This window comes from Henckelia pumila, chromosome 1 (assembly GCF_033568475.1).
Source record: "Henckelia pumila isolate YLH828 chromosome 1, ASM3356847v2, whole genome shotgun sequence".
NCBI classification, from domain to species: Eukaryota; Viridiplantae; Streptophyta; class Magnoliopsida; order Lamiales; family Gesneriaceae; genus Henckelia; species Henckelia pumila.
In genome coordinates this window covers 30,630,118-30,702,206 of record NC_133120.1, presented here as the reverse complement: position 1 = coordinate 30,702,206, position 72,089 = coordinate 30,630,118, and the positions used below count along the sequence as shown (strand labels likewise).

Genomic DNA, 72,089 nt, shown 5'->3' with positions numbered 1-72,089 from the left:
AATGCCACTTCATGGTGAGAGAGGGCATTGTTTTAGGACATAAGGTGTCCAAGGTAGGTGTGGAGGTGGACCGAGAAAAACTTGAAGTAATTGAAAAACTTCCACCTCCCACGAATTTGAAAGGAATTCGGAGTTTTCTTGGGCATGCGGGTTTTTATAGGATATTTATGAAAGATTTTTCTTCTATTGCTAAACCCCTTACTAATTTGCTAATCAAAGAAGTGCCTTTTAATTTTTCTGCTGAGTGCTTGCAGGCCTTTCAGATCTTGAAGCAGAAATGGACAACCGCACCTGTAATAGTAGCGCCTAACTGGAATTTGCCGTTTGAGTTGATGTGTAACGCCAGTGACACTGCATTGGGAGATGTGCTTGGACAAAAGAGGGACAAAACTATTCATGTGATTTACTACGCCAGTATCACCCTGTCAGCCGCCCAACTAAATTATGCAACTACTAAAAAAGAACTTCTTGCAGTAGCGTTTGCCTTGGTTAAATTCAGGTCATATTTGGTGGGAAGCAAAGTCATCGTTCACATGGATCATTCGGCGTTGAAGTATTTTATGAGCAAGAAGGATGCTAAACCCAGGTTAATTCGATGGGTTTTATTGTTGCAAGAGTTTGATCTGAAAATTATTGACAGGAAGGGCTCGAAGAATCAAGTTGCGGACCACCTTTCTCGTTTGGAAAATCAAGGAGCTGAAACGCAAGTGATTCATGATGATTTTCCAGACAAACAACTGTTTGAGGTAACAAATTTACCATGGTATGCAAACATTGTTAACTACCTCTCAAGTAAGTTTCTTCCCTCGCATTTAACTTATCAATAGAAAAAGAAATTTTTCTTAGAATTAAAATATTTTTTGTTGGAAGATCCTTTTCTGTTTAAGATCTGTGCAGATGGTATTATTCATAGGTGTATTCTAGCGGAAGAGGTAAGATCTATACTCTCCCATTGTCACACAGGTTCGACTGGAGGTCACTTTGGCGCGGGTCGTACCGCTGCGAAAGTACTTCAGTCGGGATTTTATTGGCCTTCGTTGTTTAAGTATGCACATGCCTATGTGATTACTTGTGATGCTTTTCAGAAATTTGGTAATATTTCTAGGATACATGACATGCCCCTCAATAATATTCTTGTTTGTGAGGTTTTTGATGTATGGGGTACTGATTTCATGGGACCGTTTCCTGCGTCTGAAGGAAACAAATATATCTTGGTTTCGGTAGATTATCTATCTAAGTGGGTTGAAGCACTTTCATGTAGGTCAAATGACTCTAGGGTGGTTGTTAAATTTTTCAAAAAATTCATATTTGCTAGATATGGTACCCCTAGAGCCATAATTAGTGATGGAGGAAACCACTTTTGTAATACTCAATTTGATACACTTTTGACTAAATATGGGGTCACTCACAAGGTGGCAACACCTTATCACCCCCAAACTAGTGGGCAAGTTGAGATTTTAAATAGAGAGTTGAAGAGAATTTTGGAAAAAATTGTGAATTCAAACAGGAAAGAGTGGTCGAATAAATTGGATGATACGTTATGGACTTTTTGTACTGCTTTTAAAACACCCATAGGAACTTCTCCCTTTAGGTTGTTATATGGTAAAGCGTGTCATCTTCCTGTTGAACTTGAGCACAAAGCACTATGGGCTACTAAAATTTTGAATTTTAATGTGCAGGCTACCGGTGAAGAGCGTTTGTTGCAATTAAATGAGCCTGAGGAGCTTAAGTTAGATGCCTATGAAAATGCCAGGATTTACAAATAAAAAACCAAGAAATGGATGATCAACGCATTGTCTCACGTGAATTCAAGGTAGGCCAAAATGTTTTATTATATAACTCATTTGAAGCACATGCCAGGAAAGCTACGTTCGAGATGGTCAGGACCGTTCACTATCAAGCATGTGATGCCATATGGTACTGTAGAAATTTATAGTCCTTCAACAGGAGCATTCAAAGTCAACGAGCAGAGGATAAAAGTTTATCGAGGTGGTATCGTGGATCCAACACAGACCACTGTCGACTTGCATAACCCGACAAATTAATGAAAGAGAGGTATAGTCGGGCTATAGACTATAAATTTAGCGCTGGCTGGGAGGCAACCCAGTATTTATTTTTATATATAAAATTCTTATTTTAGCCTGTCTTTTTATTTTAATTGTTTTTTCTTATGTTTGCAGCGCCCGCAAAGCCTCTGTTTCAATGAGTCGCGCGCGCGCGAGAAATATTCTCGCGCCTACGCATAACAGATTTCCAAAAGATTGCAGCATTGGGCCCGTGCACGCGAATTTCCATCTTGCGCGTGCGCAGTTGCCGATTCTAGAAGCTTTTTATCGCCAGCTCGTGCACGCGCGAGAATCTCTCTCGCGCGCGCGCGAGCAAGTCTGAACAAAAAAAAAAAAGACGGGGCTTAAGTCTTTCTTCCTCATCTTTCTTCTCCAATTTTCCCTCTTCTCCCATAAACCCTAAATCCCCAATTCCCTAATCTCCTATTTAACACTAAATTTCCATTAAATTTGCCCCATATTTTGCAGATCTTTAGAGTTTCAAGCCAAAATTCAAGTTGGTGTCCGCGAATTTCTGTCAAGTCATCAAGAATTTGTTTGTTTCTCGCTCACCACCGCCGCGCCACCACTTGCCGCCTCTGATTTCGGCTGTTCACCACCACCATGCTAGTCAAAAGATCCCGTTCATCCCGACATTCCATCGTTGGCTCATCTTCATCCGCCGTACACTCCAATCGCTTCGTATCTCGGGAGGCCCAAGAGAGGTATGAACACGCTAGACTCAATTGTAATCCAATTGCTGAGCGTGGCATATCTCTTGATTGTCATTTGAATATTGAATTGGGGATTAACAAGTGTAAATGGAATACATTTTGCAAAGTGCCCGAACCCGCCATTGTCCCGGTGGTTCGGGAATTTTATGCCAATGCCCCAGCCCGAGATGATTCTAAAGCCTTTGTCCGTGGGAAACTTGTTCTGTTTGATGCGGAGACGTTGAATAAGTTTTTAGATACACCAGCTGCTGATGACAGTCTGTTTAGGAATTTGAAGGCTAACCAGGATTATAATTTGATTCTGCGAGAGCTGTGTTATGCGGGTGCACAGTGGCACGATCCTATCAAGTTCACTCACTTTTCGGAGCGATTTCTAAAGCTTGAGCCGGCTTTATGGTATGCTTTTGTAGCCCGATGGTTTTTTCCAGTTTTACACATTGTTGACGTACAGTCGGATCGAGTTATTCTTGTGTATGCACTTACGAGGCGATGACCGATTGATGTGGGTGGCATCATCCATGATTCCATTGTGTACTCGATGCGAACTCCGTCGGTGGTCATTACTTTCCCCACACCATCACCACACTTTGTCGTCAAGCGGATGTGCCGATTAGTCCGGATGAGGAATGGCTGCCACCTTTTAAGACTGTGGATGAGACCCTTGCCACCTCCAAGCAAGAAAAGCGCAACTTAGAATTTCATAGCGGCCGCCCTCCTATTGGGAGTTCCTCTAGCACTCGTCCGAGGCCGCCAACACCTCCTCGCCGTACCGCCCAGGATATTACCATTGAGAGTTCTGCCTTCAACTATTATGCCATGGATTATTTTCACGCCACCTCCACTCATCTCCAAAATGTTGAAGACATGATGCGCAACATGGTGACTCAGTTGGGGCTGGATACTTCCGGTTTTCGTGTTGCGCCTCATTATCCGCCACCATTCCCGTTCCAGTCTGACATGCCGACACAATTTCCTCCAGTTGCACCTCAGGATTCTTCCAACCAAGAAGAAGAAGAAGATTAGTCATCAGGGGAGTTCTTTTTGTTTCGCATTTTGTTTGTTGCATTTGACTGTGTTTTCTTTTGTCGTTTATGTGTATTCTGAAGCCTTGAGGGCAATGCTTTAAATAAGTATGGGGGGGGAGCGGGTGTTTAGTTATCATGTTTTGTGTTCATTCTATTTGCATTCATTTGGTTTAGTTTTTTTGTGTTTTGTTCGTAATCATGCATATCATTTTGTTGTTGTTGTTTGTGTTGACTATGCGAGTCGAATGATGCATGTAGCCAATGATGATTGAGTTGATAAAGAAATTGTTTTTGGAAATTTTTTTTTGCTTTTGATTGAACATGAAAAACTATTGGTTGACTCGTGAATCATATTAAGCACACATGTTAGACTAGTGTAGTGTAGCAATGTAATTGATGATATTAGTGTTTGTTTGACCATTGCACAACAATAGAAGTGAGGGATTGAAATCCTAATCCCTTGTTCTTGATTAAGTATGAGGATTCCATGGGGTTACCAAAATTTTGAAATTCTAAAATAGCGATTCCATCCGGGCTTGGACAATGATTGAAATCCTAATCATTGCTCCATAGCTAAGTTTGCGGGTTAAATGGGATTGTAGCTCCATCCGGGCTATAGACGAGGGGATTGAAATTCTAATCCTATCTTAGTTATAGCTAAGTCTGCGGGTAATTATTAGGGCATAAGAAAATTAATTGCAAAATCATGAGGTATGTTTTAAATCCCAAGAAAGTGCATGTTTTTGTTTTGGATTGTTGAGATGACGGAGTGCTGGATTGTGATATTTGCATCGAATTGTCATAGGTCGCTAAACATTCTTAGGATGGATTCTTTTGAAGTTGCACGAAACTGGAATGACATGGCACACACACACGTTTATGTTAAACTGACAGTGTATTGTTGACAATCGAAAGTTGTTTTGGTTTTTGGGAGAATGAAGTAGAGCTCGTCTGAGGCTATCTTGTACATGATTCATTCATACTTGCGTTATTGAATTGTTTTTATGCATGTCTTGCTCGAGGGAGAGCAAGGTTCAAGTATGGGGGTGTTGATATGTGTATTGTGTATGCTTTATTTTGTGTCATTTTTATGGTTTTCTTGCATGCATTTATTTTACTTCATGTGTTTTATTTGTATTTTATTTATTGTGCATGCATTTTACTCTCCTAGTTGATTTTTGTAGGTTAATGGAGTTTTTAAAAGGAAACTGTGATAAAGACTCGCGCAGGCACGGACTACACCCTCGCACGTGCGCCATAGAAAAATCCAGTTGCACAAAGATGCAACACGCGCGCGGGCGAACTTCTTCCTCACGCACGCGCAGAAGAAAAATCCAGCAACGTTGAATAGAGCACCGGCACAGGCAAGCAGCTATCTTGCGTGCTCACGAGAGGATGTTATAGCCTCTGTTTTGTTACACTGCACGCACGCGAGATGTAAACCAGGCGCGGGCACGAGTTCGGGAATCTATTTTTTCGAGAATTTTTAGGTTGAAAAGGATTTTAATTGGAGCGTACCCTATAAATAGAAGTTTTATGATCTTTTTGGGGACTTTTTGTCATTTGATTTTTGCACGCGAAGGCTGAAGGCGACTGCTCTTGAACACTTCTCCAGTTTTCTTCTATTCTCGTATTTTCTAGTTTATGGTTTTAGACTTTGTTTGATTAATTATGTTTATTAGTGAGTAGTAGTTTTTCTTCGATCAAGGCCACGTAATTGGGCCAGACAATTTATGTAGAAAAATTGATTTGTTTATTCGAGAATTTTCAGACTTGACTTTATTTTATTGATTATCGAATTTATATTTGTCTTGTGAATTTCCTGGCCAGTTATTTGCTTGCATGTAAATTGATTCCAATTCGATAGAGGAGGTTTATATTTTGATCACTTCGATATTCAACATATTGTAAAATCAACTAGAAATATAATTTGCTTTCATTATGCGGTTTGGGTGTAAACTGAATTTTCACAGTTCGTCATGCATTCAAATTTGATTAGAATTATGAAAGATTAATCCGTCAATATTTGAATAGGTTTGATTGTTCTAGAAATAGTCCTTTGAATAATTTAGAAAAATTCCCATGAATTAAGATTAAGTCTGATGTCTTAAATCTACTACTTGTTACATGAATTGTCTGGTACCTACGTGAGTCCTTGATCGAGTTTTTCCCAAATTGAATTTTAATCAAAAATTTCTGCTATGCTTTGAGTTGAATATTATTTACAATTTAATTTCTTAGTTTAAAATCCTGAAATCACTCTTATTAATTTGTCTAGATTAAGTAGGAATAATCATATTCTGGTAGTCATATTTATACAGTCCCTGTGGATTCGATATCTGGACCTTTGTCCACTTTATTATTACTTGACCTGGTGCGCTTGCCAATAGATTTTTATCAAACCGATTTTAGAGGTCATTATGGATTTTACGATTTGAATGCTCGAGGTGTGTCTTGGTTGGTTAGTCTAGCTTAGGGGCAACCACTTAACCATCATGCTTTCCTTGATTTCAAATCATATTTTCATCCTTTGAATTTGGGTTTTCAAGGACATTTTTTCATCTTTTGAGTTGAGTAAAGTTTAAAGAAGTTGAGTTATTCCTTTTCACTCTCGATTTAAGTGAATGTTTGTATTGATGTGAGTAAAGTAAAAGTTTGAAGTTGAATTAAAGTAAAGTTTTTGAATGAAGTGAGTTGATTGTGACGAGACGTGCAATCTCGGGCAGAAGATGCCTCGACTACTTGCCAATCAGACATGTAGTGTGCAACCGGGAGACATGTCAGCTCCCATGCTAAATTAGATGTGTAGTGTGCAGTTGGGAGATATCTTGGCTCCCCTAATTAGGCGTATTGTGTGCGACTGGGAGACATATCATCTCCCCTACCAAATTAGACGTATAGTGTGCGGCTGGGAGACATCTCGGCTCCCCTACCAAATAAGAGTAAAGGGGCAATGTGGCAACGGAAGAGATCTCTACGTCCTTGCCAGCATAGTCTTTTAGCCATTGATCGAAAAGAAAGAGGGTCACAATCGAGGAAATAAATTCACAGAGGAATTTTCAAAGTTAAAGTTAAACACTACAACAAATATAGTCATAGACAACACTATAAAGACAACTAATTTTTGCCAAAATTGTTGAATTTTACTCTTTAACAACGGTTTTAATGAAAACCGTTGTCTTTGATCATTTCTTCTTATAAAAATTAACGGCTTAAGGGTATTAGACAACGATTTTTAAATACTATTGTCTATTAGCGTTTTTTTTTATCTAGAACGATTATTATTCACCGTTGTCTTTATGCGTATTTTTTATGACAAAAGACAACGGATTTTATAAAATTGTTGTCTTTGTTTATTTATTAATTTTTTAATTAATATATTTTATTCATAAAATTATACACATATACTTATAAAAAAAGAGGGGAGAGAAAACCCTACCCAAACCCGTCGCCCCCTCTTTCAAATCTCTTTATCTTCATCTTCAACCTTGAGCGTCGTGGCCACCGCGATGTCTCTGCCTCAGATTTCCGCCGCTTGCTCTGCCGTGGAGTCTTCTCTTGGGAGGCACAGCCCCGAAAAACATAGATGGTTTTTCTCCATTACTTACCGAATCTAATTTGCGGGACCTTTGGATTAGATGACTCCTCGCCTCATTCAGCTCCGAGGAAACACTTTACTAACGGATGGATCGATATCGTTGCTTTGGAAAATGATTCGGAGCTTGCAGGTGAGATTATGTTTGCAAAGATTGATTTGGTCTCGTATTGATTTTGTATTCATGTGTCGACGAGCTGAATTTGTAAAGTTTTCGGAAATCTAAGTTTATGGCTTTACTCGCTTTGTAGAGATATGATTGTGTACGAAGATCGGATTTATGGTGATATTTTGATACTTTTATTAATTATTAATTTTAGATATTTTCTTTTTGGAACTTTTAAAGTATTTTTGCATTATAGTAATCGTTGTTGCTATGGAGAAGCAAAAATGGAGTCCAAATTTCAATTTCTACTATTTGTAGCTCTACTTGTCTGTATTCTAGTAGCCAAAGGATGGGAAATCGATGGTCATCTCATCATTTGCAGAATTGCTCAGGTTTCAGTTTTGGACTAGCCTTTCCTCGCTATTATTTTTTATGACGTGCCATGTTGCTAGCTACAAGGTATTCATTTCTTGTTAATGATTTTCCCATATTGGTTGCAGCCTAGGCTAAGCGAAGCAGCGGCGGATGCAGTGTCGTGGCTTTTGCCGGCCTACGCGGGTGGTGATCTTGCCAGCGTGTGCTTGTGGGCGGATCACATGAAGTTCCGGTATCACTGGTTGTTGGCTCTTCATTACATCGACACTCCCAATGATCTCTACACATATCAATACAACAGTGGGTCTATAAAAAAAAATTCTTGCTCGTTTTTGAAAGAGTGGGTGCCCGGTTAGCCAACTTGTGGCTAAGGGCTTTTGTGACTCTATGTATAAACAATCTTTGTTTAATATAATTTACATTCATTAATGGCATTTTCTTTGTCTTTCTTCATATTGTTATATTGTGATATACTATTGATGTTTTGATAAAGACCTTGAATATACTATAGTGTAAGTAAGATGAGATAGTGAATAAAGAGAGATCACTATTATGAAACACATCTTATAGTCACTGTATATTCTAAACAATTCCTAGTCAATTGAGCTGTCCGCTAATAAGGATAAGGATCGCTCGAGATTGAGACTAGCATTTGTGATGCCAAGTACCACATTTCATTGGTAATGGACATGGAGATGTTCAAAGCATGCAAATGGATATTCATATGATAAATGATCGAACTACCCTATTCGGATTTTCCAAGTGGTTATCACTTATCGAGTGGATAAAGTTCGCGGTTTTGGTTCTACACCATTAGTCCTTACACTTTGAAACATCATTGAGACTCTATATGCTAGTACTGTACTTTGACTCGTTTACCGACTCTATTGGGGTCATCAGGTGTCGGGATTGGGTACAGTTACGACACATATAGGAGTCGATGCTTTGTTGTCAAGGATTCACCACATACTTGCGAGTGTGGATATCCTATGCGATCTGAGGAGATATTAGTGTGACGAATCTCTGGCCAGAGTACATGATGCGTTTTCGGTTACTCGGTTTTCCTAGTAACACATGTGATGTCACTATTTGATCTCCAAGATGTAATGCATAGTTATCGAATCTCGAATGACTCTCGATGCACCAATGGTTGTTGATTTGATCGGGATATATGGATGAAGGGACCGTACTATACGCTAACCAAAATCTATTGGTTCTTGCAGGCACTATCAGTGATACCTATGGAATCATGGGGCGATGTTGCTAGAAGCTCTTACCATGATTCGTTGGGCATGTCGGAAATTGTTGTTCCGAGTCACAAGGAGTTGTGAGCCCACGGCTAGCTGTATCCCTGAACCATTGAGGGTCACAGAAGTAATTTATTACTAAACCCAATTGAGATAGTTAAATTTAAAGAGTTAAATTTAATGAAATAGAAGTTGGACTTCTTAACTAAAAGGGAGTGGAACTTCCTAAAATGACATAGGGATGGACATTTTTGGAAATCACTGAATTCAGATTCAGAAAAATTATCTTGACTTTAAAAGATGCAGAAATGGTTTCTGTGTACATTGGTAAAATCAGTTTATCAATAAGTGTCACGATGAATTTTAAATTAATTTCTATAATAACAGGCTTGGCTTGTTGGGCTTAAGTTATGGATTATGGGCCCTAAGGAGTTAGAGTCCTAATATAATCATAACTTAATCTAGTCTAGAAATTATCTATAAATATATGAGTAGTGTTCGAAAATCATAAGAATTCCATCTTGAAATTTTTGAAAATCACTCATAATATTCAAGGGGAATTTTCGAATTCCTCTGTCCCTTTCGAGAAAATTCGGTCTGTGATTTTTGTGAAAAATTACATTCCGAATTAACAGATCAAATCTGTTTATTCTCTTCGATAAACATCTGATTGATTTCTAGTGCAATCAATCAGAGGGTTTCTGTTTTCTGTTCGTAGACCTGATTCCGGAGATTGATCGTGAGGCCATCGGTTCCCTGGATATACAAGAAGAGCAGATTAAATTCTGTTGGTGTCCATAATAAAGTCATTGCTTGAAGAGGTAAAAATTTAATTGTGATTTTATTTTTACTTGCATAATTTAATCGTAAAGTTTTGATACCCATGATATGGAATCGTTCCATATATAAAAATAAAATTTTTAAACTTCCGCTGCACCGGGTAACAATTATTAATTGATCTGAACATGTTTTTCCAACAGTGGTATCAGAGCCAGGTTGCTCAGATCAAACGATTAAATTAATCGATTGTACAAAATATTTGGCCTCGGTTTTTTGAAAACAAAACGAATTTTAAAAATTAAAATTTTTACGGAACAGGGGCATCGGGGCAGCGATCGTCGCTGCCCCTGAACGCTGCCCAGGGCAGCGCACGGGCAGCGACGAAGCTGCCCGCCTCCACGTGGGCAGCCTTGTCCCACGTGGAGGAGGGGGTTGCCCGGGAATGTCCCGGGCAGTACGGGAAAATTAAAATTCATTTTTTAATTAAAATTTTAAAATTTTGAAATTTTGAAATTCTAGTTTTTGGTCCGATCGAAAATTGTTTTTGATTGGTTCACGAGGCATCAGATCGAATTGTTCGAGTACGAAATTTTTAAAATTGATTTTTGTATAAATTTGAATTTTTGGAAAATTTATAAATTTTATTCGTTAAATTAGATTTTATAAAATCAATTATTTTGGTTCAATTGATGATAAGCTATGATCTTATGAAAGGATAAGATGAAATTTGATTTTATCTTTTAATTATGATGTCATTGCATGTTATCCAATTATTTAATTATTGAATTATTTATTGGATAAGGGATGATCGATTGCCATGACCAATGTTTTAGGTGTATGTTAGGTAATTTAAATTTGGTTTTATTGTTGTTGGATTTTATTAATGGGCTTGGTTTATAGCCCAATTTGAATTGTCATTTGTAATAAAAAATGGGCTTTGTTTATGGCCCGTTCCCACCCCTTAAATATGTATCCCCTACTTGTCATCGAAATTTATTGTAAATTTGTTAGACTTAGTGGGAGATAAAGATTTGAAGACAACGGTGGGCCCAACAAACGATAAAGACCGAAGAAATGTAAATGGAAGCTCAATGTAATAGGATTGCATTGCATACTTTCATATCACCTAGGATTGGACTTAGACTCGTGATTGGCAACCACAGGTCGATTAGATAATGGGATCGATCACCCTTAAATAATATATGATATTATTGATGTATGCATGTTTAGACTAAATTGTATGAATTCCGCAAGCATACATAAATTGCATGATGAGACAAATTTTAAAAAAAATTAAAAATCCCTCATTTTAAATATGATTTAAAATTGATATCAAGATTTATAAAAGGAAATTTAAAATATTGTTTAAATGTTCCTACCTTCCACAACGATCAATGTATGAGATGCTACCCGCGGATACGGTCCGGCTCATATTATTGGGGTGGCCCGTTCGTCGGAAAGCTGTACATTGGATCGACACATGTTGTATGTTGGGTGGAACTCCCATGGGATTGGCTCTTATTATTGGGGGATCCACATGGCGACCGTCCATCACAACTTAATATTGATGGGTTATCTTGACATGTCACAATAAACGGCGTCATATTATTGGGCCCTTATTGGACATAAGGTAAAAACATGGGGTTTACTTTGGAAGTAATTGGGCTCTACCTTTTGAAAATTATGATTGGCTGATATTATTCGGGACTATGATTTGTCAATTGGACTCCATGTTCCCATTAAGGAAAGGAGTTTTCCGTTTTCACTAGAGGGTAGTGAAATCGTTAAAATAGTGGGAGTGTAATTCATAAAATTAAAATTCTCCATATTTTATGTCTTAGTAAATTAATTAAACAATCATCGATTATTGTCTGTTTCATCTCAGTATATCATTATGATGAATCTTCGTAATCCACATGTTTCAATTCTCGAACAAAACAAACTTTCTGGCACAACTATATGGAATGGTTCAATAAGTTAAGATTGTCCAGAGTTCGGAAAATATTTTTTAAGTGTTAGAAAAGGCTTCTCCGAAAATAGCCCCGGCTGATGTAACTGCCGAAAGGTTGGCCGAACTAGAAAAATGGTTGGACCATGATCTCAAGGCCAAATGTTACATGCAAAATTGGACAAGTCTAAAAAAGTTTGTCATCATTGCAAGAAACCCGGTCTTTGGAAACGTAACTGCAAAGGGTATGTTTTACATTGAAATAAATGTTTACTTAATACTACTTCTTGGGTATTGGATACTAGATGTAGATCTCACATTTGCAATGAGTTGCAAATGATGACAAGAAGTAATAAGCTTAGGAAAGGTGAGACCCAGCTAAGACTCGGAAATGGTTCTAGAGTTGAAGCCCATGCTATAGGAGACATTTATTTAGTTTTGCAGAACGATTTTAAGTTATTTTTGAGAGACGTTTTATTTGTGCCAGATTCAATTAAAAACATTATTTCTATTTCTATGCTTGATAGAAATGGTTTTTCTTGTAATTTTGTGAATGGGATTTGCAATATTTACAAGAATTAATGTTTGATTGGAAATAGACAACTTGAAAATGATCTATATAACTTAAAATTAAAATAAGTTCCAATTAATTATGTTGATAAGCCGGTAACAACAAATAAAAGGAAAAACGATAGTCAAAACCCGGCAAAACCTTTGGCATGCTAGGCTAGGTCATATTTCCTCAAGGAGGATGAACAAGCTAGTGAGAGAGGGCATGTTTGATATGTCTGATATTAACTCTCCACCTACTTGTGAGTCCTGTCTAAAAGGAAAAATGACTAAATCTCCTTTCAAAGGGAAGCCTGAGCGTAGTCAAAATCTGTTGGATTTGATCCATACAGATATTTGTGGACCATTTAGTATCGGTACTAAATTTGGCCACACCTACTTCATTACCTTTACTGATGATTATTCTAGGTATGGGTATTTATATTTAATGAAATATAAGTCTGAATCATTTGAAAAGTTCAAAGAATTCAAGGCTGAAGTAGAAAACAAACAAGGTAGAAGTATTAAAGCACTTCGATCGGATCGAGGTGGAGAATACTTAAGTACCGAGTTTTTGAGCTATCTAAAAGAGAATGGGGTTCTCTCTCAGTGGACTCCTCATATGACACCTCAGCTGAATGGTGTCTCGGAGCGTCGCAATCGAACTTTGTTGGACATGATTCGATCTATGATGAGCTTCACTGAGCTCCCACCTTTGTTTTGGGGATATGCGCTTGAAACGGCGGTATTGTTGTTGAACAATGTCCACACTAAAGCAGTAGATAAAACTCAATACGAGTTATGGAATGGCAAAGCTCCTAAGTATTCGTACTTAAGAATTTGGGGATGTCCTGCTTACGTGAAGCAGACAATGGGAGATAAGTTGGATAGTCAATCCACCTTATGTTATTTTGTAGGATATTCGAAGAATTCAATCGGATATTATTTCTATCATCCTTATGAGACAAAAGTGTTTGTTTCGAGGAATTCCACCTTCATGGAGAAGGAGTTCTTATTAGATAAGAAAGGCAAGATGATGGAACTCGAAGAAATTCGAGAAGAACCCGAGATACAAAATAACGACCACACACCTCAAGAACCTTCAACGGACACGCCTATATCTAGGAGATCCGAGAGGACTTCTAGACCTCCTATTCGATATGGTCTTCTTCTTGAAGGGGATCAAAGTGAACCCGACATTGGATGTGATCTAAGAAACTTCAAGGAAGCAATTTCTGATGCGGATTCTAATTTATGGCTTGAAGCTATGCAGTCGGAAATAGACTCGATGCATACAAACCAAGTTTGGTCTTTAGTAGATTCTCCCGATGGAAATGTTCCAATAGGGTGTAAATGGATCTACAAGAGAAAACTTGGGCATGATGGTAAGGTACTTACCTACAAGGCACGATTGGTAGCAAAAGGTTATACTCAAATACAAGGAGTTGACTATGAGGAAACCTTTTCACCAGTCGCAATGTTCAAGTCCATAAGAATCCTTATTGCCATAGCAGCATGGTATGACTATGAGATATGGCAAATGAATGTGAAGACTGCATTTCTTAATGGAAACATTAAGGAAGAAATCTATATGATGCAGCCCGAGGGATTCACATCCATGGGAAGCGAGCATAAGGTATGCAAGCTTCAGAGATCAATTTATGGTATCAAACAAGCATCAAGAAGTTGGAACCAGAAATTTGATGAAACAATAAAGGACTTTGGTTTCATCAAAAACCCGGAGGAACCGTGCGTGTACAAGAAAGTAGTTAAGGATGCGGTGACGTTCTTAGTGCTTTATGTTGATGACATCCTACACATTGGGAATTATGTAGGGATGTTGCAGTCAACAAAGATATAGTTATCAGGTATATTCTCGATGAAGGATTTGGGTGAGGCATCCTATATTCTAGGGATACAGATCTATAGATATAGATCTAAGAGAATGATAGGACTCACTCAAGCAACCTACATCGACACCATATTGAAAAGGTTTTCTATGGATGAGTCCAAGAGAGGACATCTACCTATGTGTCATGGAGTTTCTCTATCCAAGTCTATGTGTCCCAAGACTGACAAAGAGATAGAGAAAATGACACACATACCATATGCGTCAGCCATAGGTAGTATTATGTATGGGATGATATCTACCAGACCGGATGTAGCCTTTGCTCTGAGTGTCACGAGCAGATATCAGGCCAACCCCAGTCAAATGCATTGGAAAGCCGTGAAGGATATTCTTAAGTACTTGAGAAGGACTAAGAATATATTCGTGGTTTATGGAGGAAGAGAATTGAAATTGGAAGGCTATACTGACTCTAGCTTCCAAAGCGACGTGGATGACTCGAAGTCAACCTCTGGATTTGTATTCATGCTCAATGGCGGTGCTGTCTCTTGGAAGAGTTCCAAGCAAGACACCACAGCGGATTCCACCACTGAGGCAGAATACATTGAAGCATCAGCTGCTCCTAAAGAGGCCGTTTGGATGAGGAATTTCGTCCAAGAGTTGGGCGTAATTCCTGAAGCTGTTGGTCCAGTTCCGGTGTACTGCGACAACACTGGTGCCATTGCTCAGGCAAAGGAACCAAGGTCTCATCAAAGATCCAAACACATACTGAGGAAATACCACATCATCCGGGATATTGTGGAAAGAGGAGACATCACTGTCGAGAGAGTGGCCTCTACAGACAATATCGTTGATCCACTTACTAAGCCCTTGCCAGGACCATTGTTTGACAAACATCGCGAAGCAATGAGATTACGTAGTATGACTAGTTGGCTTTAGGGCAAGTGGGAGATTGAAAGAGTGGGTGCCCGGTTAGCCAACTTGTGGCTAAGGGTTTTTGTGATTCTATGTATAAACAATCTTTGTTTAATATAATTTACATTCATTAATGGCATTTTCTTTGTCTTTCTTCATATTGTTATATTGTGATATACTATTGATGTTTTGATAAAGACCTTGAATATAATATAGTGTAAGTAAGATGAGATAGTGAATAAAGAGAGATCACTATTATGAAACACATCTTATAGTCACTGTATATTCTAAACAGTTCCTAGTCAATTGAGCCGTCCGCTAATAAGGATAAAGATCGCTCGAGATTGAGACTAGCATTTGTGATGTCAAGTACCACGTTTCATTGGTAATGGACATGGAGATGTTCAAAGCATTCAAAATGGATATTCATATGATGAATGATCGAACTACCCTATTCGGACTTTCCAAGTGGTTATCACTTATCGAGTGGATAAAGTCCGCGGTTTTGGTTGTACACCATTAGTCCTTACTACTTGAAACATCATTGAGACTCTATATGCTAGTACTGTACTTTGACTCGTTTACCGACTCTATTGGGGTCATCAGGTGTCGGGATTGGGTACAGTTACGACACATATAGGAGTCGATGCTTTGTTGTCAAGGATTCACCACATACTTGCGAGTGTGGATATCCTATGCGATCTGAGGAGATATTAGTGTGACAAATCTCTGGCCAGAGTACATGATGTGTTTTAGGTTACTCGGTTTTCCTAGTAACACATGCGATGTCACTATTTGATCTCCAAGATGTAATGCATAGTTATCGAATCTCGAACGACTTTCGATGCACCAATGGTTGTTGATTCAATCAAGATATATGGATGAAGGGACCGTACTGTACGCTAACCAAAATCTACTGGTTCTTGCAGGCACTATCAGTGATACCTAGGAAATCAAGGGGCGATGTTGCTAGACTCTCTTACCATGATTCGTTGGGCAAGTCGGAAATTGTTGTTCCGAGTCACAAGGAGTTGTGAGCCCACGGCTAGCTGTATCCCTGAACCATTGAGGGTCACACAAGTAATGGATTACTAAACCCCGTTGAGATAGTTAAATTTAATGAAAGAAAAGTTGGACTTCTTAACTAAAAGGGAGTGGAATTTCCTAAATTGACATAGGGATGGACATTTTTGAAAATCACTGAATTCAGATTCAGAAAAATTATCTTGACTTTAAAAGATGCAGAAATGGTTTCTGTATTCATTGATAAAATCAGTTTATCAATAAGAGTCACGATGAATTTTAAATTAATTTATATAATAACAGGCTTGGCTTGTTGGGCTTAAGTTATGGATTATAGGCCCTAAGGAGTTAGAGTCCTAATATAATAATAACTTAATCTAGTCTAGAAATTATCTATAAATATATGAGTAGTGTTCGAAAATCATAAGAATTCCATCTTGAAATTTTCGAAAATCACTCATAATATTCAAGGGGAATTTTCGAATTCCTCTGTCCCTTTTGAGAAAATTCGGTCTGTGATTTTTGTGAATAATTACATTCCGAATTAACAGATCAAATCTGTTTATTCTCTTCGATAAACATCTGATTGATTTCTAGTGCAATCAATCAGAGGGTTTCTATTTTCTGTTCGTGGACCTAATTCCGGAGATTGATCGTGAAGCCATCGGTTCCCGGGATATACAAGAAGAGCAAATTAAATTCTATTGGTGTCCATAATCAAGCCGTTGCTTGAAGAGGTAAAAATTTAATTGTGATTTTATTTTTTCTTGCATAATTTAATCGTAAAGTTTTGATACCCATGATATGGAATCGTTCCATATATAAAAATAAAATTTTTAAACTTCCGCTGCACCGGGTATCAATTCTTAATTGATCTGAACACGTTTTTCCAACAGTTTTCATGTTTCTTCTCTTACTTATATCAAAATTTAAAAGTTTAAACAATGTTATATAATGTTACAACTCAGGGGACTGCAAAGATGAAGAAGGCATACAGGACAGATGCATGGCAGGCGCGATAAAAAATTATACTATCCATCTTCTCAGCTACTACGTCTCAATGTAATGCATCGGTTTCTTGAATGGTTTTAGTTCTCCTTCTCTGCCTTTATTATAATGATAATAATCATTTGCATTATCCTGTGGCAGACTTCAGTACGACATCCAACATATACTTGGGTGAATCAGATCTTTACCTTTTGATAATTTGAGAAAATTGGATCCCCCAAACTGTGGGCTTCTTGATGAATTACTGGCACAACACTTTTTCAAGGCTTTCCAATGCTGGTGATGCCATTTTATATTATCATATTTTGAGCTAATGGATTTTATCTTATGAATTTGTTATTTAGATTAATGGAACCACAATATTTCTCCCGGTAGGTTTTGTGATTTTTGAGAAACTAGAATAATATTGATTCATGTGTCTACTAACATATAATTTTTTATGTGTAATTAATTCCATAAATATCTGATGAATTTTTTTTGGGGTACATAAATGGTTGACATGGTTTCGGTCCTTGTCAAGTTGCTTACTTGGATTACTTTCAATCACGTTGTGCTACCAATCGCATTCTTCTTTCTTAACTACTGTTCATCTATCAGTCAATTACTCCTTTTGTAGCAAATCTATTCTCATCTGGTAAAATGTCCTATCACAGCTTATGGTGTTGATATGCTGAGTATGATCGGCTATATCTATGCAAGACAAGCTGTGAAAGAACTTGGGAAGAAGGTAATCAATTTGGGTACTGTGCCATTTATTGCCGAGTGGTTCAGAAATAAAGGACATTTCATCAAATCCAAAGTAACTGCTGCAACAGGTTAGTCTAGTCTCTATGGAATTTAATTTTCTAGGCCTCATTGCCTGTATCAAGTACACTTTGTTTTTTATGTTAATGGGTATGTAGATCAGATTTACTCTTCAAAGCTGGCACCTTAAAAATCTGTTGCTCGAGGCTTTTCGGGATGATGTTTTTCAATGGAGTCAAGAACTAATCTCTAGTTTTGACTAATTTATTGTGTGAAGGCATACTATCTAAAAATGGCCAAACAGTGAGCAAACTATGAAATACATTTAAGAAATTGTTTCTCAAAAGCTTGTATGTTGTTTGAGCCCAAGAAGAATGTGTATTTAGGTTTTTAGTTCTAACACTATTCTATATGGTATTACGTAATTTTATAGGAAACTTGTAATATGGTATATGGATAGAAAAATCACTAAAATTGTGCTACATCTTCTTGGGAGGAGCTTCTTAGTGTGCACGGGTTTTTTCGATGAGCCTTATCATCACTTTCCTTCATTTCTGACATAAAATTCATCCTTATGTGCAATTGCTTTAATTCAACTACAAGAAGATTTGAAACGGCAGCTCAGCGATGAAGGAAATTACACGGAGGAGGAACTTGAGGTATACATGCAATCACACAAGAAGCTAATGATCGACTCCCTCTGGAAGCTCAATGTGGATGATATTGAGAATACGATATCTCGTGTTTGTCAGATGGTTTTTTTTGGAGTAGCACCTTTTTTGCAACAATTTTCTATTGAAATTTGATGGTTGCCACTAATTTATGTGCTCCTTAGGTTCTTCAAGACAACAGTGCAAAGAAAGAGGAGCTCCGACTGCGAGCAAAGGGCTTAAAAACCCTTGGAAAAAATTTCCTAAGTAAGAGATTCCATGAAATCTGAAGCCTTGCCAATTTCCTCTTGGGTTTTTGTTGATTATGGGAGATGGATATGACTTGATTTTTTCTTGTTCTTCAGAAAGTGAAGTCAAGTAATGGAAATGAGAATGTAAGCATGTCAAGTGACCCACTCCACAAACTGAGAGGAAATGAACCAAATACTAATGCTGCTTCTTGGAACACACCAGCTGAATCTTCAAATAATGAAGAATTCTTGTACAATGCATATTCATACCAGGTGCGGCCTTTCCCTTCCTCTCCCTTCTCACCACCTCTCCTATCCCCTTGATGAAGGTTTTCTGTTGAGCTTGTCTCATTCTGACAATTCTAATGATTGGATAATTACATTGAACATACACTAAAATTAGGTTTGAGTAAACAATTTCTACTTTTCCAACATTTTAATTATCAACGTTGTTAGAATATAAAAATTCGCATTTACAAGACTCCCGATTGATGTATTTGCACCAGTAGAGATATCATAAGATCTTGGACATTGATGTTACTTTTGCTCTCAACTAACTAATGCTTCGAGGTTTAAATGTTTGGAAGTGCAGACTTGGTCTATATGCGCAAAATCCATTCTAATGTAATAATTTATCTAAGGGTGGTGCGTAGTGGTAAAAGGCACAGAACATTTTTGAGGTGTATGGAAAGTAATAAATTAAATGTACGATCATATTTACTTGGTACCTTCATGCACACCTAGTTATATAGAAGCTATACTTCCCCCTCATGCATCTATTAATCCAAACATGATTTTGTCAGAAATATAATGCATATATGTTGACTTTCACATATACTAATTAAATAGAAATTAAATTCTCTCCCTCCAAACTCAATCTAAGATTCACAAGGACATAATTTAGCAATTCCCACTAGATTTCTGTTTTATAAAAATAATATTATTGTGCAGTAGTTATACAAGTATGTGACTTCTTTAATACTTCACAGTAGTTTCCATAACTTCCTTGAATGAATTAAATATCTAGAAACCCGAGTCAAATATTGCCTAAAATCATACCAATCGATGCAAGAGCATCAAATTTAGTTTCTCTAAATCTTGGTGTGCTGGGTCTTAGAACAAGATTGGTGGCATAGTATTTATATTGAGAACCATTTGCTAACATTTCACATACACCTTGCTAACATTTCACATACACCTCATTGATGTTAAAAAAAACCTGCATTGTGACCGAGTTTGCACCAAGTTTATTTGCATTAAACTGTCAAAGAAATAATTTATTTGCTTGCAAGTATTTTATTTTCCATTATTTGTTATACTTTTTAAATTCCCATTCATGATATTCATCGCCTTAACATCAACGTGTTTTGAATTTTTCAAAGTCCATACGTGTTTTGATAGGGTTGTGCAAGAATTGAGTGCTTCTGAAAATGATGGCCTTGTTTCAAAGAACTTTTACAAGGAACTTAACATGCATATTGATATTTTTTCATCATTATTCTGGTAAATTAGTTTGTTGCATTAATTGAATTTCCGCGGTCAATGTTTAGACACTAAAGGACTTCCTCGAACTTGCTAAAGCTGAAGTGAGGTCTCTGGCTTCACTTTATTCTGCAGTGGTAAAGCATCTGATAATTATTCATATTGTTTCTTTCATTATTTAAATCTCTTGTAACTTACGAAGTTTAGCTTTAGATTCTGCTCCAAGAGATGAGTGAGCAACCGAGGCACGCTTTACTGGGTCGTTCAAGGATTCATTTGAAAGCTACATTTGATTCCATCGAAGTATATTTAATTTTTTGTATTTTTCTGTAGTATGCATAACATTAGAATTTAATTTTGAATGAATTGTAATACTAAAAATTTTATTTTTGAAATTTTAAATTTTGGTTTATTTATAATATTGAAATTAGTATATTAATTTTTTATTTTTTATTTGTTTTTTATATGGAAAACGACAACGAATTAGGGGTGAAAACTGTTGTAATTAAAGATTTTGTTAAAAACACGCTCAACGACAACAAATAAAATCCGTTGTCTTTGACCTCCAAGTCAACAGATTTTTCCTACGACAACGGATAAAATTCGTTGTCGTTGACATCAAAGACAATGGATTTTCACTACGACAACGGATAAAATACGTTGTCTTTGACATCAATGACAACGGATTTTATCCGTTGTCGTTGAGAGTGTTTTTAACAACACCATTAGTTACAACAGTTTTTCACCCCCTATGACAACGGATAATATCCGTTGCCTTTTAGCGTTTTTCTTGTAGTGAAAGTTTATGAAAGTTCATGTTTAAAGGCATGAGAAAAGTTCAAGTTCAAGTGCAAGTAAAGTTAAAGTTTCAAGCGTGAGTTGTATTGAAGTGCGTGAGTTTAGTTAAAGTGAAGTGAGTCTCATGCATGCATTTTCTTTAAGTTCCAAGTTTATTCTTCTTTTAATTTCAAGTATTTTGCCGAGGAAAGTTTCAAGTTATTTTAAGTACAAATATTTTAAAGTATCGTGCATGTATATGTATCCCTCGATATTATGCTGGTAATCTGTACACAAGGAAGTCTCTTACAAGGCTGATGTTCACAGTCTTTGGAACTGTATCAGTTTGAAGGTTATTCTACAGTCAGTTGTGGCCCTTTCAACGACTGATGCAGAGTACACAGCAATGACCGAGCAGATTAAGGAAGCAATTTGGTTGAGACAATTTATCACTAAGCATGTGATAAAGCAGGAACCAATGACTGTATACTGTGACAACCAAAGTTCCATTCATCTGTCAAAGCACCAAGTTTTTCATGATAGATTCAGACACATTGATATCAAGTTGCACTTTGGAGATGTTGTAAGACCTCGGTTCTAAACATCTAATCTCGGATTAAACAATAATTAAGCATACAAGATCCAAGATTGAAACAAAATAAATAAAAAAAATTCTTTTGGACAGAACCTCGCTCGAGCGGTAAAGAACACCCACTCGAGCGAGCAAAACTCTGCCCGCCTTCTTGAAGACCGCTCGCTCGATCGGTGAAACTCAACCGATCGAGCGGGAAAAACTATGTTTTAAAACAAGGAGGCTACAGACAATCTCCCTTGATCGGTCAAACTCCACCGATCGAGTGAAGGCAACTCTGAACCAATTTCCAGAAATAAACTCACCAAACTTCAACTTCATAAATCCATTCAATACATAATGATGTACAAAATACATGCAAAAAGAGCATACAAACTTCAATACTCGCATAAACGATACAACATAATCAACAAAATTCGAGTTCTCAACATGCTTCAAAACATAAACTAGATTGACATGTTGTTCGACTTCTAAACCTCCCACTTATATTCTTTCCCAAGTCTCCTCTGACTCGATCTTGCCCCACCTGTTGCCAAGTACACATACAAAACAAAACAACATCCGGATAACTCCGGTGAGAATGATATTCCCAGTAAAAGCAACATAACATGTAATAACTCAATAACATGATATAAAGACAACATATTCAATGTTAATACAAATGAAATGCATGTCTTTAAAACCAGGATATCAACTCTTATAATCAAGGAATTTCTGCTATGCTTTGGGATCCTGAGGATGAGATCACGTAACAACTCAACGACTCTCTCGATCGAGGGGTGTCACGTATCTTCATACTCTAGACATTGGTGCTACTACAAGGAGTATGCTGACACTAGGTGAACTTCTACAACCCAGGCCACTCGATTATAGCCCCCAAATCGTCTAACAAAAAGGGCCGTACAGCGCGCTAAAATCAAATATTTAGGCTCTGAAAGAGTGGGTGCCCGGTAAGCCAACTTGTGGCTAAGGGCTTTGATGACTCTTTGTATAAACAATCTTTTGTTTAATATAATTTACACTTTTATTAATGGCAATGACTTTATCTTTCTTCATATTGTTATATTGTGATATACTATTGTTGTTTTGATAAAGACCTTGAATATACTATAGTGTATGTAAGATGTGGTAGTACATGAGGATGTCTATCATGAAACACATCTTATAGTCACTGTATATTCTAAATAGTTCCTAGTCGATTGAGCCGTCCGTTAATAAGGATAAGGATCGCTCGAGATTGAGACTAGCATTTGCGATGCCGAGTACCACGTTTCATTGGTATGAAACATAGAGATGTTCAAAGCATGCAAATGGATATTCATACGATGAATGATCGAACTACCCTATCCGGACATTCCAAGTGGTTATTACTTATCGAGTGGATAAAGTCCGCGGTTTTGGTTGTACACCATTAGTCCTTACTACTTGAAACATCATTGAGACTCTATATGCTAGTACTGTGCTTTGACTCGTTTACCGACTCTATTGGGGTCATCAGGTGTCGGGATTGGGTACAGTTACGACACGTATAGGAGTCGATACTTTGTTGTCAAGGATTCACCACATACTTGCGAGTGTGGATATCCTATGCAATCTGAGGAGATATTAGTGTGACGAATCTCTGGCCAGAGTACATGATGTGTTTTAAGAAATGGTTTCTTAGTAGCACATGCGATGTCACTATTTGATCTTCAAGATGTATTGCATAGTTATCGAATCTCGAACGACTCTCGATTTACCAATGGTTGTTGATTCGATCGGGATATATGGATGAAGGGACCGTACTGTACGCTAACCAAAATCTATTGGTTCTTGCAGGCACTATCAGTGATACCTAGGGAATCATGGGGCGATGTTGCTAGGCGCTCTTACCATGATTCGATGGGCAAGTCGGAAATTGTTGTTCCGAGTCACAAGAAGTTGTGAGCCCACGGCTAGCTGTATCCCTGAACCATTGAGGGTCACACAGAGTAATGGATTTTTAATCCCCGTTGAGATAGTTAAATTTAAAGAGTTAAATTTAATGAACAAAGAAGTGGGACTTCTTATTTAAGAGTAGAGGAGTAAGATTTCCTAAAATGACATAGGAATGGGCATTTTTGGAAATCACTGAATTCGGATTCAGAAAATTTATCTTGACTTTAAAAGGTGCAGAAATGGTTTCTGTGCACATTGGTGAAATCGGTTTATCAATCAGAGTCATGATGAATTTTATATTAATTTCTGAACATGCGGGCTTTGCTTGTCAGGCTTGAACTTATGACTAATGGGCCTTAAGCTGTTAGCAGCCCACATTATAAATAAGTTATTGCAGTACAAAAATTAGACAACAGAGGTCACAAAATATTTTCGAAAACCCTAGCTGTGTTTTCTCTAAGTGGCCGCCCCCCTCCCTCTCTGCTCGGGAAAATCCAGCCTGTGAATTTTGAATTTGCAGTCTGGTTTAACGGATCAAATTCGTTAATTCTCTTCGTAGAAACTTCTGATACATTTTCTAGTGCAATCTATCAGAGGGATTAAATCTCTGTTCGTGGACCTGATTGAAGAATTGTTCGTCCATCAGTTCCTGGGATATACAACAAGAGCAGAGTAATCTGTTGGTGTCCATAATATCGTTTCGAGATTGGAGGTAAAAATTTAATTGTGATTTGATTTTTACACACACAATTTAATCGTAAAGTTTTGATACCCATTATGGAATCGTTCCATATAAAATTTTAAAACTTCCTCTGCACCGGGTATCAATTCTGATTGATCTGATCGCCGTGTTTTCCAACAGTGGTATCAGAGACAGGTTGCTCAGATCAAGCGATTAAATTAATTGATTGTACAAAAAATTTTTAAACCTCGGTTTTTGAAACAAAATAAATTTTTAAAATAAAAAATTTTTTTTTCAGGCAAAACACGGGCAGCGATTGGATCGCTGCCCGGAGGGGCAGCGCACGGCGCCGCCCAGGGCAGCGATCGTCGCTGCCCTAAGGGCAGCGACGGGCTGCCCGGCCCGAGCCCCTCTGGGGCGCGGGCAGCCCGGGAGCATCCCGAGCGGCCCGGGAAAAATTAATTTTTTTTTTAAATTAAAATTTTAATATGTTAAAATTCTATTTTTGGTCCGATCAAAAATTGTTTTGATTGGTCCACGAGGCGTCAGATCGAATTGTTCGAGTCCGAAAATTTTAAAATTGATTTTTGGATAAATTTGAATTTTTGGAAAATTTATAGATTTTATCCGTTAAATCAGATTTTATGAAATTAATTATTTTTGGTACAATTGATGATAAGATATGATCTTATGGAAATATTGAGTAAAATATGATTTTATGTATAAAATTGGATTTTATATGTAAAATATGATTTTATTTGATAAAAAGATAAAATATGATTTTGTATGTAAAATAAGATTTTATATATGGAATATGATTTTATCCTTTTAATTTAAATTGTCATTGCATGTTATCCAATAAATTAATTTTGAATTAAATATTATTGGATAAGGATGATCGATTGTCATGACCAATTTTGTAGGTGTATGTTAGGAATTTACATTTGTTTTTATTGTTGTTGGATTTATTAATGGGTCTGGTTTATGGCCCAATATGAATTGTCATATGTAATAAAAGTGGGCCTGGTTTATGGCCCGTTCCCACCCCTTGAAATGTATCCCCTACTTGTCATAGTTATTTATTGTAAATACATTAGACTTAATGGGAGATGAAGATTTGAAGATGGAAGTGGGCCCAGCAGACAATAAAGACAGAAGAAATGTAAATTGGAAGCTCAATGTAATAGGATTGCATTGCATACCTGCATATTACCTAGGATTGGACTTAGACTCGTGATTGGCAACCACGGGTCGATTAGAAATGGAATCGATCATCCTATATAATATATGATACTATCGTTGTATGCATGTTTTAGACTAAATTGTATGAATCCCGCAAGCATACAAATTTTAAATGATGAGACAAATTTTCAAAATTAAAATCCCTCATTTTAAATATGATTCAAAATTGATATCAAGATAAATAAAGGAAATTTAAAATTGTTTAAATGTTCCTACCTTCCATCAACGATCAATGTATGAGATGCTACCCGCGGATACGGTCCGGCTCATATTATTGGGGGGGCCCGTTCGTCGGAAAGTTGTACATTGGATCGACAAATGTTGTAAGTTGGGTGGAACTCCCATGGGATTGGCTCATATTATTGGGGGATCCACATGGCGACCGTCCATCACAACTTAATATTGATGGGTCATCTTGACATGTCACAATAAACGGCGTCATATTATTGGGCCTTTATTGGACATGAGGTAAAAACGTGGAGGTTGCTTTGGAAGCAATTGGGCTCTACCTTTTGAAAATTATGGTTGGCTGATATTATTCGGGACCATAGTTTGTCAATTGGACTCCATGTTCCCACTAAGGAAAACAGTTTCCCGTTTTCACTAGAGGGTAGTGAAATTGTTAAAATAGTGGGAGTGAGATTCATAAAATAAATTTCGCCTATTTTATGTCTTAGTAAATTAATTAAACAATCACTGATTATTGTCTGTTTCTTTTCAGTATTTCATAAAGATGAATTCGCGCAATCCACTATTCTCTATTCTCGAACAAAATAAACTGACTGGCGCAAACTATACGGAATGGTTCCGTAAGTTGAAGATTGTTTTGACCTCGGAGAAGATGCTCTACGTGTTAGAAAAATCTCCCCCGAAGGAAGCACCAGCTGACATAAGTCCGGAAGAGTTGGACAAACTTGATACATGGTGAGACCATGATATCAAGGCCAAATGCTATATGCAAGCCTCGATGTCTGATGAACTCCAGAGGCGATTTGAGGATACCGTGAATGCTGCTGTTATTCACGTACAACTCAAGGAACTTTTTGGGGCTCAATCGAGAGCTGAAAGGTTCGCTACTGTAAAAGAGCTAATGACGTGTCGCATGCGTGAAGGGACTTCGGTCCGTGATCATGGGGTACGAGTGATTTGGCTCATACAGAAGTTGGTAACGCTTGATTTGGTGTTGGAGCATGAACTCAACGTGGACTTATTACTTCTCTCTCTTCCTTCTTTGTTTGACGGATTTGTGGTAAATTTCAATATGAACAAGATAGAGGCCTCCCTTGAAGAGATGGTCAATATGCTTGTAACATATGAAGCCACTTTAAAGAAGGATAAACCGGTTATCTTGGTGGGCTCCTCTTCCTCTACTAAGAAGGGGCCAAGTACAAAGGGTAAGAAACGTTCTGCCCCACCCAAGAAAACCGGACCCGAGAAGAAGATCAAGACAAATGCTTCAAACATGGAAAAGTCCAAGGATGTTTGCCATTACTGCAAGAAACCCGGTCATTGGAAACGTAACTGCAAGGAATATCTAGAGCAGTTGCGAACTGCGAAGGGTATGTTCTATATTGAAATAAATGTTTCACTTAATACTACTTCTTGGGTATTGGATACCGGATGTGGATCTCACATTTGCAATGATTTGCAGGTGATGACAAGAAGTCGCAAGCTTAGAATGGGTGAGACCCAGCTGAGGCTCGGAAATGGTTCTAGAGTTGAAGCCAAAGCTGTGGGAGACGTTTATTTAATTTTGCAGAACGATTTTAAGTTACTTTTGAGAGATGTTTTATTTGTTCCAGATTTGATTAAAAACATTATTTCTGTTTCTATGCTTGATAGAGATGGTTATTCTTGCAATTTTGTGAATGTGATTTGCAATATTTACAAGAATGAATGTTTGATTGGAAATGGACAACTTGAAAACGATCTATATAACTTAAAATTAAAAGACGTTCCAATAAATTATGTTGATAAACCGGTAACAACAAACAAAAGGAAAATCGATAGTCAAAACCCGGCAAACCTTTGGCATGCTAGGCTAGGTCATATTTCCTCAAGGAGGATGAACAAGCTAGTGGGAGAGGGCATGTTTGATATGTCTTATATTAACTATCTACCTACTTGTGAATCCTGCCTGAAAGGAAAAATGACTAAATCTCCTTTTAAGGGGAAACCTGAGCGTAGTCAAAATCTGTTGGATTTGATCCATACAGATGTTTGTGGTCCATTTAGAATTGGTACTCAATATGGCCACACCTACTTCATTACCTTTACTGATTATTATTCTAGGTATGGGTATTTATATTTAATGAAATATAAGTCTGAAGCATTTGAAAAGTTCAAAGAATTCAAGGCTGAAGTAGAAAACAAGCTAGGTAAAAGTATTAAAGCACTTCGATCGGATCGAGGTGGAGAATACTTAAGTACCGAGTTTTTGGACTATCTAAAAGAGAATGGGATTCTCTCTCAGTGGACTCCTCCTATGACACCTCAGCTAAATGGTGTATCGGAGCGTCGTAATCGAACTTTGTTGGACATGGTTCGATCTATGATGAGCTTCACTGAGCTTCCACCTTCGTTTTGGGGCTATGCACTTGAAACGGCGGTATTGTTGTTGAACAACGTCCACACCAAAGCATTGGACAAAACACCATACGAGTTATGGAATGGCAAAGCTCCTAAGTATTCGTACTTAAGGATTTGGGGATGTCCTGCTTACGTGAAGCAGACAGTGGGAGATAAGTTGGATAGTCGATCCACCTTATGTTATTTTGTAGGGTATCCGAAGAATTCAATCGGATATTATTTCTATCATCCTGCTGAAACAAAGGTGTTTGTTTCAAGGAATGCCACCTTCTTGGAGAAGGAGTTCTTATTGGATAAGAAAGGCGAGATGATGGAACTCGAAGAAATTCGAGAAGAACCCGAAATACAAAATAATGATCCTACACCTCAGGAACCATTGATGCACATGCCTATACCTAGAAGATCCGAGAGGACTTCTAGACCTCCTATTCGATATGGTCTTCTTCTTGAAGGGGATCAAGATGAACCCGATGTTGGATGTGATCCAAGAAACTTCAAGGAAGCAATTTCTGATGCGGATTCAAATTTATGGCTTGAAGCTATGCAGTCGGAAATAGATTGGATGCATACAAACCAAGTTTGTACTTTAGTAGATCCTCCCGATGGAATTGTTCCAATAGGGTGTAAATGGATCTATAAGAGAAAGCTTGGGCCTGATGGTAAGGTATTGACTTACAAGGCATGATTGGTGGCAAAAGGTTATACTCAAAGACAAGGAGTTGACTATGATGAAACCTTTTCACCAGTTGCAATGTTCAAGTACATAAGAATCCTTATTGCCATAGCTGCTTGGTATGACTATGAGATATGGCAAATGGATGTGAAGACTGCATTTCTTTATGGAAACATTAAGGAAGAGATCTATATGACGCAGCCTGAGGGATACACATCCATGGGAAGCGAGCATAAGGTATGCAAGCTTCAGAGATCGATCTATGGTCTCAAACAAGCATCAAGAAGTTGGAACCAGAAATTTGATGAAACAATAAAGGATTCTGGTTTCATCAAGAACCCGGAGGAACCGTGCGTGTACAAGAAAGTAGTTAAGGATGCTGTGACATTCTTAGTACTTTATGTTGATGACATCCTACTCATTGGGAATGACATAGGGATGTTGCAGTCAACAAAGATATGGTTATCAGGTAGATTCTCGATGAAGGATTTAGGTGAGGCATCCTATATTCTAGGGATACAGATCTATAGAGATAGATCAAAGAGAATGATAGGACTTACTCAAGCTACTTACATCGAAACCATATTGAAAAGGTTTTCAATGGATGGGTCCAAGAGAGGACATCTACCTATGTGTTATGGAGTTTCTCTATCCAAGTCTATGTGTCCCAAGACTGATGAAGAGATAGAGAAAATGACACATGTACCATATGCGTCAGCAATTGGTAGTATCATGTATGGGATGATATCTACTAGACCGGATGTAGCATTTGCTCTGAGTGTCACGAGCAGATATCAAGCTAATCCCGGTCAAATGCATTGGAAAGCCGTGAGGAACATTCTTAAGTACTTACGAAAGACTAAGAATATGTTCATGGTATATGGAGGAAGAGAACTGAAATTGGAAGCCTATACCGACTCTAGCTTCCAAAGTGACGTGGATGACTCGAAGTCAACCTCTGGATTTGTGTTCATGCTCAATGGTGGTGCTGTCTCTTGGAAGAGTTCCAATCTGGACACCACAGCGGATTCCACCACTGAGGCAGAATACATTGCGGCATCAGCTGCTGCTAAAGAGGCCGTTTGGATGAGGAATTTCGTCCAAGAGTTGGGCATCATTCCTGAAGTTGTTGGTCCAGTCCCGGTGTACTGTGACAACACGGGTGCCGTTGCTTAGGCAAAGGAACCAAGGTCTCATCAAAGATCCAAATACGTACTGAGGAAATACCACATCATCCGGGAGATCGTGGAAAGAAGAGACATCACTGTCGAGAGAGTGGCCTCTGCAGACAATATCGCTGATCCACTTACTAAGCCCTTGCCAGGACCATTATTTGACAAACATCGCGAAGCAATGGGTCTACATAGTATGACTAGTTGGCTTTAGGGCAAGTGGGAGATTGAAAGAGTGGGTGCCCGGTGAGCCAACTTGTGGCTAAGGGCTTTGATGACTCTTTGTATAAACAATCTTTTGTTTAATATAATTTACACTTTTATTAATGGCAATGACTTTATCTTTCTTCATATTGTTATATTGTGATATACTATTGTTGTTTTGATAAAGACCTTGAATATACTATAGTGTTTGTAAGATGTGGTAGTATATGGGGATGTCTATCATGAAACACATCTTATAGTCACTGTATATTCTAAATGGTTCCTAGTCGATTGAGCCGTCCGTTAATAAGGATAAGGATCGCTCGAGATTGAGACTAGCATTTGCGATGCCGAGTACCACGTTTCATTCGTATGGAACATAGAGATGTTCAAAGCATGCTAATGGATATTCATACGATGAATGATCGAACTACCCTATCCGGACTTTCCAAGTGGTTATCACTTATCGAGTGGATAAAGTCCGCGGTTTTGGTTGTACACCATTAGTCCTTACTACTTGAAACATCATTGAGACTCTATATGCTAGTACTGTGCTTTGACTCATTTACCGACTCTATTGGGGTCATCAGGTGTCGGGATTGGGTACAGTTACGACACGTATAGGAGTCGATGCTTTGTTGTCAAGGATTCACCACATACTTGCGAGTGTGGATATCCTATGCAATCTGAGTAGATATTAGTGTGACGAATCTCTGGCCAGAGTACATGATGTGTTTTAAGAAATGGTTTCTTAGTAGCACATGCGATGTCACTATTTGATCTTCAAGATGTATTGCATAGTTATCGAATCTCGAACGACTCTCGATTTACCAATGGTTGTTGATTCGATCGGGATATATGGATGAAGGGACCGTACTGTATGCTAACCAAAATCTATTGGTTCTTGCAGGCACTATCAGTGATACCTAGGGAATCATGGGGCGATGTTGCTAGGCGCTCTTACCATGATTCGATGGGCAAGTCGAAAATCGTTGTTCCGAGTCACAAGGAGTTGTGAGCCCACGGCTAGCTGTATCCCTGAACCATTGAGGGTCACACAGAGTAATGGATTTTTAATCCCCGTTGAGATAGTTAAATTTAAAGAGTTAAATTTAATGAACAAAGATGTGGGACTTCTTATTTAAGAGTAGAGGAGTAAGATTTCCTAAAATGACATAGGGATGGACATTTTTGGAAATCACTGAATTCGGATTCAGAAAATTTATCTTGACTTTAAAAGGTGCAGAAATGGTTTCTGTGCACATTGGTGAAATCGGTTTATCAATCAGAGTTATGATGAATTTTATATTAATTTCTGAACATGCGGGCTTTGCTTGTCAGGCTTGAACTTATAACTAATGGGCCCTAAGCTGTTAGCAGCCCACATTATAAATAAGTTATTGCAGTACAGAAATTAGACAACAGAGGTCACAAAATATTTTCGAAAACCCTAGCTGTGTTTTCTCTAAGTGGCCGCCCCCCTCCCTCTCTGCTCGGGAAAATCCAGCCTGTGAATTTTGAATTTGCAGTCTGGTTTAACGGATCAAATTCGTTAATTCTCTTCGTAGAAACTTCTGATAGATTTTCTAGTGCAATCTATCAGAGGGATTAAATCTCTGTTCGTGGACCTGATTGAAGAATTGTTCGTCCATCAGTTTCTGGGATATACAACAAGAGCAGAGTAATCTGTTGGTTTCCATTATCTCGTTTCGAGATTGGAGGTAAAAATTTAATTGTGATTTGATTTTTACACACACAATTTAATCGTAAAGTTTTGATACCCATTATGGAATCGTTCCATATAAAATTTTAAAACTTTCGCTGCACCGGGTATCAATTCTGATTTATCTGATCGCCGTATTTTCCAACAGGCTCGACATGAATGCATATAGAAAACACAAAGCATTAAACCATAATTCAAATAATAACAAGAGTTCAATCAATAAATTCAAGTTCTCCACTCTAGAAAAAGTATTGATGCAAGTATGTGATTTAAGGGAAACTCAAGAACCATCTGTCTTTAGTGTTTTATCCTGCTTAAAAGACGTCTTCTTGTACCTTTCGATTCAAAAACTCTAACTCTGGATACGCTACAAAAAGAGACTATATCAAAATCCATAAAATCACTAAAACAAACGCTCAAGGTAAACTTTTTACCGCTCTTCGTCTAACTCTTCGACGATCGACTTCTACTAACTCTGGGCTCAACAAACTTCAAACCAATCTGTACGGACGAAATAAAAGATCAACAATGACAATCAAACCCAACCAACATGGTTCAATCAATTCAAATCAAACGATAACCCAAAACTGAAACTGGCGGCATAATGGCTATATTCTGATCAAACCGGAAATACAGACAGCAGTATAGCATCGCAATCAACTCAAACCAATACCAAAACAACAATATCGATTTAAAACCAACACATCATAAAACTCCACTTTTTGAAATATTCTACAAAAATCATAACAATTCCGAACGACGCTCTATTTCCGATCCGAATGAGAATAAACAATAAAAACTAGTCCAAGAACATCATAATCGAAACTCATTCGATTCTAACAACATCCAGAAAATGAAGTATAATTGATCGGAGAAATACTTATGATAGAATGAAGCTCTCGCTGCCAGGATCGCTAAACTGAATTCGGATTAAAATTCTACCGGACGGATCGATCAAAACAAGAAATCACAATGCTTGAAGTCACGTTTGGGCTCTTCAATGGAGGATGAGACGTGTTGGAGGAGATTAAGAAGTGAAGGAGAAGTCAAACGAGTTGAGATATTATAACAAATCCCCTTTTTTCATTTCAGTCCCTAAAAATTCCAAAAATTGCAAAATAGACCCCGATCAAAATCAAATCGATCCCCGAATTCTATAATCTCCGATTATCTCAAATAAACTCAATTAAGATAAATTTGGTGCATTGCAATTCTCCCCCTCTAAGAAGAGATTTCTTCCTCGAAATCAATAAGAATCAATCACATAAGATAGAATAAAGAACCTAAGACAGAAAGAACAACTAACGTCATCTGAATAACTCTGGAAACCTCTATCTCATATCAGACTCTGTCCCCCAAGTCGCCTCTTCGACTTTGTGAAGGCTCCACTGAACTTTCATCAAAGGAATCGACTTGGTTCTGAGATGCTTCTCATTTCGGTCAAGGATCTGAATCAGTCGTTCAAAGTAGCTTAGAGTCTTGTCAAGCTCGGATTCTTCAGGCTGAAGAATATGAGAAGGATCTGGATGATATTTCCGCAACATAGAGAAGTGAAAAACATCGTGAATACCAGTTAAAGATGGAGGAAGTGCAAGTCTATAGGCAAGATCGCCTAACTTCTTGAGAATCTCATACGTCTTGGAGATAACTTCCCTCTCTTTCCAAATCTGACAGAGCCTCTGAAAGGAGAATTTTCAAGAATACTCGGTCTCCCTGATCGAAACTCAGAGGTTTACGTCTGATATTTGCATACTTCGCCTATCTATCCTGAGATGACTTTATTCTCGTCTGAATAATCTTTACTTGCTCTGCCATATCTCGAAGCATATCCGGTCCCAAATCAGGTGACTCGGACTCATCGTCCCAAAACAAAGGAGATCGGCACTTTTTATCGTACAAAGCCTCAAAAGGTGCCATACCGATACTCGCTTGATAACTGTTGTTGAAAGAAAACTCGACAAGAGGCAAAGAATCTTGCCAACTAGTGCCAAAGTCTATCACTACTGCTCGTAGCATATCCTCTATAGTCTGGATAGTCCGCTCTAACTGTCCGTCGGTCTGAGGGTGATATGTTGTACTCAGATGCAATCGAGTACCAAGTATAACTTGAAGACTGTGCCAAAAGTGTGAAGTGAATCTAGGGTCTCGGTCTGAAACTATCGACTTTGGCACACCATGCAATCTCACAATGTTGCTAACATACAACTCAATCATCTGATCGTGACGATACGTCATCCTGTATGAAATAAATCAAGCAGACTTTGTCAATCTGTCGATCACTACCCAAATAGCATCGCACCCTCAAACAGATCGCGGTAGCTTCATGATGAAATCCATCAAAATGTGATCCCACTTCCATTTAGGAACAGCTAAACTGTGAAACAGACCACCCGATCTCTTCCTCTCTGCTTTCACCTGCTGACAGTTCAAACATCGGGATACAAATATTGTAACATCGCTCTTCATCTTCTTCCACCAGAACTGATTCTTCAAATCGTTATACATATTCCGGCCACCTGGATGAACACTGAACCGACTGCAATGTGCCTCTAGAAGAATACGTCGTATCAGCTCAGAAATATCATGCACAACAATACGGTTATTCACAAACAAAACATCATCCCTGACCTAAAATTCAAACTGATGTCCAGATCTGACTTTCTCTACCGAATTCTGAATGCTCGGATCAGACTTATGTGCTTCTTTGATCATCACAAATAAATTTGGCTCGGCTTGAATATCAAACACTCCGATAGTCCTCCTATCTGTTTCAAACTCCAAACCAAAAGTTCAACAGTCTTCGATCAACAGAGAAACACCGATAGTAGAAATAGAAAAGGGACAAAGCTTTCGGCTTAAAGCATCTGCAGCTGCATTTGACTTTCCCGGGTAGTATTTGATTTCACAATTGAAATCATTCAACAAATCTAACCATCTCCTCTGCCTCATATTCAGTTCTGCCTATGAAAACAAATACTTAAGGCTCTTATGATCAGAAAAGATCTCGAAAGACTCACCATAAAGATAGTGACACCAGATCTTCAAAGAAAATACGATCGTAGCGAGTTCAAGATCATGAACCGGATAACGAGTCTCTTGCGGCTTCAGATGCTTTGATGCATAAGCTATCACATGCTTTCTCTACATAAGAATACATCCCAAACCTCGATGGGAAGCATCACAATAAACGGTAAAACCTCCAGTACCTGATGGAATAGATAGAATCGGAGCACTGGTCAGTCTCTTGTTCAGATCAACAAAAGTAGCCTCACAATCTGCAGTCCAGATAAAAGACGCATTCTTTTGAGTCAGCTGGGTAATTGGCTTTGCATTAGATGAGTATCCCTTGATGAATCGGCGATAATAACCAGATAAACCCATAAAGATTCGGATCTCAGGCACTGATGTCGGTCTAGGCCAATTCATAACTGCTTCAATCTTGCTGGGATCGAAAGAAATCCCATCTCCGGAAATAATATGACCGAGAAAGAAAACTCGATCCAACCAGAACTCACACTTAGATAGCTTGGCAAACAACTGTTCAACCCGCAAAATCTGCAAGACGGTCCTTAAATGCTCTGCATGATCAGTATGGTTCTTTGAATAGATAAGAATATCATTGATGAAGATAATAACAAACGCATCCAAATAGCGCTAAAAGATACGGTTCATCAAACCCATAAAAACCACTGGAGCATTATTCAAACCGAACGACATGAATATAAACTCAAAATGACCATACCTTGTTCTGAAGGTGGTCTTAGGAACATCTTCCTCACGCACTCTCAGCTGATGATAACCCGATCTCAGATCAATCTTTGAATAGATAGAAGAACCCTTCAGTTGATCAAAAAGGTCATCTATTCGGGGTAAAGGATAACTGTTCTTTACCGTCGCTTGATTCAGCTGACGGTAATCGATACAGAGCCGCATAGAACTATCCTTCTTCCGCACAAAGAGAACATGAGCACCCCAAGGCGACACACTAGGTCTGATGTATCCCTTGGCAATCAAATCCTCGAGCTGTTCTTTTAATTCTCTCAATTCAATCGGTGCCATGCGATAAGGAGCTTTGAAAATCGGTTGAGTACCTGACAATAAATCAATGCTGAATTTTATCTCTCAAATAGGTGGCAATCCAGGAATCTCATTTGGAAATACGTCAGCAAATTCTCTAACCACTGGTATATCAACCAATTCTGGGCTAGATTCCAGGACATCCACTACATAGATCAAGAGTCCCTCTGCTTCTTTCTGTAGCAAACGAGTCATCGATAAAACAGAAATTAAAGGAATTCTGGATAGAGAACTCTTACCGAAAAATTTCCACTCCTCTGCCATCTCCGGTCTAAAATGGACTACTTTTTGAAAACAGTCAACGGTAGCCCTGTACTTGGTCAAAACATCTATACCGATAATACAGTCAAAATCTGAAAACCCAAGCACAATATAATTGAAAATTATCACGTTACCTTCGAAACAAAGTTCACAATTCCTAACCAATCTTACGGACACAATTCCCCCACCCAAAGGTGAAGTAACAGCTACTACAACAGGCAAAGGCTCACAAGGCAAGGCATGCATCAAAACAAATTTCTCAGATATAAAAGAGTGAGACGCACCCGTATCAATCAATACATGTGCAGAATAACCTAAAATCGAATAGTTACCTGCTATAACATTGTCAGGTGCAGCCTGATCCTGATCCTTAGTCAGAGCAAAGACTTGTTCCTGATGTCTCGGAGGCTGGTTCGCACTTGGGTTACCTCCATGTCTATTCTGTTGCTGAGGCTGGAAGGAGTGAACCGCATAAGTCTGCATCTCAGGCTTAGCTGTAGGTCTAGAAGAACTCCCACTCTGAGCTTGTTCATTACCTTGTTGAGGACACACCTTAGCAAAGTGTCCTGGCTGTTGACAGATATTGCAGTTCCCGAAAACTCCTACACACTGCTCTTGGGAGTGTCTACCTCCACACTTGTTGCAGAACATAGATGAAAATCCAGAACTTTGTCCTGAACCGAACTTCTTGGAGCAACTGGAGCTAGAAGAACTGTTCCCTGGCTTCTTGAACTATTTCCCCTTTTCTCTAAAGTGATCCCTTCTGTTACCTCCACTACTTCCTCCTTCATACCTCGGTGGTTTGTTCTGATACTGCGATGGTTGATTCTGATACTAAAACGGTTGGTTCTGAGACTGTATCGGCTGCTGAGGGACAAAAGGAGCTCCTCTCTGTCTCATCAAACCTGCTTCAGCTCTTTTTGCATGATTCATGGCATCCGCAAAATTATAAGGCTTAGTAGTTTTACCAATGTGAAGATCTCAGGGTTCAAACCATTAATGAACTGATCGGTTTTTTCTTCTTCGTTATCGGCAAAGTGTGGTGCAAACTTCAGCAAGCTATCAATCTTAGACACATACTCTTCAATATCCTTTCTATAAGACACTGGAAAGAAACGCTTATAGAATTCTGTCTTGAACAAACTCCATGAGAAAACTGTACCTCGATTCTCAAGAGCCCTCTTCATCGAAATCCATCAGCTCTTAGCAACACCCTACAGCTGATGAATCCCTAACCTGATTCGGTGGTCATCTGAATAGTAGAGAGAATCGAACAACTGATCTATGTCCTCTAGCCAACTCTCACAGTCAATACCATTCTGAGAACCTTTCAAGGTTGGCAGATTAAACGACTGAAACCTCTTCAGTAAGGTTTCCATAGGTGTTTCTGTGGCGTCCATCTGATCAATTTCGGTACTAGCTTGTTTGTTCGAAGGAGTAACTGGCGGTGGGTTTTTGTTAATTACTCGACGAGGACCCATCTAATAATAAAAGGGTTAGGACACAAGATATCTCAATCTCTACAATTCGGTGCCCTTCAACCTCTTAGGAATTTGGAAACAAGTCGATAAACAAAACGTTATATCTTAAGTAGTCCATGCTTTATAAATTAAAGCACATAATCATGTAATTCAAATAATTCTCAAATAATAAAGCATGCTCGCATGAAATTCAAACAATCAATTAAATAAATCAATCACATGCGAGAAGCCAGTATAAGCGGACTCGATCTACCCCGCTCACTTCTAGTTCAACCAAGAACTTATCTCTCTGATAACACTTATTGTGAGACCTCGGTTCTAAACATCTAATCTTGGATTAAATAATAATTAAGCATACAATATCCAAGATTGAAAGACAATAAATAAAAAAAACTTTCTTTTGGACAGAGCCTCGCTCGAGCGGTAAAGAACGCCCGCTCGAGCGAGCAAAACTCTGCCCGCCTTCTTGAAGACCGCCCGCTCGATTGGTTAAACTCAACCGATGGAGCGGGCAAAACTCTGTTTTAAAAACAAGGAGGCTACAGACAATCTCGCTCGATCTGTCAAACTCCACCGATCGATCGAGCGAGCGAGGGCAACTCTGAATCAATTTCCAGAAATAAACTCACCAAACTTCAACTTCATAAATCCATTCAATACGTAATGAGGTACAAAATACATGCAAAAATAGCATACAAACCCCAATACTCGCATAAACAATACAACATAATCCACAAAGTTCGAGTTCTCAACATGCTTCAAAACATAAACTAGATTGACATGCTGTTCGACTTCTAAAACGAGTCCCACTTCTATTCAGGGGCGGCTCCAGTAAGGGGCAAGGGGGGGGGCCCAAAATTTTTTTAATAAAATTATTATAATATTCTTAAATTTAAAATAAAATTATAATTATGAACATAAATTTGGAACCAAACACAAAAATACAATAGAGACTAAAAAAATTAAGTTAAGTTTCATTGTTAATGTGTGCAAAGTGACACGAAAATTTGTGATTTATAGTCTTTAAAAAATTGAAGTCCAGACAATAAGTTTTTAAACCTATACACAACTGAGTTTTAAGGTTTTTAAAACTAAAAACAAATTGTTGAAGCAAGAATCGTTAGCTTATATGTTTCTGAGTTTGACTCTGATTTTATCAGTCGCAACAACTGTAGTGAAGAAAAAAAGTTTTCTGTGAAAATTATTACGAATATTAATTACTTATACTGAAAAATATATATTATGTAGTTTGTCGAATGAATTTATTATTATTAATTATTTTTAGAAAAAATTCATGTCATAAACGGTAAATTGTAAGTTAAATTTGAAATCTAACAATATTATTTAAATTTCAGTACTATATTTAACTGTTGTTATGTGATGATAGTATATATATATTTGTGATCATTAGTTATGTCCGGCTGCCCCCCCCCCCCCCCCTTGATAAAATTCCTAGATCCGCCCCTGCTTCTATTCCTTGATCTCGATGCTAACCAAGTCTCCTCTGACTCGATCATGTCCCACCTGTTGCCAAGTACACATAAAAAATAAATCAACAATCGGATAACTCCTTTGAGAATAGTATTCCTAGTAAAAGCAACATAACATGCAATAACAAGTAATATCTCAATAACATGATATAAAGACAACATATTCAATGTTAATACGAATGAAATGCATGTCTTTAAAACCGGGATATCAACTCTGATAATCAAGGAATTTATGCTATGTCTTGGGATCCCGAGGATGAGATCACATAACAACTCACCGACTCTCCTGATCGAGGTGGAGTCACGTATCTCCATCCTCTAGACTTTGGTGCGACTACAAGGAGTATGCTGACACTAGGTGAACTTTTACAACCCAAGCCACTCGATTATAGCCCCCAAATCGTCTAACAAAAAGGACGTACAACCCGCTGAAATCAAAGATTTAGGCTTGAGATGAATGCATATAGAAAACAAAAAGCATTAAACCATAATTCAAATAATAACAAGAGTTCAATCATAAAATACAAGTTCCCCACTCTAGAACAAGTATTGATGCAAGTATGTGATTTAAGGGAAACTCAAGAACCATCTGTCTTGAGTGTTCTATCCCGCTTAAACGATGTCTGCTTGTATCTTTCGATTCAAAAACTCCAACTCTAGATACACTATAAAAAGAGATTATATCAAAATCCAAACAATCACTAAAACAAACGCTCAAGGTAAACTCTTTACCGCTCTTCGTCTAACTCTTCGACGATCCATTTCTGCTAACTCTGGGCTCAACAAACTTCAAACCAATTTGTACGGAGGCAATAGAAGATCAACAATGACAATCAAACCCAACCAACACAGTTCAATCAATTCAAATCAAACGATAACCCAAAACTCAAACCGGCGGCATAACGACTATATTCTGATCAAACCAAAAACACAGACAGCAGTATAGCATCACAATCAACTCAAAACAATACCAAAACAACAATATTGATTCAAAACCAAAACATCACAAAACTCCACTTTTCGAAATATATATGCTACAAAAATCATAATAATTCCAAACGACGCTCTATTTACGATCCGATTGAGAATAAACGATATGAACTAATTCAAGAACATCATACTCGAAACTCATTCGATTCTAGAAAAATCCGGAAAATGAAGTATAATTGATCAGAGAAATACTTACGATAGAACGAAGTTCTTGCGGCCGGGATCACTAAACTGACTTTGGATTAAAATTCTATCGGACGGATCGATCAAAATGAGAAATCACAAAGCTTGAAGTCACGTTTGGGCTCTTCAATGCAGGATGAGGCTTGTTGGAGGAGATGAAGAAGTCAAGAATAAGTCAAACTAGTTGAGATATAATAACAAATTCCCGTTTTGCATTTCAGTCCCTGAAAATTCCAAAAATTGCAAAATAGACCCTTCAAAATCAAATCGATCCTCGAATTCTATCATCTCCGATTATCTTAAATAAACTCAATTAAGATAGATTTGGGGCGTTACAGATGTAGTCTCTAAGGGAGAAGTGAAACTAGAGAAGATCAGGACTGAAGATAATCTGATTGTTGCAATGACCAAAGCACTACCTGTCAAGTTCAAAAATTGTTTAGAACTGATTGGGATAGTGGAAGGGCCATTAACAGGAGGAAACTGAAGAAGGGGAAATGTGGAGCCATCTTTGAGACAAGGTGGGGATTTGTTGAAACTGAAGTGTTTGCAAAGCTAGCTGGTTTCAGTTCAGGGGACCAAAACTGGAGTGAGGAATCAAGACTATAAGTGGAAACTGAATGTTGAGTCTAAATAAAGTCACACGCTCACCTGGACACTAAGAAAATTGATGGATCACCTGAGGAAACTCTCAAATGGAGACGGAAGCTCGAGTCGAATGTACCAGTCGGGGAAGATAAAGCTGGAGTCAGTTGAGAATGAAGTCGATCTTATCTACGCAACTGGATGGTCAACTGGCCAGTGGCCATTCAGTCGTCCAGTTTGTTAGTTTTTTAGAGAAACTGTTAGGTGGTTACGGAGTCAGTTACACGGTTACATCAGTCTCCTATATATACATCAGTTAGCTGGGTGTAGATTAGTTTGGCAAGTGAAAGAATGAGATCAAGATAGGTCATACGTACATGCACAGATACTGAGGGAAGATCAAAGGCTTCTTAAACTTTGAGTTCAATGAGATTTGTGTGGAGTTCTTGAGTTGTAAGCTCAATTTTAAAAATCAGTTTAGTTTCTTAATAAGATTGACTCTGCCCGTGGACATAGGCACTTTTGTGGCCGAACCATTGAAAAATTTGTGTTCTTTAATTTCTGAATTTTTCATTATTGTGTTGTGTGAATTACAAAAAATTGATCAGTTCAGTTTTGAAGGTGATTTAATTAATTTCATTGAATACTTGTCAGTCAATCATAACAAGGAGAGAATTTATGTTTAGTAACCAGAGAGGTAATATAGCATAAGCGTCCAAATACTTTTATATGATAAAAAGAAGGTGGCATACACAATAGTGCTTCAAAGGGTATTTTATTATGAAGAAGTGGAGTAGGAGTTTGATTGATTAGGTATACAAATGTTAATACGCAATCACCCAAATTTTGAGTGGAAGAGAAGAATGGAATCTCAAAGATCTAGCTATCTCTAGAAAGTTTCTATGTTTTCTTTCAACTACCATGTTTTGTGGAGGTGTGTATGCAAATTAACCTTCATGAAAATGCCAAGAGAAGAAAGCAAAGAACTACACTCAGTTTCGAAGAAATCTGAGGCATTATCAGTTTTAATTGTCTTAAAATTGAAGTGAAATTATGTTTGAACCATGACAGAAAAATTCTTAATTATTTCAAGTATATCTAACTTAGATTGCATTAGATAAGTCCAAGTTCCTCAAAAAAAAATTGGTTAAGAAATAACGCTCTCCATTATATGTGCGAACTCTAAAAGGGCCCCAAATATCCATATATAACAAAACAAAATAATGTAATGCTCGAGACAAAGTGGCTTTAGGAAACATTGATTTGGTTTGTTTTGATAATGACAAGCATTACAGTTATGTAAAGACTCTGTTCTAACAATAAAAAGCAACATGAACGTTCTAGAAATTGACATATGTCCTAAACATGATGTCATACATAATTGCGAATCGAATTACAAGAAACATTAATAAGAGGAAATAACGGGGATGTGTGGCTGACCGCAAACCAAGATGTCTTCACTAAAAAATGGATTGATCCTACACTATTGATTTGGACATGATCACCATTTGGGAATCTCACTTAACTAGATGTTCAAGGTAGTGATCTGGCACTTTGAAGCGACAAAATATTAACAGTAATGTGTTCATTTGCCCCTGTATCTAGTATCCAATTTGCCTTTCCATGAATAAGTAAATTACCTGCCATGTTAGCAATGTGATATCCTGAGGCTTCAAAGTATTCTGTCCCAACATCTTCAATATTTATGCATATTAGGTAGGGGTAAATATATAATCGGAGCATTCTACCTTAGAAGCTTCATCATGACAACCTTCCACCACATTTACATCTGGTTGGCCCTTTCTCATCTTATTGAAATCTCTTTATTGTTTCTTTGATCATTCTTAGGATTCTATGGTTTGTATAGCCGATGTCTAGAAGGAAATCCAACAAGCTTATAACAATAAGCCTTAGTATGTTCTAGTCCATGATAGTGATTACATCGAAGGTCATCCTTCTTTAACTCAGTAACCTTATTTTGCACAGAGTAAAAAACAGAAGCAGGAGCCTCAATAGAAGCCAAGGATCGATTTGATTCTTCTTGAGAAATCATAGAAAAAGCTTGACTAATAGTAGGCAAAGGCGTCATCATCAAAATATGACTTCTCACATGCATAAAACTATCACTAAAACCCATCAAAAACTACAATAATTTTAAACACTACAAGAAAAACGGCTAAAGACAACGGATTTTATCCGTTGTCGTAGGCTGCAGAAAACCGTTGTACTTTTCAGTGTTGTTGAAAGTGCGCCCTACGACAACGGATAAAATCCGTTGTCGTAGGTATCAAAGACAACGGATTTTATCCGTTGTCGTATCTATTTACGACAACGGATTTTATCCGTTTTCGTATCTCTCAACGAAAACGGATTTTATCCGTTGTCTTTTAACAAACTTTTAACAACATTGAAACATACAACAGTTTTAAAATGACAAAGACAACGGATAAAATCCGTTGTCGTTTCTCAAATAAAAAACAAAAAATAATTTAATATACAAATTTTTAATATTATAAATAAATGAAAATTTAAAATTTCCAAAATTAAATTTAATATATATTTTTCAATATTACAAATCAATCAAAACTCTAATTCTAATTCAATCTACACTATAAAATAGAGCAAGGAACTAATTTATATAAATTAACTTGGATCACTCGTTTCAGCAACATCCACTTGTATCTCCTGCAACAATTCAAAACAAAATTACAACATTAAATGCAAATGTTCAAGAAGTATATGCGGCAAGCAGTTACAATATACAAATTACTTCGTCAGCTTGATATAGTCAACATAGGCACATCTGAATCCTTCCAAGAATCTGAAAATATTGTTCAGAAAAAATCACCATTAAAAGTAATAAGTCATATTAATCATGGTCATTCTGTTCAAAATCTAAATTTCCTAACATCACACACTCATTAGACAAGCCACAAACAACACTTAATTACCATGTGAAGAATATTTTCGTTAGAAAATATGCTTAGTAGACACGCAGACACAAAAAAATCAACTAAATTCCTTTTATATGAAATAAATAACAGACACTTCTTGACAAGCTCAAATATCTCTATCTCTCTCACAAGAACAATACTACCCAAGCTAACACATTTAATAGCTTACTTTTTTCAGTAGCCAAAATATAGCAATCCTATAGTTAAATAGCACCTCAAAAAAGGAAGAAGTTCTAATCTACATCACAAGAAAAAATCAGAAATAAAAACATACTTTTTTCCAAAAAAAATGGAGAGTGAAAACTTCATACCTTGGTTTACCAAGCACATCTTTCAAATCAGATATCAAGGATTCCTTTTGCTGTAGTAAGATGAATTTTTCCAGTGCATCTCTAGAATTAATTGCCCAAGTAATGAGAAGAGACTGTAGCTTAGTTCAGCTGTGCATGCACAATAAAATTACTTGGGAAAAAAATACCATTAAAAAATTATTCCAAAATCATTCACGACAACAACATGATGATGATGGTGGAGACTCGAAACACAGTAATGCTGAGAATAAACACTTTTGATAGATTTCCGACGTCTAAGTTTCTTCTCCTCTTCAGATTTGCATCTTTCATATACACTTTCTTAAATTATATTCTTCTGCTGATTGTTATTTCATGCCACAAGTGGTGACATATTATTTCATCTCGGCTGAGATTCAAATTTCAATCGAATTTCAATGCCCTCTTTTTCTTCTTCATGATTGCAAATATAAGACTGCAATTAGAGTGTTAAAAGAAACTTCAGCGTGAAACAATATATTTTACCTCGATGTCATTCACACATGCACCCTTGCACAAATAATTGTACATACCCATTCTTGTAAAGCATAAACAAACAGGATGAAAAGCTATTTTTTGGAGGATGGAGAGCCCATGCTTTGTTTCTCTTCCCTACTGGCTACTATGGCATTTACTAAGAAAGTTAGTGGCATTTACTAAAATATATTAAAAGAAATGTACATACCTGGAACGAAGCGTAATGGCATACTGCGGCTTTCATGTGGACGTCCCTGAAACCATGGCCAGAAGCAGAACAATCGGTTAATATATATCTCTTAATATAGATAGATAAAAATATCAAACTGGATTTATCATTGTTGTTGTTATTTAAAGAGAAACACTGTCAAATTGTTTCTTTTTCAGGCACAAATGTATATATTGTTATTCCTTCAATACACAATTGCATCATAGGATAAGGAGGATTTTTTTTTTTGTTCATGAAAAAATGATTTTTTTCACTCCAGCGATGGATTTGCAGAATGTGTAAACTGTGGATATTTTCCTCAAATATAATACCCCTAATTTTTGTGTGTTAAAAAAAATTTAGGACACAAAAGGTTGCACCTGGGCTGTCGTGCTTTCTAGGCATGTAGTTCAGCTGAAGTCTGCACTTTGTCATGGAGGCATGATCCTCTTCGATGCTCGAGCACTTGGGGTATCTCTGGAATCAGGGTGTTCTAACTTGAACATGGAGAGCCTACAATCCCAGGCTTGCCTGCGACAACAATGACGATGTGACCCATTTTTTGTAGCTATATTTTGCCAAATTTTTGCCTATCGCCTGCTCTAGATATTTGAGGGATATAAGAGACATGAGAGGAAAAGAAAACATTTCCTGGTTTTATGAATGGTGTGCAGGCATGACTCATTTGCATGAAGCACAAAGAATCACTTGTTGTCTCTCACCCCATTTTTCCTTCCTAATGATTCCTAATGAAATATTATGTACAAATCCACCGTATAGAAATAGCCAAATGGTTAATAACAAAGTCCCAAAAATACCAGCAAATAGATAAGACACGTACAACTAACATACCAAGTTTACAAGCAACCTGAAAAACCTTTGTGAGTGTAAAATCAAAGGTTTTTATATTTCCATTCATTTGCCCGGGTTTGTATCAGAACGTTGGCCTTGATCTCATTTGAATCATTATTTGCTTTCCGTAATTAGATACTCACAAGCAATGAACAAAGAGAAAGAAATTTTTATGGAAGCAGACTGACAAGTGATAAAAAAAAGCACTTAGAAAAGCTACCATGGGAAAATCCGTGGTTTCATACGCAACAAATAACTACACTTATCTACGTTGCAATTTGGATAACAACACGACAACAATATCCAAGGTCTACTTTGTTCCCAGTTTCGTGGCATACCTGTTCATGCTTTACATGGATTGGATATTTCCTGATTAGAGTGGCCTAAAGGATTTGAGTGCCCCTGATTTACTATAAAGTCTTTTTCCCTGCCACTAAAAAATAAACAAAAAGAAAAACTTAAAAAAAGCAAAAAAAGTTTCAATTATCAGTATTTCTTTTTTCGTCCTCTAATATATATATATTAATAAATTCGGACATGAAAACTATATGCACTGATTTTGGATTGTGAGATCATCCACGAGTGGATCATCACAATTTTCACACACGTACACTATCACAAATTCAGTTCACTTTAAAAATAACGTGACAACCACAACACTGCACTTCTATCACCAGATCGACTAAAATTACACTCAGACCTAAAGATGACAATATAATAAAAGGTAAAAACATGGAAAAAAGAAAAACAATGAAATCTCTCCATGAACTATCAAAAGATGTATCCATGAACCTCGAATTCCTCCTCATCATCCTTCCATCTAGCACTGTATTCGAATTGATCATTTAGAAACAAAGTTAGAGACACACCCAAGATAAATAATTTTTACTGCCTCTTTTGTGATTACAAAAACCGAAACATACAATAGAGCATATGAGAGAACAGAATAAAGATTAAGAAATAACAAATTTATGCTTCCAAACTTGGCTTAATGCACTAAAAAAATACAAAATTTATGCTTCCAAACTTGGCTTAAGTGCATTCTGATGCCAGAGAGTTTCTTGGCGATGGAAATAATAATCATAATACAGTCATTACATTTTTGCTGCATAATTAGATGGTCTTAAGAAATGGTCAAATGTGAAGCAGAATCCAAATCAGATAAAAGATTGAATATGAAAGAATGGTGATATTTGATAGGGTTATTCATACCCCATCACCACAATACATCGTTCAGTTTCACAACAAAAATGAGTTCATGCGTTGCTGGAATAATATGACATTGATGGTACCTGTGCTCATCTAAATCACTGAAGCTAGATGTGTCCTCAAGGTTTAAGCGTGGGTAAAACTTTTTTGAGTCTTCTGGATCTCTAATGAGGACAATATTCTATCAAGGAGAAAAATAAACATGAACTAGAAAAAAATATTATAGGGCGACAAATACAATAGTAATCTTAACTTTTTGAATATCGTGTAAAAGTAAATTCGGAGTATCTGAGATTAGAAGTAAATAAGGTCTCAGATGTCTTAGAACTAATTAAATTATTTTGTCATCAACATGGATTACAAAACTAATATGTATGTGTATATATATATATATATATATATATATATATATATAGTGTGTTTACACTTGCCTGCAGAAGATCAAAGAGGCTGCGTTGCAGTTTCTCCTCGCTCTCCAACAACATGGAGTTTTCCAAGCAAGACTGCAACTTAGATGCAACTTTAATTTCAGTATTGCATTCTTATTTGAACTACATTGATCACAGATTAAAAACTTCAATAAGTTGACATACATAAAACTCAGATTTCCCCAATTTAAATTTTTTGTTTCTTGCTTTGAATACTAGATTGAGCCTGTAACTTAATACAAGAACAATTACTAATTCCGGCCAAAAGAAAAAAGCATTTCCATAAAGATGCTGAAAATTCTCTATCAAGAGAAAAAACTAACCTTTTAATTTGCAGGTAACTAAAATAGTTCAATATCATGGCTAAATTCATCAGTCTCCATAATTTTAACTTTTTGGCTGACCGAAAAAGTTTATAGAATAAAAGTTGAAGAATCAAAATATTGATATTTTATACCACAAAAAGTGTTGAATCTAGATTCAATTAATTTTCTTATGCATAAAGATACTTAATTCAAAAACCAAAAGAAAATCTATTTGCCTCCATAGATAATACCATATAACAAAGAAATTAGACTAGACATGTGAAAAATAACAAACTAGGAACCAGTTTTCTCCGATAATGTAGACTTAATCAGACTCAAAAATTATGATGCAAGTACTTTCACGGTTCCAGAGAAATGATTGAAATAAAGTGGAAGCTCAATTTTGTTGATATCTATTCGAGAAATTGGGAAAAATACTAACCCAAATTAATAGTTTGTTTGGAGATGTAAGACAGCTAAAACTGCAGCCACAAGTGGAATAGGTGGACCTCATCGATGCAGGTACACAGCAATGTCACGACAACCGCCATACAGTCGTCCATGTACAAAAATGGCGAGTCGCCCCGTCCGATGGACAGAGGGTCGTCCACCGCCAGCGCCACCCCATGATCCAACAAAATCTTCGGTTCCATCGCTACACGCCTTTGCTCCAGATGCTCTCAGCCTTGCTCGGCCGGTTTCTGATCGGGATTAAGGAAGCTTCACTTTAATGCTCTTGTACCCACTGTGGGAGTAAGATCGGTGCAAGAATAAGAAGACACCTATTCCTTCACATTGAATTGAAGCATTAGCTTTGCCAACTATGTAATATAGTGTCATGTGAAAATAATCATACCAGCATTATGTCTAAACTGATTTATCTCGTGATAAAGATAGAATTTAAGTTTAATATTACCAGCATAGCTTTCTCCAGTGATATACAAGCTTTTGTTAGTTTTGCAGGGACATCAAGTTGTCCAAGGCTGTCTTACACAACAAAACTAAGATGCAGCAGTAAAAAAAGTCCAAAAAGAAACCAAATACAGTGAAAATGATAGGAAAAAAAATCCCAAAGTACTGAGAGGCAAATTTTGTCTCGAAGTTGAAAATATATATTAAAAATAATGGTCTTCACTAGTTACTTAACATTGAGAGGAATTTATATGCCATAAATCATCAACTATCCAGCTTTAATTACCATCAATATTTTCCCAGAATCGAAAAATAAGTTAGGTTTCTTTACAGGGTAATTTGAAGCTTTCCAAAAAGCTAATGTTGATGTTCTCAACTTTTGAAAGCCAACAGTCATGATAGAAAAAATTAGATTACTAAAATTTTACATACTATCATAAGTAAAACAAATACAAAATCAATCAAACCCAATAAATTGATAAAATCACAAGTAAAGGTCAACGAAATCATAATAGCAACAAAAAAAGTATATAAATTCATACTCGGCGAAATAAAGGGCCTTCGATTGGAACCAGAGGGCAATCGGCGGCTGGTCTTTCGAAACACAAGACGGTTCAGGGAAAAGCCGGATATAAATCGATTGATTCTTCTCCACAGAAAGATGCCTGGAAAGAGATGGGAAATTTTTCAAAACCAGAAATTCGGTTGGAATTGATGATCCAATTGAAATACAAGTTTAAGTTTAACCAATTCCATATGCCGATTTTGAAAGGGAGATAGTGGGCGGCGATGGTTGGGTGGTATTTTTCCAAGAACAATGGCATGATGTTTTCATCTGCAACACTTGGAAACTTATTGAAGCCATGAATATTACTAGAACCGATCTCCACTGCCTCATAAATTGCTATTCCTAAACTCCCGGACTCCAAAGCCTATAAACATCCAATCGGGTAAAATATTCTACGTACAACCAATTACAATAACATATAAAATTCAAAATTTTCGAATTGAAAAAAAAACAATTTATAACCCTCAAATTCGAAATATACCTTATAGTGTAGGAAAAAAAACTCCCGATTGGCGGTCGGAGGTCCGCGGCAGTGGCGGTGGAGGTCGGCGACGGCAGCTGCAAATTTTCAAAAAAAAAATGAGTCAAAAATTGGGCAAAATGGTATGGAAATGTAACCCTAGACGAAAGGATTCTAGATCTACTTACTGTTTGCAAAATGGGCAGCCGACGACGGAGATATTGGCGGCGTTAGCTTTGAATCGGAAATGGCTCTCGGGATGAGAGAGAAGAGACGATGCGCGTAGAAGAAAGGAATGAGCGGGGAGAGAGAAATATAAGCCAAAAGCGAGTAGTAGTAAGTTATTATCATATTATTATGTAATGTTTATATTTTTTTAAAAAAATAAAAATAATTAAAAAATAATAATGACAACGGATTACAAAAAGTGTTGTCTTAGATCCTATAAAATACGCACATAGACAACGGTTAATTAAAACTGTTGTCGTAGGCCATAAAAAACCCGCTCATAGACAACGGTTTTTAAAAACTGTTTTCTTTGACATATATAAGACAACGGTTTTTTAAAGACCGTTGTCGTTTTTAATTAAAATATGGCCAACGACAACGGTTTTTGTAAAAACCGTTGTTAAAAACCAAACGACAACAGTTTAGGTATAAAACCGTTGTCTTTTTAGTGTGGTTAATTGACATATTTGTTGTAGTGTTTGCTACTAATTGTGTTCAACATATTACGTGTTGTAGCACTTTCACAAGAAGGCAAGGTAACCAAAGATCCATACTAATCCCAGAGTTGTTTAAGACAAAAATAGTACGCAGAAATAATGTTGTTACCTTGGCTCAATCTTCCTTTGTCTCGATGAAGCGCAAAAATCTGAGATCCATAAATCTTGTCAAATTTTTACTTCAAATTGGACCACACAATAGAAGCCTCAGTAGAGTACACTATTCCACCAAAAATATCCTTAGAAACAGTGTTCAAAATCCATGATAACACAAGCACATTACACCTCTCCCATTGATTCAGAGACAGAGAGTTCCAGAAGCTGGGTGTTTATATGTGTCATCGATAAAGGATGTTTTATTCTTCACACACAAGGAGATCAACATAGCTCAACTCCACACACTGTAATTTTCAACACCTATCAATTTCTCATTGATGATGTTCATACCTGGAGTATCCGAAGGATGAATGAACATAGGATCATTAGAATTTGTGCATCCCACCATGAAGAAAACCTGATGGTGATCCAAAAAAAAATGATTAAACTCCAAGCGAGTAACCAGAAACAGAGTTGATCTTCAATTAAAACATCGCCCAAAACCTAGGCTTTATGATACCAAATTTAAAATAATGGATTTGTACATAACTCAACCTTAAAAACTAGCTCAAGAGTGGAGGATTGTCCAAGTCTATATATATAACTACCAGAAAATCTACTCAATTGATGTGGGACAACTAACATACCAATACACCGCTCTCACAACAGGAAATGATTAGAGCGTGAAGACATTAACATATGACTCAATTATGGGAATAACTGGTGGCCCAACCGTGGGCGGTCTAACACATAATTATGTGACATGTTTCTGATATCATGTTAAAGTGAACCAGAGAGAAAAAAAACTCTGTATTACGTAAGTGAAGAAATACAGAGTTTGATAATATACTCATTGTATTGATCGTAATGAATTACAGTCGAAGAAGAAGACTTTTTGTATCATGTATTTTGACTATTTATACATACAAGTAAAAGTAACTGATGTTAACCAACCTAACTAATTTCAGTTATACTAATATTCCCCCCTCAAGATGGACTATATATATTTGTGATAGACATCTTGGACATCAGTTCTGAGAGGCTGGAATGAGGTAGAGGCTTGGTAAACATATCTGCGAGTTGAAGCTTTGATCGAATGGGTAAGAGTTTAATCAAACCCTCTTTGATCTTATCACGAATGAAGTGGCAATCAATCTCTATGTGCTTAGTGCGTTCATGGAAGATTGGATTGGTGGCAAGTTGAATGGCCGATTTGTTGTCGCAAAAAATGGTAACTGGTGAAGGAGTGACAATTTGTAAATCTTTAAGTAGCTGAATAAGCCACATAAGTTCACTGGTTGTGGAGGCTAGAGCTCGATATTCAGACTCGATGGAAGATCTTGAAATTGTGGCTTGCTTCTTTGTCTTCCATGAAATTAAAGCATCCCCAAGGAACACACAAAATCCAGTAATTGACTTCCTAGTATCAGTACAGGATGCCCAATCAGCATCTGAAAAGGCGCGTAATTGGCACGAGGAAACAGAAGAGAAGAAAATGCCTTGACCAGGAGTGGAATTTAGATATTTAAGAAGATGGTGTACAGCCTGTAGATGAGAAGTTCGAGGCTTGGAAATATATTGGCTCAGCTTATGTACCGCAAACATAATGTCAAAGTAGACGACCAATGAGTCTACGATATTGAGTATTATCCTCAAGAAGATCACCTCCATCGAATGTGAGTCGGCTGCGAGAATCCATTGGTGTAGTAGTAGGTTTGCATGCAAGAAAACCAGTATCTTCAAGGAGGATAAGAACATAATTGTGTTGAGATAAAAAAAATCCCATTGGAGGATCTAGCTATCTCAAGACCAAGGAAATACTTTAAATTACCCAAATCCTTGAGTATAAATGTACTTTGTAGTTCAGACTTTAAAGCGTCGATGTTGGCTTCAAAAGGACCAGCAATTATGATGTCATCAACGTACACAAGTAATGCCAAGAAAGAAGAATCGGTGCCCTTGGTGAATAATGTGTGATCAGATTTTGATTGAGCAAAACCAGATGCAAGTAAGACATTTGAGAATTTGGTATACCATTGGCGTTGAAGCTTGGCAAAGACCATAGATAGATTTATGCAATTGGCATACCAATTTTGAAGAAGAAGATATCTTGGCATGCGGCACAGAATATCCAGGGGGTAAATCCATATATACTTCTTCAAAGAGATCGCCATTAAGAAATGCGTTGTTGACATCCAATTGAGCAAGATGCCAGTGTTGACTAGCTGCTAAGGCCAACAGTACTTTAACCGTAGCTAACTTAGCAACTGGCAAGAAGGTCTCAAAGAAATCAACCCCTTCTTGTTGCGTATATCCCTTAGCAACAAGACGTGCTTTGTGATGATCCACTGATCCATCCTATTTATACTTTACTTTGTAAACCCATTTATATCCAATTGGTTGTTTGCCCAAAGGTAAAGGGACAACAGACCAAGTGTTGTTTGCATCCATGGCACTGAGTTCCTCCTGCATAGCTGCTTTCCAAGATGGAAATTTTATGGCTTGATGGTAAAATTGTGGCTCAAACTGGGCTGAAACATTGAGAACAAAATTCTTGTGTGTTTGAGAGAGAGAGCTGTAGGAAATATATTCATGGATAGGATATCTAATAGTCGAAGAGTGAATTGAATTATATCGAAGAAGGTGACAATGATAATCTCTGAGATAGGAAGGTTGTCGAGTGATTCTTGAGGAAGTACGAATGGGAACCATAGATGATGAGGATGGTATATCAGTCGGTGCAGTGCGTACAGCTGTGGAGCCCGAAGATGGTGGAGAAATATCATTAGCATGTGTTTCAATGGACAGTAAATCACAAGTGGCTGCAGGTTGAGGAAATACTACTATAGGAAAGGATCTACAGAGATGTCTGTGTTTGACATGGATGTAAAAGTATAAATGGATTCATGAAATGTGACATCACTAGATACAAAAATTCTTTACTCTTGATATCATACAGTTTGTAGCCTTTCATTTCCGGAGGATATCCTATAAACACACAAGTTCGAGCTCGAGGAAGAAATTTTTCTCGATGAGCAGCAAGTGTAGAAGCAAATGCAAGACACCCAAAGACCCTAAGATGAGAATAATTAATGCCTTTCTGGTAAAGCAACTCATATGGGGACTTATTCTGAGTGATAAGAGAAGGAACTCGATTTACCAAATAAGTAGCAGTCAAAACACATTCTCCCCAAAAATGTATTGGCATATGAGACTGAAAAAACAGAGAACGAGCAACATTAAGCAAATGTTGATGTTTTCGTTCCACTACTGAATTTTGTTGGGGAGTTTGAACACATGATAATTGATGTATAATTCCTTTAGCATGGAAAAGATCCTTGAAAGCTAGTTCCTTCGCATTATCAGTCCGAAAAGCTTTAATTTTCATACTAAACTGAGTCTCAGTCATGTTACAATATCTGGAAACCATGTTTGGAGCTTCAGATTTATGTTGAATGAGAAAAACCCAAGTAAACTGTGTACAATCATCCACCAATGTCAAGAAATATATGTGATTATTGTAAGTAGAAATGTGATACGGACCCCAAAAGCATGACTAGCCATGTGCTGAGAAGAAACAAAAGGAAGTCGTGTCTGTTTTGCTAACGGGCAAATATGACATGGTTTACATTTCTGGGAGTCTATATCTTCTAGCTGCAATGTACTCTTTAAGCCAAGTAATACCTTGAGGGATGGATGTCCAAGTCGAGAATGCCAGACTGAAGAGCTAACTTGATTAACAAAGTTGGTTGTGCCACTGTTGGATGTATCCAGAACATATAGCCCTTCAACTCTACTACCCTTGCCAATCATCTTCTTGGTTGTGATGTCCTGAATCACAAACGAGTCATGAAAGAAACTTATCTGTGTTTGAGTGTTGGCAAGATGGGAACTAACAGACAGTAGGTTAAACTTGAAGTTTGGTACATAAAGTACATCAGAAAGAGTCAAATAGGAGCCCAATCGAATATCTCCACTGAAATTGACATCAATGTGTTCATTATTTGGCAGAGTTACTCGTGAATTATCTACTGCCTTAAGAGATATAAATGCTTTTACATTTGAACAAATGTGTGTGTGTCGACGCACCAGAATCTATTATCCAACAATATGGTGAATTCAGACGGGATGGAATGGAAAAGGAAAAGCAAGTACCTGCAACATGAGAATTGCTTTGGCCATCGGATTGTGTACCCCGTTGATCAACAGTTGAGATATGTTGTACAAACAAGGTCATCAATTGATCCATTTGAGTCTTATCAAGATTTTGAAATATATTGATGGCTGAGCTCTCACCATTTGAAGGAGTTTCAGTGACAGAAGAAATATTTGAAACTTGATTGACTATGGTATTGGCATTCTTGTGAGCAGTAGGCGTGCGATGTTTATAACCAGGTGGATAACCATGAATCTTGTAGCAAGTCTCAACTGTGTGACCAGGCTTATGACAGGCTGTACAATAAGGACGACCTCGCTGAATTGTTTGTCCATTGCGAGACTGAGATGGCTTGTGACGCTGTTCATTCTTGATCGCAAAAATCATGCCATTGGATGAACTACTGTCATGAGACGAGATTCCAATGGTCCTTTGACGTTCCTCTTGTATAACCAATGCAAAAAACACGATTGATCGAAGGAAGTGGATCAAGAAGCAGTATTTGACTACGAACATGAGCAAATGAATCGTTGAGGCCCATGAGAAAAGTCATAATGTAATCCATTTGAAAATAAGCATCAATGTTCTTGACTCCATTGCAAGAGCATTTCCCACAATTGCACATAGGCCGAAAGTGATTCAATTATTCCCAAATCGCCTTGATTTTAGTAAAATAAACACTGACTGAATCTTGGCCTTATCGAAGAGAAATCAAATCATGACGAAGCTGAAAAATGCGATGACCATTACTCTGTTCAAAACATTCACGAAGATCATTCCATATGTCCAGTGCAGATTCCGCAAATAAGATGCTCGCGGAAATTTCATTTGATACTGAATTCAATAGCCATGAGATGACAATGTTATTATTACGATTCCATGCAGTAAGTAAATTCACCTCAGATGCAGGTGGTTTGATAATGGAGCCATCAAGAAATCCCAATTTGTTCTTGACGGAAAGGGCGATTTTCATTGATCTACTCCAGAAAGCAAAGTTGTCGCCTGCAAGTTGCTGAGAAACAAGTATCATTCCGGGATTGTCAGAATGATGAAGAAAATACGGACTGGATGGATCATCCATGATAGATCGTTGAGACATATTCCACGCTAAAGATTGAGGAATCGCCATAATTCGTGAAGCAATTCTAGAAATTGACAGAAGAAATCTCTGGAGAAGATAAAAAATTGAATGATCTTCAAATCAATTTGCCAATGATTAGGCAAAAATTAGAAAATGATGCGAAAGCTTCTCTGATACCATATTACGTAAGTGAAGAAATACAGAGTTTGAGAATATATTCATTGTATTGATCGTAATGAATTACAGTCGAAGAAGAAGACTTTTTGTATCATGTATTTTGACTATTTATACATACAAGTAAAAGTAACTGATGTTAACCAACCTAACTAATTTCAGTTATACTAATACTCTGTAATTGTATTGTTCTCCAATTATTTGTCCACAAGAAAATTTGAATTTATACATGTCATCCGCCTGACTCACTTAACCGCATATGCTGTCAAATAGAAGAGAAGAAAACACAAAATAGGAAAATGTGACTTATAGCTATTATATCTAAGAAAAGTTATACGATTCAACTTCATAAGTTAAAACTGAACTGATCGAATAAATCAAAATTTCATTAGATTAATAATTTTGTTTAGATTATATAGTTTATGATATGATATTTAGTAATTTAAGAATCATATTTTGAATAATTTTTAATTGATAGTTGTTTATTTAATTCATTTGAATGTTATATATAAAGGTTTTACTAAAACGATTATAAAAAAAATTAACAAATTGTATTTTAAATATATTTTTATTAATAATTTAAACAATTTACAGAACCGAATAAACCAAAACGTTTTGGTAAAAACTGAACCGAATCGAAAGAAAACAATCATGATATCAGATTATATATTTTTAATATCGAAAACCAAAATAAATTAGGTAAAACCGAACCAATCACTCCTAATAATGAATTGGACACAAAAAGATTTTTTAATATACGTACATATTTTATGCTTTGGTCACTTGATATTTTACGTCACACTGAAACATGGTTTAATTGGGTTCAAATATCATTTTTTTTTTAAGAGAGTACAAATATCATTTGTCTAATAGTTAAATAAGAAATTGGACTTTTCGAATATTAGTTTAAACTAGAAAACTTTGGAATGGATTGCATGTGGACTTGCTCAATTTTCCCACAACTTTTGAATGTGATGGATCACGAATCACAATACACAGTTTGTACTTAGTCAAATTCAATTATTCTACTTTGATAAAAAAAAAATCAATTATTCTACTCTTAAAAAAATATCAATTATTGTACCAAAAATCCCTTCATCAACAATCTGTTAATAAATATTAAACATTTTTAATTTGTATTAAATAATTATGAGAAAAAAATAGAGAAAATGTAAGGAATACAAATTTTTAAAAGTCTTTCTATAATAATTATTTTTATATGTATGATATGATTATTTAAAAACTGAAATTTAATAGATACATAATAAGAAATATTTTATTAGGATATGATAGTTACAAAAAAATGTTATTAAATATAGTATTTGAGACAAATAAAAAAGGATATGTAGCAAGTATATATATTTGGGACCAGTGTTTTTGGAACCGGACAGGACCGGCCGGTTCGACCGGGAACCGGTCGCCGGACCGGTCCAGTCCGACCCCAAAAACCGGAAAACCGGTCCAAAACCGGTTGGACCGGCCAAGAACCGGAACACCGGTTGAACCGATTTTCCGAATTTTTTTTTATTTTTTTATTTTGAAAATTTAATTTTTTTTATTTTTAAGCCTTAGATTTAATATTTTTATATATAAATACATTATTATTTAAAATTTCTACTTCATTTAATTTTTTTTTAATAATTATTGGTTTTTAAAAAAATAAATAATTTATTATTTAAATAATTTATAATTATAATTGATATTTTAAATATATTTACATATTTATTTATCTTTTAAACTTTGTTAAATATATATTTTATATCTATTTATATAATTTTTGAGTTTTTAAAACGGTAAATTGCTGAAAAATCCCCAATGCAAACATGTTTTGCTCTGCACTCTCTAACCACTTTTTTGTACCACAATTTTTGTTAATTTGTACCACATCTTATATAGTTTTGTACCACATGATGTATGATGTTGTACCACATTTTATGAATAAGGAGCCCAAAGCAAAACATTTTTGCAATTGGGGATTTTTGGGCAAATTGCCCTTTTTAAAATTCCAAAATATATTATTTATTATATTAAATTATATAAACGGTTTTCCGGTTCGACCGTCCGGTTAAAACGGCTCGACCGGTTGGACCATTTTTTTAAAGTAAACCGGTTCGATCACCGGTCCGGTTATGAAAACACTGTTTGGGACGAGTGAAATATAATTAATAAAATTCATCCTTTTTGGTTTTCTATAAAATTTATGTTTACTAATATTCGAACCGAGAGGACATCTGACGAAGTATATCAGAAGCAATAACATGGGGTGTCCGCACTCAGAATCACTTTTGCATTAAATTTCATTGGCCCCGCACTTAATTTTTTTGAATGGATGGAGTTGTTTGTTATAACGGGATCTCGAGCATCGAATGTTAGATTTTGTTTCAAACTTCAGATTTTAATTTGTGTTGTATATGAGATGACGATAAGTCATCGACAAAATAGGATTGATGATTTTGATTCAAGTAAAAGATGAAATTGAAACTATATACTTGAGCACACTTTGGTCCCAATTTACATTAGGTAGTCGATTGATATAGGATCGAACCATTAAACTAATTAATCTTAATTATTGAAATAAAATAAATTTAAAATAATTATAAACTAAAAATAAGTCGTTATGTTATTGTTGTAATGAATATATATTTTGCTATGTCTGTTTATTGTACAAAAATAACAGAGAATGATTTTTTATGGATTCGAAATGCGTTCTTGACGACTTGACGTTATTAAATCTAAGTTTAAAATCCATTCGTTTAAACACAACCTTGATAAACCACTCGATTTAATTCCTATATATAACAAGCACAGCCACATGGGCATAGGCGAGTTAGTAAGACCTGAGGTAACGAGGAAAAATTTTTTCCAGCGTTGCGGGTTCGATTCTCTTGTGGAGAATATTCTCTGCTAAAATATTGTGGTGATATGCTCTGTAGTTGGCTATGGTGCTCCGTCTCTCAGGTCTCTACCGCTCGTGCACATCCCTCGATTTAAACCTCGCAGGAGCCAATGGACATCTGACTCATGTAGGATGAGTTCCTTCTCGGGGTCAACCTTTTTTAAAAAATATATATAACAAGCACAGTTTTTCCAAGCAAAAATCAGATCACCCAAAATGAACATCAAATTTCTTTACATTCTTCATTCTTCCACTCCTTATTTTCTTGTCAGAATTTCGTTTCTCTCAATCGGAAAAAATGCAATCCCCAATACAATAAAGTACCCCTTCAAATCAAGAAATACTACAACTCTTACCTCATGGGCTCGTGGGATCCCAAAACCCGATGTTGCAGCTGGAACAACATCGTGTGCGACGAAATGACCGACCGGATCAATGATATCCACCACCTCCTCCATCTCTGGCCCGATCATGGAATTCTTTGGCGATCTCACATACCTCGAATACTTAAATTTTGTTGGAGAACCATTTTCTCATGCCCAAGATGCAGCGAAAGTTTAAAAAATTTAATTTTGACGTTCAAAGTTATTTGGGAACTCGTATAGTTTATTAAATCATTCATAGGGTGTATACGAATACACCTTTAGTGAATTATTCACTTGCCTCCAATTATTCCTGAGTTAGCGGATATAACAGTTTTTGTAAATCCCTACAAACGATCAACTTGAAATCTCCTTTCTCTTCAAGTCATTTCTTCAATTTTTTAATCAGGTCCATGACTGCATTATTTATTAATCTTCTTCAAATTTGCACTAGAGAATTGAGAAGAAGTTTTACGTTGAGATTGAATCAGAGAAGAGGACGACTCGAATCTCTATTTTGAGAAGGGCGACCAAAAACTTATCTTGGAAGATGTGCGAGTGAATTTTCGAAAAACCCTTGCTTGTCTTAGATTAGGTTTTCTAAAAACTTGAAATTTTGTATCACCGATGTGACGAATTTAACTTGCTCGTCATTATGATGCACACCTCAATTTTAAAAAACAATGATGTCTAAATAAGCCAGCTACTAATTTTGGAATACGTCCATACAAATTACGCTGTTGTACTCTCCTCATTGATTAAGCAATCACGCTAAATTAAAAAACTTCGAAATTTCCAAAATTAAAATTCTTTTAAAATCTTTTTTAATTCAAAATGTTTGATCTCATCAAACTTGTTTCTTTAAATTCAATCCTTGAATTTATTATTTCAATAGGAACAAGGGAACCACTGCTTGTCTGACTTTCAATGGTCCAGGGATACATCTAGACGTGGGTTCACAATTCTTTGTCATTCAAGACATCGTCCTTTATGCGGGTTGATCCTAATTTGCCTCATTCTATGCATCAACACCTTGATTTAAGAATGTCAAAATTTATTTCTAAGTGAATCCATCGAATCATGGTAAGATTGTCTAGTAGCATCGTCTCATGATTCTATAGGTATCACTGATAGTATCTACAAGAACCAATCGATTATGGTTAGCGTATAGTACAGTCCCTTCATTTCACATTTATCCCCATCGAATATGAAACCAATGGTTCATTGAGGGTTGCATGCGAACTTTGATAATGATGTGATGTATATTTGATAATACATAGTGGCATAGCATGTGCAATAGAGAGCCACTTTACCCTAATGCACATCTCACAGTCTAGCCAGAGATTCCATGAACTATTATTTTACTAGATCACATAGGATATCCACACTCATAGGTGAGCGGTGAATTCCTGACTACAATGCGCTGTCTCTTACATGTGTCGTAACTGCATCCAATGCGCCACCTGGTGACCCTAATGGAGTAGTTAAATGAGTCAAATCAATGTATTAGTATGTAGAACCTCCGTGTTGTCCCAGTTCATAAGGAATAATGGTGTACAACCATAAACATGGATTTATCTACTCGATGAATGATAACCACTTGGAAATATCGAGAGAGGGAAGTTCAGTGAACTCATCGTATGAGCACCAATCTGCATGTTTGAACATCTCCATATCCATACCAATGAAATGGGTACACAGTCTCACAGATTCTAGTCTCTAGCTCGAGCGATTCTTATCCTTATTTTGGACGGCCCAATTGAATAGGAACTTATTTTTAAAATATACAGTAATTAAAATATGTATTGTTACATGATTGTGATCACATCTACAACATCATATATATTTATTACAATAATATATTCAATATCTTAATCTATGCATCTTGCATGAGTATATAGATAAATTAAATGTCAAAATAAAACGTAATTATATAAAAATATATATTGTTTATTATACTTGAGTCAATAAAATCATCAGCTAGCAGTTGGCGTAAGGCATCTACTCTAACACTTTTCACAAGATCCGGGGACTCATCGGCACAATCCCACATTCCATCACCAAGCTTACTATGCTCAATCGTCTCAAGATCAGCTGGACAAAAATCTCTGGTTCGATCCCATAATTCCAAGGAGAACTCAAAACTATGACATTGTTGTGAAAAATGCTCGCAAGCGTACGAGTGTCAAGTTTTAATATAGTGATGAATCAAGTATCGTTCCCAGAGAGAGTAAAATGAAAATATTCAGTTCTTGTAATTAAAATAGTCTTAATTTTATTTAGAAAATTAAACTTTAGAGATTTGCTGACAAATTGAAATAAATAAAGAAGTTTGTAAAGCGCGCACACACAATCCTTAAAAGATTATCAATCAAAGAGAAATAGTCTAGAGGTTTTGATTTCACCTGGTCTCGACAATATTCATTCCTAATTAATCTGTTTTCATGAGTTTCTTTCAATTAATAACCAAGAACACATAGATAATTTTATTTCCCTCTCCCGAGTGTCAAATAGAGTGTATCAACCACAGATCAATTCTAATATCCCTATTGAGAATCTACTTGTAGCGATATGTGTAAAACAATGTTCTTTCTAGGCTCTATTAAAGTTATAAGCTCTTCCGAGTCATATAAACAATTAATAGCGTGAATTCTATTGGTCCTATTCGAAATCCCCTCTTTCGAGTGACGGATTCTAAATAAATATGACAAATCAATTTATGGCCAGTAAATTGAAAGACTTTCAAAGCTAGAATCACAATTAATTTAAAAAAAACTCAATTCAATAAAATCAGCAATTCATAAACACGTTTTGACCAAGATACGTCAACCTCTAGACTTAAAAAGTTTAGTTCATAGTAAAATTAAAAAAAAACCAAAATCATTTTTAATGTCTCAAACTTAATTCAATAACTAAAATAACACAATAGAGAAAAAATAACAACGCCGTAGTCTTTCTTCCGTGTCCGGTTGAAAATCTCTGTCTTCGTTCCAAGCAATCTTCAATCTCAAGCTCTTTCAAATTCTAACAAAGATTTTATCGCTAAGATATTGTACTGTGAGGCGGCTGAAAGAGTGGGTGCCCGGTTAGCCAACTTGTGGCTAAGGGCTTTTGTGACTCTATGTATAAACAATCTTTTGTTTAATATAATTTACACTTTTATAATGGCATTGACTTTATCTTTCTTCATAATGTTATATTATGATATACAATTGTTGTTTTGATAAAGACCTTGAATATACTATAGTGTATGTAAGATGTGGTAGCACATGGGGATGGCTATCATGAAACACATCTTATAGTCACTGTATATTCTAAACAGTTCCTAGTCAATTGAGCCGTCCGCTAATAAGGATAAGGATCGCTCGATATTGAGATTAGCATTTGCGATGCCGAGTACCACGTTTCATTGGTATGGAACATAGAGATGTTCAAAGCATGCAAATGGATATTCATATGATGAATGATCGAACTACCCTATTCGAACTTTCCAAGTGGTTATCACTTATCGAGTGGATAAAGTCCGCGGTTTTGGTTGTACACCATTAGTCCTTATTACTTGAAACATCATTGAGACTCTATATGCTAGTACTATACTTTGACTCGTTTACCGACTCTATTGGGTCATCAGGTGTCTGGATTGGGTACAGTTACGATACATATAGGAGTCGATGCATTGTTGTCAAAGATTCACCACATACTTGCGAGTGTGGATATCCTATGCGATCTAAGGAGATATTAGTGTGACGAATCTCTGGCCAGAGTACATGATGTGTTTTAGGTTAATGGGTTTTCCTAGTAACACATGCGATGTTACTATTTGATCTCCAAGATGTAATGAATAGTTATCGAATCTCGAACGACTCTCGATATACCAATGGTTGTTGATTCGATCGGGATATATGGATGAAGGGACCGTACTGTACGCTAACCAAAATCTACTGGTTCTTGCAGGCACTATCAGTAATACCTAGGGAATCATGGGGCAATGTTGCTAGGCGCTCTTACCATGATTCGATGGGTAAGTCGGAAATTGTTGTTCCGAGTCACAAGGAGTTGTGAGCCCACGGCTAGCTGTATTCCTGAACCATTGAGGGTTACACAAGTAATGGATTACTAAAACCCCGTAAAGATAGTTAAATTTAAAGAGTTAAATTTAATGAAAGAGAAGTTGGACTTCTTAATTAAAAGGGAGTGGGATTTCCTAAAATGACATAGGGATGGACATTTTTGGAAATCACTGAATTCGGATTCAGAAAAATTATCTTGACTTTAAAAGATGCAGAAATGGTTTCTGTGCACATTGGTGAAATCAGTTTATCAATCGGAGTCACGATGAATTTTATATTAATTTCTAGAACAACGGGCTTGGCTTGTTGGACTAAGTTATGGATTGTGGGCCCTAAGGAGTTAGAGTCCTAATATAATTATAACTTAATCTAGTCTAGAAATTATCTATAAATATGTAAGCAGTGTTCGAAATTCACAAGATAATTCAGTCTAGAAATTTCGAACACTACATATAATTTTCAAGAGGATTTTCGTAAATTCCTCTGTCCCTTTTGGAGAAAATTCGACTTGTGATTTTTGTGAAAAATTACAAATCGAATTAACAGATCATATCTGTTTATTCTCTACGTAAAACTTCTGATTGATTTCTAGTGCAGTCAATCAGAGGGTTTCTGTTTTTCATTCATGGACCTAATTCCAGAGTTAGATCATGACTGTCATCGGTTCTCGGGATTTACAAGAAGAGCAGATTAAATTCTGTTGGAGTCCACAATCAAGCCTTTGCTTGATGAGGTAAAAATTTAACTGTGTTTTTATTTTTACTTGAACAAATTTAATTGTAAAAGTTTTGATACCCATATATGGAATCGTTCCATATAATAAAATAAAATTTTTAAACTTCCGCTGCACCGGGTATCAATTCTTAATTGATCTGAACACGTTTTCCAACAGTGGTATCAGAGCCAGGTTGCTCAGATCAAACGATTAAATTAATCGATTGTACAAAATTTTTAAGCCTCGATTTTTGAAACAAAACGAAAATTTTAAAATTGAATTTTAATGGGCAAATCGGGCAGCGATCGTCGCTGCCCAAGGGGCAGCGACGGGCTGCCCTGCCCGGGCCCCTCTTTGGGGAGCGGGCTGCCCAGGATTGTCCCGGGCAGCCCGGAAAAATTATTTTTAATTTTTTAATTAAAATTTTAATTTTTTTGAAATTCTAGTTTTTGATCCGATTGAAAATTGTTTTTGATTGGTTCACGAGGTATCAGATCGAATTGTTCGAGTGCGAAAATTTTAAAATTGATTTTTGGATAAATTTGAATTTTTGGAAAATTTATAAATATCCGTTAAATTAAATTTTATAAAATTAATTATTTTGGTACAATTGATGATAAGATATGATCTTATGGTTGGATAAGATAAAATATGATTTTATATTTTAAATTATGATGCCTTTGCATGTTTATCCAATTATTTAATTATTGAATTAATTATTGGATAAAGGATGATCGATTGCCATGACCAATGTTTTAGGTGTATGTTAGATAATTTACATTTGTCTTATTGTTGTTGGATTTTATTAATGGGCTTGGTTTATAGCCCAATATGATTGTCATATATAATAAAAGTGGGTCTGGTTTATGGCCCGTTCCCACCCCTAAAAATGTATCACATATTTGTCATCGAAATTTATTGTAAATTTATTAGACTTAGTGGGAGACAAAGATTTGAAGAAATGGTGGGCCCAGCAGACAATGAAGACCGAAGAAATGTAAATTGGAAGCTCAATGTAATAGGATTGCATTGCATACTTGCATTTCACCTAGGATTGGACTTAGACTCGTGATTGGCAACCACAGGTCGATTAGTTAATGGGATCGATCATCCTTAAATAATATATGATATTATTGATGTATGCTTGTTTAGACTAAATTGTATGAATCCTGCAAGCATACATAAATTGCATGATGAGACAAATTTTCAAAATTAAAAATCCCTCATTTTAAATATGATTTAAAATTGATATCAAGATTAATAAAAAGGGAATTTAAATATTATTTAAATATTCCTACCTTCCATCAACGATCAATGTATGAGATGCTACCCGCGGATACGGTCCGGCTCATATTATTGGGGGGGCCCGTTCGTCGGAAAGCTGTACATTGGATCGACACATGTTGTAAGTTGGGTGGAACTCCCATGAGATTGTCTCATATTATTGGGGATCCACATGGCGGGATCTACATGGCGACCGTTCATCACAACTTAATATTGATGGGTTATCTTGACATGTCATAATAAACGGCGTTATATTATTGGGCCTTATTGGACATGAGGTAAAAACATGGGGGTTACTTTGGAAGTAATTGGGCTCTACCTTTTAAAAATTATGGTTGGCTGATATTATTCGGGATCATGATTTGTCAATTGGACTCCATGTTCTCACTAAGGAAAACAGTTTTCCGTTTTCACTAGAGGGTAGTGAAATCGTTAAAATAGTGGGAGTGTAATTCATAAAATTAAAATTCGCCATATTTTATGTCTTAGTAAATTAATTAAACAATCATTGATTATTGTCTGTTTCCTTTTCAGTATACTATTACAATGACTTCTCGCAATCCACTATTTTCAATTCTCGAAAAAAAAAAATTGACTGGCGCAAACTATACGGAATGGTTCCGTAAGTTGAAAATTATTCTTACTTCGGAAAAAGATTTCTACGTGTTAGAGAAGCCGCCTCCGAAGGAAGCCCCGGCTAATACAAGTCCGGAAGAGTTCGCCAAACTTGATTTATGGTGGGACCATGATATCAAGGCCAAATGCTACATGCAGGCTTCGATGTCTGATGAGCTTCAAAGGAGATTCGAGGATGCCGTGAATGCTGCTGACATTCACAAGAACCTCAAGGAACTCTTTGGAGCTCAGTCAAGGTCGGAGAGGTATGCCACCGTCAGAGAGCTCATGACGAGCCGCATGCGAGATGGGACTTCGGTCCGTGAGCATGGGGTGCGCATGATTGGGCTCATTGAAAAGTTGGTAACACTCGACTTGACTTTGGAGCATGAACTTAGCCCGTACTTGTTGCTTCTATCACTTCCTTCATCGTTTGACGGTTTTGTGATGAGCTTAAATATGAACAAGATAGAGGCCACCCTTGAAGAGATGGTCAATATGCTTGTCACATATGAAGCCACACTAAAGAAGGATAAACCGGTACTCTTGGTTGGCTCCTCTTCTAACTCTAAGAAAGGACCAAGTGGAAAGGGTAAGAAACGTTCTGCCCCGCCCAAGAAGATTGTACCAAATAAGAAGGGAAAGGTCAAGGCTTCAATTGGGATAAAATATGAAAACGTTTGCCATTACTGCAAGAAACCCGGTCATTGGAAACGTAACTGCAAGGAATACCTCGAACAGTTGCGAACTGCAAAGGGTATGTTTTACATTGAAATAAGTGTTTCGCTTAATACTTCTTCTTGGGTATTGGATACCGGATGTGGATCTCACATTTGCAATTATTTGCAGGTGATGACAAGAATTCGTAAGCTAAGGATGGGTGAGACCCAGCTAAGGCTCGGGAATGGTTCTAGAGTCGAAACCAAAGCTATAGGAGACATTTATCTAGTTTTGCAGAACAATTTTAAGTTATTTTTGAGAGATGTTTTATATGTTCCGGATTTGGTCAAAAACATTATATCTATTTCTATGCTTGATAGAGATGGTTTTTCTTGCAATTTTGTGAATGAGATTTGCAATAGTTACAAGAATGAATGTTTGATTGGAAATGGACAACTTGAAAATGATCTATATAGCTTAAAATTAAAAGACGTTCCGATTAATTATGTTGATAAACCGGTAACAACAATTAAAAGGAAAAACGATAGTCAAAACCCGGCAAACCTTTGGCATGCTAGGCTAGGTCATATTTCCTCAAGGAGGATGAACAAGCTAGTGGGAGAGGACATGTTTGATATGTCTGATATTAACTCTCTACCTACTTGTGAGTCCTGCCTAAAGGGAAAAATGACTAAATCTTCTTTCAAAGGGAAACCTGAGCGTAGTCAAAATCTGTTGGATTTGATCCATACAGATGTTTGCGGTCCATTTAGGATTGGTAATAAATGTGGCAACACTTATTTCATTACCTTTACAGATGATCATTCTAGGTATGGGTATATATATTTAATGAAATATAAGTCTGAAGCATTTGAAAGGTTCAAAGAATTCAAGGCTGAAGTAGAAAACAAACTAGGTAAAAGTATTAAGGCACTTCGATCGGATCGAGGTGGAGAATACTTAAGTACCGAGTTTTTGGACTATCTAAAAGAGAATGGGATTCTCTCTCAGTGGACTCCTCCGATGACACCTCAGCTGAATGGTGTTTCGGAGCGTCGCAATCGAACTTTGTTGGACATGGTTCGATCCATGATGAGCTTCACTGAGCTCCCACCTTCGTTTTGGGGCTACGCGCTTGAAACGGCGGTATTGTTGTTAAACAACGTCCACACTAAAGCAGTAGATAAAACACCATACGAGTTATGGAATGGCAAAGCTCCTAATTATTCGTACTTGAGGATTTGGGGATGTCCTGCTTACGTGAAGCAGACAGTGGGAGATAAGTTGGATAGTCGATCCACCTTATGTTATTTTGTAGGGTATCCGAAGAATTCAATCGGATATTATTTCTATCATCCTGCTGAAACAAAAGTGTTTGTTTCAAGGAATGGCACCTTCTTGGAGAAGGAGTTCTTATTGGATAAGAAAGGCAAGATGATGGAACTCGAAGAAATTCGAGAAGAACCCGAGATACAAAATAGCGATCCTACACCTCAAGAATCATCACAAGACACGCCTATTACTAGGAGATTCGAGAGGACTTCTAGGCCTCTTATTAGATATGGTCTTCTTCTTGAAGGGGATCAAAGTGAACCCGACATTGGATGTGATCCAAGAAACTTCAAGGAAGCAATTTCTGATGCGGATTCGAATTTATGGCTTGAAGCTATGCAATCAAAAATAGACTCGATGCATTCTAACCAAGTTTGGTCTTTAGTAGATCCTCCCGATGGAATTATTCCAATTGGGTGCAAATGGATCTACAAGAGAAAGCTTGGGCCTGATGGAAAGGTATTGACCTACAAGGCACGATTGGTGGTAAAAGGTTATACTCAAAGACAAGGAGTTGACTATGATGAAACCTTTTCACCAGTCGCAATGTTCAAGTCCATAAGAATCCTTATTGCCATAGCAGCATGGTATGACTATGAGATATGGCAAATGGATGTAAAGACTGCATTTATTAATGGAAAGATTAAGGAAGAGATCTATATGATGCAGCCTGAGGGATACACATCCATGGGAAGCGAGCATAAGGTATGCAAGCTTCAGAGATCAATCTATGGTCCCAAACAAGCATCAAGAAGTTGAAACCAGAAATTTGATGAAACGATAAAGGATTTTGGTTTTATCAAGAACCCGAAGGAACCATGCGTGTACAAGAAAGTAGTTAAGAATGCGGGAACATTCTTAGTACTTTATGTTGATGACATCCTACTCATGGGGAATGATGTAGGGATGTTGCAGTCAACAAAGATATGGTTATCAGGTAGATTCTCGATGAAGGATTTAGGTGAGGCATCCTATATTCTAGGAATTCAGATCTATAGAGATAGATCTAAAAGAATGATAGGACTCACTCAATCAACCTACATTGACACCATATTGAAAAGGTTTTCAATGGATGGGTCCAAGAGAGGACATCTACCTATGTGTTATGGAGTTTCTCTATCCAAGTCTATGTGTCCCAAGACTGATGAAGAGATAGAGAAGATGACACACGTGCCATATGCGTCAGCCATAGGTAGTATCATGTATGGAATGATATCTACCAGACCGGATGTGGCCTATGCTCTGAGCGTCACTAGCTGATACCAAGCCAATCCCGGTCAAATGCATTGGAAAGCCGTGAAGGATATTCTTAAGTACTTGCGAAGGACTAAGAATTTATTCATGGTTTATGGAGGGAGAGAATTGAAGTTGGAAGGCTATACCGACTCTAGCTTCCAATGTGACATGGATGACTCGAAATCAACCTCTGGATTTGTATTCGTGCTCAATGGCGGTGCTGTCTCTTGGAAGAGTTCCAAGCAGGACACCACAGCGGATTCCACCACTGAGGCAGAATACATTGCAGCATCAGCTGCTGCTAAAGAGGCGGTTTGGATAAGGAAATTCATCCAAGAGTTGGGTGTAATTCCTGAAGCTGTTGGTCCAGTCCCGGTGTACTGTGACAAAACGGGTGCCGTTGCTCAGGCAAAGGAACCAAGGTCTCATCAGAAGTCCAAACACGTACTGAGGAAATACCACATCATCCAGGAGATCGTGGAAAGAGGAGACATCAGTGTCGAGAGAGTGGCCTCTACAGACAATATCGCTGATCCTCTTACTAAGCCCTTGCCAGGACCATTGTTTGACAAACATCGCGAAGCAATGGGATTGCATAGTGTGACTAGTTGCCTTTAGGGCAAGTGGGAGATTGAAAGAGTGGGTGCCCGGTTAGCCAACTTGTGGCTAAGGGCTTTTGTGACTCTATGTATAAATAATTTTTTGTTTAATATAATTTACACTTTTATAATGGCATTGACTTTATCTTTCTTCATAATGTTATATTATGATATACAATTGTTGTTTTGATAAAGACCTTGAATATACTATAGTGTATGTAAGATGTGGTAGCACATGGGGATGTCTATCATGAAACACATCTTATAGTCACTGTATATTCTAAACAGTTCCTAGTCAATTGAGCCGTCCGCTAATAAGGATAAGGATCGCTCGAGATTGAGACTAGCATTTGCGATGCCGAGTACCACGTTTCATTGGTATGGAACATAGAGATGTTCAAAGCATGCAAATAGATATTCATATGATGAATGATCGAACTACCCTATTCGGACTTTCCAAGTGGTTATCACTTATCGAGTGGATAAAGTCCGCGGTTTTTTGTTGTACACCATTAGTCCTTATTACTTGAAACATCATTGAGACTCTATATGCTAGTACTATACTTTGACTCGTTTACCGACTCTATTGGGGTCATCAGGTGTCGGGATTGGGTACAGTTACGACACATATAGGAGTCGATGCTTTGTTGTCAAGGATTCACCACATACTTGCGAGTGTGGATATCTTATGCGATCTGAGGAGATATTAGTGTGACGAATCTCTGGCCAGAGTACATGATGTGTTTTAGGTTAATGGGTTTTCCTAGTAACACATGCGATGTCACTATTTGATCTCCAAGATGTAATGCATAGTTATCTAATCTCGAACGACTCTCGATATACCAATGGTTGTTGATTCGATCGGGATATATGGATGAAGGGACCGTACTGTACGCTAAACAAAATCTACTGGTTCTTGCAGGAACTATCAGTAATACCTAGGGAATCATGGGGCGATGTTGCTAGGCGCTCTTACCATGATTCGATGGGTAAGTCGGAAATTGTTGTTCCGAGTCACAAGGAGTTGTGAGCCCACGGCTAGCTGTATTCCTGAACCATTGAGGGTTACACAAGTAATGGATTACTAAAACCCCGTAGAGATAGTTAAATTTAAAGAGTTAAATTTAATGAAAGAGAAATTGGAATTCTTAATTAAAAGGGGTGGGATTTCCTAAAATGACATATGGATGGGCATTTTTGGAAATCACTGAATTCGGATTCAGAAAAATTATCTTGAATTTAAAAGATGCAGAAATGGTTTCTGTGCACATTGGTGAAATCAGTTTATCAATCGGAGTCACGATGAATTTTATATTAATTTCTAGAACAACGGGCTTGGCTTGTTGGACTAAGTTATGGATTGTGGGCCCTAAGAAGTTAGAGTCCTAATATAATTATAACTTAATCTAGTCTAGAAATTATCTATAAATATGTAAGCAGTGTTCGAAATTCACAAGAGAATTCAGTCTAGAAATTTCGAACACTACATATAATTTTCAAGAGGATTTTCGTAAATTCCTCTGTCTCTTTTGGAGAAAATTCGACTTGTGATTTTTGTGAAAAATTACAAATCGAATTAACAGATCATATCTGTTTATTCTCTACGTAAAACTTCTGATTGATTTCTAGTGCAGTTAATTAGAGGGTTTCTGTTTTTCATTCGTGGACCTAATTCCGGAGTTAGATCGTGACTGTCATCGGTTCCCGGGATTTACAAGAAGAGCAGATTAAATTCTGTTGGAGTCCACAATCAAGCCTTTGCTTGATGAGGTAAAAATTTAACTGTGTTTTTATTTTTACTTGAACAAATTTAATCGTAAAAGTTTTGATACCCATATATGGAATCGTTCCATATAATAAAATAAAATTTTTAAACTTCCGCTGCATCGGGTATCAATTCTTAATTGATCTGAACACGTTTTCCAACAGCGGCTAGATAACCCTTATTAAGTCTGAAAAACTCCCTTTTATACTCCCCAAGAATCGTCCAAAATCAACCCAAAGATATCTCAAAGTTTCCAAAATTACAGAAACAATTCGGCAAAAAAATAGCGTCGCGCGGGCGCGCCTCATAAGTCAGGCGGGCGCGCATACATTTCTGTCTCACAACTTCAAAATTCTTGAACACGCACGGGCGCGCATAATGTAAGGAGCGGGAGCGCATGACTCTCTGCCTCAACACTCTAAAAACACTTCAGGAAACGCGAGCGCGCGTGATGGCTGGCGCGGGCGTGCATACTGCTCGGGTCCTTCTTCATCTTTCCTTCAAAATCTTGAACCGTCTTCACTCGTTTTGCCTCTTCCTTGGCTCCTTTGACTCTATCCAACATAAATTAAATATTTTCTTTACTTCCTAGCATCCAACACAAACAACAGCAAATTCCACGTAATTTCGCTCGAAACCAAACAATTATCCAATAATATC

General features: G+C 37.0%; 3 protein-coding genes across 12 annotated transcripts; 1 reads left to right on the top strand and 2 right to left on the bottom strand.

The window, feature by feature from the left end:
- Positions 1 to 7,313: 7,313 nt before the first annotated feature.
- Positions 7,314 to 19,165, top strand: LOC140860837 (chaperone protein dnaJ 10-like). The gene is made up of 7 exons (XM_073263845.1): positions 7,314 to 7,393; positions 7,762 to 7,897; positions 8,006 to 8,180; positions 17,850 to 18,011; positions 18,517 to 18,695; positions 18,776 to 18,848; positions 18,948 to 19,165. Exons 1-7 carry the CDS (start codon positions 7,314 to 7,316, stop codon positions 19,163 to 19,165), a joined length of 1,023 nt encoding a protein of 340 aa, XP_073119946.1.
- Positions 19,166 to 43,535: 24,370 nt separating this feature from the next.
- On the bottom strand, positions 43,536 to 55,924 carry LOC140874617 (4-alpha-glucanotransferase DPE2-like). Of its 10 annotated transcripts, none has more exons than XM_073277942.1 (16): positions 54,640 to 55,924; positions 54,169 to 54,315; positions 49,852 to 50,902; positions 49,685 to 49,761; positions 49,383 to 49,567; positions 49,178 to 49,300; positions 48,166 to 48,511; positions 47,422 to 47,493; positions 47,074 to 47,171; positions 46,574 to 46,607; positions 46,120 to 46,214; positions 45,310 to 45,460; positions 44,930 to 44,975; positions 44,227 to 44,355; positions 43,732 to 43,782; positions 43,536 to 43,646 (listed from the first exon to the last, which is right to left on the bottom strand). In XM_073277942.1, exons 3-7 carry the CDS (start codon positions 50,012 to 50,014, stop codon positions 48,451 to 48,453), a joined length of 609 nt encoding a protein of 202 aa, XP_073134043.1. In that variant the 5' UTR covers positions 50,015 to 50,902; positions 54,169 to 54,315; positions 54,640 to 55,924; the 3' UTR covers positions 43,536 to 43,646; positions 43,732 to 43,782; positions 44,227 to 44,355; positions 44,930 to 44,975; positions 45,310 to 45,460; positions 46,120 to 46,214; positions 46,574 to 46,607; positions 47,074 to 47,171; positions 47,422 to 47,493; positions 48,166 to 48,450. The 10 variants fall into 9 exon arrangements, with proteins under 10 accessions (XP_073134050.1, XP_073134043.1, XP_073134051.1 ...); XM_073277949.1 differs by lacking the exon at positions 46,574 to 46,607 and adding an exon at positions 48,640 to 48,724; XM_073277940.1 differs by lacking the exon at positions 46,574 to 46,607 and having other exon boundaries at positions 49,852 to 50,537; positions 50,836 to 50,902.
- On the bottom strand, positions 52,843 to 55,769 carry LOC140860823 (uncharacterized). The gene is made up of 6 exons (XM_073263830.1): positions 55,391 to 55,769; positions 54,640 to 55,146; positions 54,421 to 54,536; positions 54,169 to 54,315; positions 53,442 to 53,698; positions 52,843 to 53,353 (listed from the first exon to the last, which is right to left on the bottom strand). The coding sequence occupies exons 1-6, from the start codon at positions 55,767 to 55,769 to the stop codon at positions 52,843 to 52,845; spliced, it is 1,917 nt and encodes a 638-aa protein (XP_073119931.1).
- Positions 55,925 to 72,089: the final 16,165 nt, after the last annotated feature.

Bases quoted from the DNA above. Each gene is read 5' to 3' on its own strand.
- LOC140860837 (XM_073263845.1), top strand. From the start codon at position 7,314: ATGTCTCTGCCTCAGATTTCCGCCGCTTGCTCTGCCGTGGAGTCTTCT. The intron at 7,898-8,005 runs GTTTCAGTTTTG...TATTGGTTGCAG, and splicing joins TCATTTGCAGAATTGCTCAG to CCTAGGCTAAGCGAAGCAGC. The intron at 18,696-18,775 runs GTTTTTTTTGGA...TGTGCTCCTTAG, and splicing joins TATCTCGTGTTTGTCAGATG to GTTCTTCAAGACAACAGTGC.
- LOC140874617 (XM_073277942.1), bottom strand. From the start codon at position 50,014: ATGATAATAACTTACTACTACTCGCTTTTGGCTTATATTTCTCTCTCC. The intron at 49,301-49,382 runs GTTAAACTTAAA...ATCTCTTTCCAG, and splicing joins AAAATCGGCATATGGAATTG to GCATCTTTCTGTGGAGAAGA. The intron at 48,512-49,177 runs GTATGAATTTAT...TTCAATGTGAAG, and splicing joins AAGGCCCTTTATTTCGCCGA to GAATAGGTGTCTTCTTATTC.
- LOC140860823 (XM_073263830.1), bottom strand. From the start codon at position 55,769: ATGGCGATTCCTCAATCTTTAGCGTGGAATATGTCTCAACGATCTATC. The intron at 55,147-55,390 runs GTAATGGTCATC...TCATGTTCGTAG, and splicing joins TCGTGAATGTTTTGAACAGA to TCAAATACTGCTTCTTGATC. The intron at 53,699-54,168 runs GTATTACTTGGC...CTGTTTTTTCAG, and splicing joins TTGGACATCCATCCCTCAAG to TCTCATATGCCAATACATTT.